The 72,089-nt window shown below is 38.0% G+C and overlaps 1 protein-coding gene across 1 annotated transcript; it reads right to left on the reverse strand.

Moving 5' to 3' along the window:
• Positions 1–11,461: 11,461 nt before the first annotated feature.
• On the reverse strand, positions 11,462–46,497 carry LOC150083357 (uncharacterized). Its single transcript, XM_090377212.1, has 2 exons — positions 46,079–46,497; positions 11,462–13,241 (listed from the first exon to the last, which is right to left on the reverse strand). Exon 2 carries the CDS (start codon positions 13,104–13,106, stop codon positions 11,661–11,663), a length of 1,446 nt encoding a protein of 481 aa, XP_090233338.1. The 5' UTR covers positions 13,107–13,241; positions 46,079–46,497; the 3' UTR covers positions 11,462–11,660.
• Between the last annotated feature and the right edge of the window lie 25,592 nt (positions 46,498–72,089).

A 72,089-nucleotide genomic window follows, 5' to 3' on the forward strand; every position in this document is an offset into this window, starting at 1 on the left:
ACTATACATTAGTACACTTTTCAGTAATTACCAGGCCGTAATAATCTTGATGTGCCTAATCAATGGTAGGCACATCAAGAAGGCAAAATTATACTATAGAATTTAAGCTGAAAGTAGTTTAACACTACTACTAGTTAAAGTAGTAAACAATAAGCCAAAAAACACAGAAACAGAGCAGCAGAACGAAATTTCAGACCACAACCTACTGAAAAAAAATGATTCGTCAATGGAGGAAGCATGAAGTTTTATTACAAGCAGCTGATAAAACAAAGCACAACCTTCATAAAATTCCACCTAAATGGCCAAATTTGGAAGAAAACTTGTATAGTTGGATAATGGAACTTAGAGATTTTAGCATTAGTAGAGGCATATGATGCAAGAAAGCAAGCTTATTCAGCATCATCAAAAAAAAACAACCACTAGTCCCATTTCACCCCTCCGTTCGTTCGAAATACCTGTCCAGCTGAGCCTTAAATTTGTTTATTCTATCAACTTCAACAACAAGTGATGGAAGTCTATTCCACAAACCAACTGCCCGCTGGCTAAAGGCAAATTTCCGCACATCTATCCAACATCCGTCCTTCCTCAATTTGAATTTATGCCCTCTCAGGTGGTTATTCTGAGCAAGAGGAAGAATCCCATCGGCATTGAGCATGCTCAAGCCATTCAAAGCCTTATACACCTCTATCAGATCACCTCGCCGATGCCTAGTCTCCAGACTCTGTAATTTGCAAAACTTAAGCCTTTCTTCGTAAGAGCAACCCTTTGTTCCATTCACTAATCTTGTTGCCCTTCTCTGTACTCGTTCCAGCAGCTCTACATCCTTCTTGAAATGAGGTCTCCAGACCTGTATACAGTACTCAAGATGTGGCCTGACCAATGCCTTATACAAGGGAATAATCACATCCCTATCCCTGCTAGAAAAATTCCTGTATATCATTGACAAGACACCATGAGCTACTCTTGCAGCTTGTCTGCACTGCTCAGAGAACTTCATATCTGCCTGCACAATAACCCCCAGGTCCTTTTCATTCTCTACCACTGTCAGCGTAGTACCACAGAGTTGATACGTTGATCTGGGGTTACTGTTTCCCATACGTAGTACTTTACATTTGTCAATGTTAAACTGGGTATTGCAGATGTGGGTATTGCAGTGAGTACTAAAATGATAATAGTAGTAGCACGGAAATGAGCAGCTGATATTGGGATACACGACTTTAAACGTTATGTTATTTGGTTTTTTAAGAGCATTTGCAACTAAGGCCATATTGCTCTGGGGATATGCGGTGGTCATTCCCTGACCTTTCTGCATCCTCCGTATTTGGTGGTCACAGGCTCAAACCCCGGTCTAATCAAAAAGCGTGTGCTACGCACTGCTGCTGCTGCCCACCTGGCTATGGAGGCGCCAGACTTTAAAGGAACTGAATCTTGCTGTTATCACTTCACAAAACTACGCACAAAAACTAGAATAGCCCAGAGAACGTCTGCTGAGTATGAACAGAAAATATCAGATTTCCATAAATTTGTCCTTGATGCCAGAAAATGAAGCAACTACGAACTTGACCAAATCAGGAATATGGATGAAATTCCGTTGACTTTTGATGTGCCATCCAATAAAACCATAAATCTGAAAGGACAAAAATCTATAACTATTAAAACCACTGGACATGAAAAGACACAACACACTGCAGTTTTAACTTGTTGTGCTGATGGGACCAAACCTCAATCAATGTTAATTTTTAAAAGAAAAACTTTACCAAAAGATAAACTACCATATGAAATTCACATACTTGTAAAACCGAAGGGATGGATGGATGGATGGATGAAGACTGTTTCAAGGATCGGTTTGTAAAAGTTTGGTTCAAGTATCCTGGTGGACTGCTGCATAAAAATGCACTACTAGCATGGGATCAGTTTAGAGCACATAGGAATGAAAACATCAAACTGGCTCAAATGATGAACAAAGAATTGGCAGTAATTCCCGGTGGCTTAACTTCCCAGTTACAGCCATTAGATATGAGCATCAATAAGCCATTCAAGAATAACATGCGGGGAGCAATAGAATAACTTGTTGTGCTGGATGACAGAAGGGAGCCGTGATACGACACCTACGGGAAGGATGAAACGTTCATCAACAGCATAAGTGTGTGAATGGGTTAACATCATACCATGATTTCATGCTGAAATCATGGCATAATGTTAAGACTGAAATTGTGGTCAAGTCCTTTAAAAAATGTGGTATAAGTAATGCAATAGATAGCACTGATGATCATTTATTGTATGAGAGTGACAGTGATACTAGTGAAGAGGATAATGATGATTATGAAGGTATGGGATTATCAAGTCAGTAATGAATCTGAAGTTGAATAATACTAAAATAATAAGAATAATAATCCTACACCTTTCTTTATTGGCTTATGGGTTTTATTTTTACTGAATTTTAAATTTCCATTGTATTAACAATAAATTTTTTTAAAGTTTTTTTTTCTTAAATTTACTGTTCTAAACTTAGGGTGTGTCTTCCACACCGCAGCATCTTATTAGCCAACAAATACGGTTATTATTTTTTCCTAATATTCTGTAATGAAAGGAAATAAAAATATTATCATATTTACATGGTTTCATTAATTTTATGCTAATTAATTAATTTTATAAATCTAGGCTGCAACAGGTTACATTTTTACTAATACAAACTGCAAAGAAAATTAACTGGTGAGTGCACCACTGAGCATAAACAAATCTGCTTCCTCTGCACCACACACACTCACACACTAGAAAGATAGATATGCCTTTCTAGTTAGCTAAATCTACAGGATATAGGAGCAATAACTGTCAGGTTATTTTGTTTAAGGAGACTTGACTGAACTGTGTGTGTGTGTGTGTGTGTTTCTGTATATATATACACAAGGGTGGGTTAATAAGTAACCTAACATTAACACACCTAATGATATAGGGCATGTTAATGTGTAATTGGTAGTACAAATGAACATCATGAATTCTATCCCTTTCTTCCTTATGCACAAATGTGTGTAATTGTGCATTTACTTATTGACCTGCCCTTGTATATATAAATAAAAAAGCATGGATTGCAAAATTTTGGCTTACAAATATAAAAGAGCATTATCTGAAAGTTGTGGTTGGGGAGGGATTCCTGTATGACAAAAACACACTGCTGCAAAGTAAAATAATTTTATCACACTAGAAGAATATTTCCACAGAAGATAAACATATTAATATATATTTTTTTAAATTTTGTCTCAATAGAATAACTTGTAACTGTAACATTTAAAGTTAAATCCTTCAGCACTCTCTCCAGTTTCACAAACAGTTCTTATTAAAAATTTGGTGTAATGCCAGTATAAATATAAGTATTAAAACAATATAACTATATTACTACTCTCTAAAGCTGCAGCAGTCACATGGGATCAGTTCCCTCTTGGGAGAGAAGGGGGGGAAAACGTTGCACATTAACTGTTAATTAATGATCAAAAATCTGATTTTTTTTATCCCTCTTAAAAATAGTCAAACTTTTATTTGAGATGTTTTGTAAATGAACAATTGTTTACTTAGAATTATACATAACAGCCTGTTAGGCCTCGCAACTATTTACTATATTTGCCTTTTGCTTTCAGTGTTCTATAAGCAACATGTTGCCCTCACAATTGTTTGAAATCGGTGTATCAGCTGATATGTGGCTCACTGGTTACAGAATGTATCCCTCTTTATTTAAGTTTAATTGTATAAAATGTGTGCTGTCTCTATTATTATTTATCTGTTTATTCCATTTATTTTACAAAATGTTACATGTGCAGATATGTAAGTTTTAAATTTAACACTCTTAACAGTACAGTACTCTGAACTGTAAAACGTAAATGACTATTAGTTTCATGTTTTTGAGTTTTATGAGTGTAACTTTTTTATTTTTATTTATTTATATTTTGGTATTATGGGAGGTGATTTACCAAGATCACTGGTACAAGAGTTGGAAGAAAAGTAAAATGCTAATAAGTCTCTCAGCTTTATCCTTAGGTGAGGATGCAACAGAACCATCTGGTTCCAGCAGAGGAAAAGTGTGTGTGTGTGTGTGTGTTTAATGGTGCACAAGCTGCTGTGGCTATATTGTGCCTATTCATAGGAATGTTAAAAAATAATTAATATGAAGCCAGTTCAATTTAATTTCAGCTCAGAAACTAATCAGTCATTCATACATTCCTATTTGTTTCAAATAACAGAAAAGTTCATTAATATTTTCCTCTTCATCAATGATATGATTTAATATTATCCGTTCTCGGAGATTAGTCAGAGAATGAAATATTGAAATTCAATGTTGTTCATACAATCAAAATATGTTTGACTGTTAGATGTTCAGAGCAGTGTGGACACTGAGGAGGATCATCGCCTGTGAGTAGATGGAGGTGAGTCAGATGAGTATGCCCTATTCAAATCTGTGAAAGTACCACTTCTATTTGCCGAACTGTCTGAATGCTTGAGTGCCAAAATTTTGGGTCCTGTTTCAACTGGAAGTTTTATTATTTGTTTGGTTATGCCATAGCTTCATCCACTGTGGTATGCTGTTTGAATTATGATATAATCAGAGGCTGGAATAAAGACAGAGGTTAAGTCTAAAGTTGATGGATTTTTAGCAGAAATATTAGCCAGTTTATTTCCTTTAATGCCTGAATGTGCTGGAATCCAGCAAAACCTCACTAGTTGTTGACGGTCTTCAATTTTCAAAAGCAAATTCCTGATTTGATTTAAAATAGGGTGATCCATATGAAAGGAATTCTGCATTGCGTTAATTGAGCTGAGAGAGTCGGTGTAAACTAAATATTTTTCAGATGGATGAAAAGTCAAATTTTCTAGAGCTAATTGTATTGCAAATAGTTCCGCTGAAAAGCTGCTATACTCAGGTGGAAGAGAAGCTGATATGATAGCAGAGGGAAACATGCTGCTGCTCCAACAGTTGAATGAGATTTGGAACCATCCGTATATATATCAGTAACAAGTCAAAATAGTTTTGAATATGGCTAGCATGGAGTTCTACATTCAGAGTTAGTAGACGATTCTTTCCCCATCGGAGAAAATAAGTATCACAGGTTGGTTGAGGAAAGGGAGTCCATGGTGGGCAAGAATAATTCTTTATCTACTGACTATTCTGGAGAGGAACATTCCAACTTTGTGATATTTCAAGGAGCCGTAGGCCTGCTGGTCATGTTTTACTTGGTTTATTTCTATAGAGATTGTGAAATGGTGGATTAAAGAGGTATGGCTGAATGGGGTGCAGAGAATAATTTTGTATTTTGGCTGCATGGGCTTCAGTATATGGACTATAGGTTGGAGATGTCCTATAAGCACCAAGAGCAATCCACAACGCATTGTGTTGTACAGGATCGAGCCAGCTTAATACACTCTTTCGGGCAGAATCATAAACTGGAGCACCATAATCGAAACGGGATCTAATTGATGCTCTATATAACAGAAGCAAAGTTGTACAATCTGCTCCCCAAGAATGGGCAGATAAAGCTCTTAGCATGTTCAGCTTTTTCAAACAGGTAGTACGTATTAATTTAATGTGCTCAGAGAAGTTTAACTTGCTATCAAGGATCAATCCCAAGAATCTGATATTGTTGGCAATTGGAATGGTAGAATTTGATATCCGAAGTTCAGGGTTTATATGAGATTTACACTGATTGCAAAAGTGGATTGCAACTGTTTTCTGATAGGAAAGACAATATCCATTGAGCTCAGCCCACTTTTGTACTTTATTGAGGGACATCTGCAACTGCCGCTCAATCGATCTCATGTTCCGAGAATGGCAAGAAACAGAGATCATCAGCATAAAGATATGCCTTCACACCTTCACAGTATTTGGGAGTTCCTTTGTAATGGAATCAATTCTAAGGGCAAATAGGGCTGCGCCCAATACCGACCCCTGTGGTACACCTTCCTGTGAGAATGCAGAAGAAAAGGAGTTTTGGTATCGAACCTGGAAAGAGCAGCTCTGGAGGAAGTTCCTAATAAATATAAGCAGGTTGCCTCGTAGACCAAGATTATGAAGGTCACTGAGAATGCCATATCACCAGGTAGTATCAAAAGCCTTCTCTAAATCTATGGAGACCACAACAAGGTGTTCATTTTTCACAAAGGCATTTCAGATTCAGCCTTGATCATCAGATCTAGGGAGGACCTGTTTTTGCGAAAGCCATGTTGACAATTACTCAGTAGATATTGAGTTTCAATGATCCAAATGACGACTGTGGATCATTTTTTCAAGCATTTTACCAAGGCAACTTGACAGAGCGATTGGCCTGTAACTATTAGGACTGGAGGGATCTTTTCCAGGTTTCAAAAAGGCCAAAACTGTAGCATGGTGCCAAGAAGTCGGATAAACATTTTCCAGGAAGATACGGTTAACGAAGACTAGCAGCAGTTGTAACTTTTTTGTCATTGAGATGCTGCAGCATGACATAATATATGCCATCTGGCCCAGCGGCACTGTTTCGTGTTGTTCTGATGGCCTGTAAAAGTTCACAATATTGAAGAGGCTGATTATATGGAAGCGATAGTAAGGTTCAAAAGTTGATGGGTCTCCGTTTGGTGTTGGTCTTAATTTTCTGGAAATTTGGAGTGTAGTTTGATGCAGCTAAGACTTGGGCAAAGGTTTTGCCAAGGCATTCACTATATCTAGAGGAGCAGAGAGTTCTTGCCCATTACAGGAAAGAATTGGGGAAGGGATGATTGGAAACTTCCCAGAAAGCTGCCTAATTTTCTTCCATATTCATCTGGAGTGGGTATTTCTATTGAGAGTAGATGCGAACCAAGTCCAAGAATCTTTCTTGGCTTACTTTTGAATGAAACGTGCTTTTGCCCTTAGCTTCTTGTAGCTAATTAGATTAATTGTGGTTGGAGAACAACGGAATAAACTGAATGCTTCATTTTTTTTCTTCTTTGCTTTTGTGCACTCTTCGTTTCACCAGTAGCTGAAGTGCCGTCAGGTTGGGGGATTTGATAATGGAATTGAGTATTTAGCTGCAACTAAAAGACAGGATGTGATATAATCAGTTACTTTACCTACAGGTTGTAGCTGAATAGTTTTTTTGTCCAGAGTGTTTGGCCCAAGCAAAATGTAATTGCTGTCTTTTGACAGCAATTACATTTTGTTCCTAAAGCTCTTCTTTAATTTCTTCCTCTGTCAACATTCATCAGGTCCCAACTAGATATAACACCCTTTGATGTATTTAGGGTTGCATGCAGAGTTACTTTCACTGGAATTTTAGCAAAGTTTGTCATTTGTAAGTTTTTCAGAATGCCTGTAGTTGACAGTTTCTACAAGTAAGTACCCTTATTGCAGTCTCTTAACCATCTTGGGAGACCCTGCAATACTCTCCAAGTGTTTTTGGATTAGAAAGGGAGTTCGCTTACTAAGAGGCTGTTCTGATAATGAGTGCATTATTAAGAATGCAGGAAACTCGGTTGCAGAGGAAATGGTTTTTAACCTCTTTGGTTGCGACGAGTCATGCTCATTTTCTGTCTCTGGCCGACAGCTTATCGGTTCTAAAGAGGGAAACCTATTGTGTTCCACGTGAGCTCCTTTTAGCCCTTCACAGATGAACTTTTCTGCTAAGGTTACCGGCTCCACCATGGGAAGGCAGGAGCAGTGCCTGGTACGACAAAGCAAAATTAGTAGGAGTTAGTCTATTAAATATGAAAATAAAGAAAGGTTACCTTCTTTCCTTGCTCTCTACCAGTACTTTTGATAAAAGAGCTGATATTAAATAAAAGGATTTATTAAGGAAAGAAATGTAAAAGATAACTATAATTCACCTTTTAGAAAATCGCAGCGAAAGCACAGAGAAATCACTCAGTCACAATCGTTTGGCACCCGGGGCCAGTAGAAAAGTATTATGGATAGAAGTTGTGGCCAACAGGTTTGGCCCCAAATATCCATTCTGTCTAATGTTTAGACAAGAAACAAGTGTTTCTACTCTAAGCCTGTTCAAAATAGAGTTTGGATTGAATAATAATTGTTTTACAACTGCTGTGAACTTTATGTAAGTGGAAAATGAAGCTGGATACAAGCCAATTATGATATGCTATGTTTTTAACTTTAACAGCACATTTACTAGAAAACCAAGGTTTAGATAAAGGACAAGAGTTTAGGTTGGAAAGAGGAATAAAGGATTTCACCCCTACAAGATTAATTTCACTGAAACAGTATTAGCAAACATCTCATTTTGCATTCTTATAATGACAAACTCCTCAAGACTGAGAATGGTCATGAAAAAGAGGTGCCATTGAAGAAAAGACCATCATCAAGTTCTGATTTGGAGTACCTTAAGGCCAACTAACATTAACTGTGTACTTTGAAGGACTGTTGCAAGGAAAAGATTAAGAGTGTTGGGTGAGTGGTTAGTTCTGGTAGGTATATGAATAAGTCATGTAAGGTCATTAATAATTGCAAAAGCCTCAGCATCTTGACCAGCTGGATCTGTGTAATCAGAAAATCAAGCCTACTGGAGCTGTAAACATTAAAATCACCAAGGAAAATTACTTCACTGTTAAGAAAGTTAGAATGGAGAAAGCTGAGTTTCAAAGAAAGGAAGTAAAAACATTCTGGGCAACTTGCAGAGCTGGAAGAATAAGAGGCAACAGACTGATAGAATAGGGTAAAGAGATTTTAAGCCAGAGGAGATCAAAAAAGAGTTTCAGGCTAATCTGCGAAGTCTCTGACAAGAATATCAGAGCAGACATATACACAAGTACCACCTTTAAAGCAAAAGGAATCATAAGGCAAATAATTAGGGCAACTGAGATGAGTGATGGTTCTAGGTGACTTGACAATTTACATTCTGTTAGAAAAAGTGAGACTCGACAGAATGCGGGCGAAAATGGATATTGTTAAGACTGGAACTGAGACCACATATAACTGTGAAATTAAAGAGAAAGTTTTGGGAGGTTTAATTATTTGCAGATAAATTTTTCTACTAGTTTGATGATCTGTGATGCATTTTGTAGATAGAGTGGGGAGGGAAAGATATGTATGAATAAATGAAATTTTTGGATATGGCATACACAGCAAGTATATACCCAGCAGCCTCAACAGTGTTTCCTCCATATAGACATTATATGAACTCCCTCCAGTCAATAGCCAGCAAGATTATACAAGCTGATCTGGATCCCTCCTAAAGAGTTATCAACAGATTAGGTGTAGTGGACTACCTAGCAGCTGGCCTGAAAAAACTGTTTTAGAGCTAAACTCCAAAAATGTATGGAATATTAGACCACTCCTTTATGCCAATAGTGAATCTTGCTCTTTACTGTATCTTTCCCAGTAGATTTATATCCTTACTGAAATTCATCCCCACCCCACAAGAGCTATATATTAATATTCAGAGGTGAATCCACTTTGATCTTGAAGTATAAAGGCTTTTCGCAGTGAGTGGAGAAAAGGTCCTTTATTATTATCTTGTAACTCCCCTGTTTTTAGGGGATGTGGATTTATAATTAATTCTTATTTTGTTATCTTGTTATAACTTCTAAAACTGAATTTGCAGTAAAGGTTTATATTATTTATTGACAAGCAGATGACAAGTACATTTTTTATATCTTTATGTGGTTTTACAGTGTTTTTACTGTATCACTATGTAATTATAATATTAATTTGATTTAATTTTAATTGTAATACTATTTTACAGCAATATAATTATATTTGATTTATCATTTATATTTCTGCTGGTATTTACTCCCAAAGTTTTAGTCAATTTCTGTTAACAGTTACCAGAAGTTATTTCATATTTTGTTCTTTTTGTACGTAACATCAAAACAATTTAAGAAAATTTCTTTTTTAAATTTGAATAAGTTAGTTCAATCTATGTACCTAGAACCTAGAAATACAAGATTTGGTTCAGTATAATTGAAAACAGTCATTAAAAGAACTTAAGCACTAGGACTTTTAGGTTATAAACACATCGCTCTGAACTAATGAAACTGCATAATATGGAATATTTTTTGTTTCTCAAAAATTAAGAAAACTCTTTTACTTATATGAACTTCTTTAGAGATGTTAAAAGTTTTACACTGATCAGTTGGAAAAAAGCTTTTATAAAATCCTTTCAACTATGAACTTTAACTGATGCCTACTTCAGACTTATGGAGTATAATTCTATGTTGGCAGGAAGAAAGCTCTTCCCCCCCCCTCTCCATGAAGTGTCACTGCCATTGAAAACAAAATTCATATTTCTTTGTAGTTCAAGAATGATGAAGAGAAAAGACAAATGGTAATGCAAGCAACTCTTATTTATATCTTTAATATCAGAAATTAAAATATCTGTTGACAGATATCCAATTATTTGGTAGAGCCAGAAAGCGTTACATTAAATTTTTCTGAGATTCATTAAAAACAGTTGAAATTCATCAGGGAGGTTAAATCACATTCCCATGAAAAGGCAGTTTACCATGTAAAAATGTATCATTTTACTTTTATGTTTATATAAAGCAATGGCATTATGAAGGATTAAACAGTAAAATGCATATTGAAGGATTAAACAGTAAAATGCATATTTCAAGAGATGTGATGTGGCTAAATGATTAGAATTTTCTCATTTTGATTAATGTTAAGGGCAGTTTATTTTCTATACCAATCTCTACTTTACATAACAATAAGTGTGTAGCATTACTAAGGAAACATTATAACAATTACTGAAAAAGAATATCACTGCGATTTATTGAATCAATTTACAGTTTTTTCCTTTTTTAAGTACATGTACTTTTAAAAACATCAGTGTACTCCCAGTGTTATTGGGAGTACACTGATTTTTTTTTTTTGACCTGTACAGATTTAAAATTTTCCAATATACCTTAAGTTTTGAAGTGACTATAACAGCCCTGCTTTTAAGCATTAAATGGGTTGAGTGGATGGCACTGCTACCAGCTCCGTCCCACTGCAAATAATCAAATGCTGATCATTCCTGTTTACGGCATGAAATATTAAAATTAAAAATAAAGATTTGAAACTTCAGCATTAATAGCCACATAGCAATCACAAGTTATTACCATGAAATTTGCATGGCAAGTTCAATTCAAATGAATTAGTTTAATAAGAAATTCTTTTTTTATTAATAAATAGACAAAATAACTGTTTACTTTCTGAAGTTATTTCTGTTCCTGGCCATAAAACAAATTTATTTTGTATGAAATCATTTTATGATGCTCCACTCAAAAAGTAAAGGTAGTGCATAAAAGCAAACAAATAAATTAATTAAAATAAAATAAAGAAATGGAACAAATAATAAAGAAAAAATTTCCCCCTTATCTGAAGACTACCACACAGTTTAAATTACTTTATGATGGATTTGTTTAAATCAGAAGAGCGAATCTGAAGTACAGAAACATTAATAATGCATATGTGTGTGTGTGTGTGTGTGTGTGTGTGTGTGTGTGTGTGTGTGTGTGTGTGCACGCGTGCATATCCATTAACTGAACTAGCTGCAAATTTATTGCTTTTCAGACAGCGTTTAGATAGACAGGTTTAGGTATTCTGTTGCAATGGGGGGATAAAAATTTACATTATAATCAAAACTTATTCTTGAATCATGCCTTGACAATTATAAATAAGACTGTATGATTACTTAATTTTTACCATTAAATTGCATGGTAAGTGTTCAGTGTGGAACTCCTTCAGTTTTCATACATCGAAAGGAACTCGCAGAATCTCTACGACAGCTTACCAACTCATCCAGAGCCACATGAGCAGCAGCTGCTTTATCTTGCGGACACGATAGTTTACCTGCAAGATCATCAACTGCAGCATGAAGCGCTTGAAGTTTAATTTGAATATCATCTGGAGGATTTCCAGTGGGTGGATGTGGAGGAACACGACTGAGTAACCCATTGTCTGTGAAGAAACCCTGAGGTCTGCTCATGATGGATGGAAGAGCAAGAGTACTAAACATTGTGTGATGAGGTCCTCCCAGCTGGGGAGTATTATACTGATGAGGAATTGCATAGGGAGGAAGTGCTCTACATTTCATAGCTTCTGGATCATCAGGGTTTGGAAGAGCACATGGTTCATTTCGATGTAAAGTATTATTAGCCATTACCTGCTGAAAGCAATTGGTAGCTGGTAACATACTTGTTTCTGCAGCTGACGAAGAAGCAATTTCGGGAAATACTGGTCCAGGACGACCACCATGTTGTGGAGGACTTCCATCACTCACAGGTTCTTCAGTTGCTGGGGCTTCTGATTTGATACGTTTGGGATGATGCTTTTTCCTTTTCTGGGGTTCAATTGGTTGAGTGCTTCCCTGAGCTGTATCTTCTTCGCTTCTAGATGGTGACACTACAGTATCAGCTGGATCAAGAGACAGAATGAAGCTTTCACCAGCTGTAGATGCAGGAACATCCGAATGCTGTAAAGTTTCTACATCGGTTAAGGTAATACCATGCTTCTCTTTTAAATGACGCTGTAAATTACCTTTAAGAGTAAAGGAGCTAGTACACATATGGCATTTATATGGTTTATTATTCTGATGAATAGCCATGTGAGCCCTAAGATTGTGGGCTCTGGTTAAACCTTTGCCACAAATATGACACGAAAATGGTTTTACTTCTGCATGGGAAATCATGTGCATTTTAAGTGTTTGAGGTTGAGAAAATCTTTTATTACACTGTTCACACCTGAATCGCCTCTCTGAGTTATGAATTAATGTATGACGTTCCATATTTGCTTTTAATGAAAAACAACGTCCACAAATTGGGCATGCAAATGGTTTAATAGAGCTATGGGTTATCTGATGTGCTTTCAAGTGATGTTCCTTCATGAATTTCATTCCACAAACCTGGCACACAAATCTACGTATACGAGTGTGAATTAGCATATGATCACGAAGTTGGCTAGGATACTGAAACATACGTTCACAAATTTCACACCGTAAATGTGCTCTCTGTCTGTTACGGACAAACTGGTGCATTTTTGTGTCGACATTGAGACCAAAGTTGGCAAGTTCACTTGCTCCCAAATCAACATGAAAATGAAATTCGTTTTGAACTGGATACCCTTCATTTGGATTTTCCCCCACAACACGAATCCATCTTCTCTGCCTAACCATGGGTGGTTTACTTTCAAACTTTTATTTTCTGGTAACCATTTATCTCTCAAACAGCAATCCGGATGCTCATACAACTGTTGATGCACTGCATTCATAGGTGTACAGTGGGGAACAGAATCCAGCTGAAGCCTTTTCCTTCAGAAAGAAATAAAAATAATAAATTTTATGAAAGCATATTAATGCAATTAGTTACAAAAATAATTAGCAAAAGAAAAGCTCTTTAGGCATGCATTATTTAAAATAAAATCTGAACAAATAACAGGTTTATTTCTAACCTTTGGAAGAAAATAAATTTTATGTTATTTTAGAATAATTACTTTAGATATTTTTAAGTCTGTAATATTCAGACTTCTTTTTTTTAGGTTGAAAACTGGAACATTATCTATTAAATAGGAATTTTTTTTTTAAGATTTATTAGTTTAATACAAACACAAATGTCTTTCCATTTATTAAAATGCTCTTGGATGAGGATTTGCACTATGTAAGTGTAACAATGTTAGAATTTATTAAAATAAAGCCATACATTATTAGTGTATTCCTGTACCATTTTAGTGGATGGGTAAAAAAAAAAAAAAATAAATAAATACTAGCTAAAAAGAGGTAATTAACAAGCAGGATCTAATAAACCAGTTATACAAGAATAGCCAATTAATTGTTGGGATGTAATTTCACCCCCAACAAAACTAGCAGTTGATATTTTCATGACATTTAAAAAAAATCTATGAACTGCAAAACAAACTAGTCTATTTCTATGAAGATTTTTTCCAGTAAAGGATTTTTATTATTTTAATTTTATTTTATACCTCTTAATCAAAAAGTATATTTATTTACTACAGGGAATGGTGTAAAATGTGAACATATTTTTTTTTTTTTTTTTTTTGGGGAAATACACTAATAACATTTTTAGACCTAAGGTAAAAAATTTAATTTAGAATAAAATCTAAACGGTAACACTCAGGCCAATTTTAACATAATCAAAAAATTTTCTCCCTCGGTATCAATTAGACACGTCCCTCGTGTCATATTTGGGCTGAATTCAAAAATTTCAGCCCAATTATAACAAAAAACTGCCTAAACCATAAGCAAGACAAGCCCAGTGATTTTTAATTGTAAAAATCACTGGGCCTACCTTGCTTATGGATAACTCAACACCTCAATATACAGATAACTAATTTAAATAAATTAGACAATTTTAGAAAAATATTACAGTAGGTGTTTGTTATTTAAAAATACACTGGTCAACACGTAAAATGCTAAAAAAATGAAAACACCCAATCTTGACAAATTTCATGCTGCTGAACACAAAAATCACATTAAAATTTGTCGATTGACTCATGTTTTCAAATTACAGTTGGGGGTCTCATATTAGAGAGATACTCTACATTATCAACTACAGCTCTCATCAAAACTCATGGCAACACCAGTTTCAGTGCCACCATGCTCTTACCACATGATCAGCAACTGTTTGAGGTGACAACAACTTATCACACGATGCAGAGCATCATGTGATAAGTTGTTGTTACCCCATTCAAACAGTTACATCTCTGTTGCAGTAATCCTCGAATATGGCTAGGTATTGGGTGATTTGTTCTCAGTTAAGTTGGTCTGTGAGATTCCTACTTATGAGCAGTTTTGCATCATGCAAGATTAATATACCCCGTAACTGTGTGAATAGTCCGTATGACTTCTGTTACGTATGTGGAGAAGTCACATTAGCTTCAAGAAAGCATCCCTCAACTTGAGCCATAAAAAAGGCCTACTCCTTGTACTTTGGGTGTAAAGTATGTGACCAGGACAAGAACTGGGCTCTACACATATGCTGCACTACCTGTTTATCAAAACTCAATGCACTGGTAAATCGAAAGGGACGTTTGGCCTTTCGCAGTGCCCACAATATGGAGGAAACCAACAAACATGTCACAGACTGTTACTTCTGTATGGTGCCTCCTATTAGGAAAGGGATGACAATGAAGAAAAAATGGACAGTGACGTACCAAAATATGCCATCTGCAATTTGTCCCATAGCGCACGGTGAAGTAAAACCCATTCCTGAACCACCTGACTGATAAAATCAGTCAGGTGGTTAATCACTGTCAGTCAATCGATTTTATGTACACTCTGATGAAGACACTGATGAACATCAACTTGATATACATGAGGAAGTACAGCAGCTATCTATGTCAAGGGATCCGCCATTTTGTCCAAACCTTTATCCTTCCGAACCACATAAGATCACAGAAATTGAGCTTAACGAGGGATCTCAAACTGCCAAAGAATATGGCAGAGCTTTTAGCAGTGGAATCTTCTAGATCATTCTGTGAAGGTGACAACATACTTGAAATAAAGACTATGATAAATTCAATCAAACAGAAGGTGAACTCACTGTTTGTAAGGATGTTGATGGTCTAATGGCAGCAATGAACATGAGGCACGTTCCTGAACAATGGTAACTATTTACAGACTCTTCTAAGGTTAGTCTTAAGGCTGTGGTATTACACAATGGAAATATGCTGCCTTCAATACCTCTTTGCTTATGTCGTCCACAAAAAAGAAACATATGCAAACATGGAAAACATCCTCTTAAGTGTACACTATCAGAAGTATGAGTGGCAGATATGTGGTGATTTAAAGGTAATCACCATTTTATTAGGAGTACAAAAGGGTTACACTAAGTATTGTTTGCTTTCTCTGCAAGTGCAATAGTTAGCATTAGCATTAGTAGAGGCATACAATGCAAGAAAGCGAGCTTATGCAGCATCAGCCAAAACCACCCCCCTCCCATTTTATCCCTCCATTTGTTCCAAATGCCTGTCCAGCTCAGCCTTAAATTTATTTAAGCTATTAGCTTCCACAACAAAAGATGGAAGCCTGTTCCAACAATCAACTACCCACTCGCTAAAGGCAAATTTCCACACATCTATTCTACAACTATCTTTCCTCAATTTGAAACTGTGCCCCCTCAGGTTCTTAGTCTGAGCAAGAGGAAGAATCCCATCAGCATTCAGCTTGCTCACTCCATTCAGGGCCTTATACACCTCAATCAGATCACCTCGTAGGTGCCTATTCTCCAGGTGCTGCAATTTGCAGAACTTAAACCTTTCTTGGTAAGAGCACCCCTTTGTTCCCCTCACCAATCTTGTTGCCCTTCTTTGTACTTGTTCTAGCAACTCTACATCCTTCCTAAAATGAGGCCTCCAGACCTGTACACAGTACTCTAGGTGTGACCCGACCATTGCTTTGTATAACGGGATAATCACCTTCCAGTCCCTGCTAGCAAAATTCCTATATATCAAGAGTGGATTATTTAATTTGTGATGTGATCTACTTTTTTCCTTCAAAATGTGCCGCGATCTACCATCTCAAAAATTACATTGGACAAGGTGCACAAATCGAGGGATGACTGTATATTTAAAATTCATCGTGATCGACCAAACTTAAATCCGCGATCGACTCGTTGGCCACCCCTGCTATATATCATTAACAAGACTCCATGACCTGCTCCGGCAGCCCGTCTGCACTGTTCAGCAAACTTCATATTTGACTGCACAATTGGTGCACAATTTGACTGCCCCCAGGTGTTTTTCACTTTCCACTCCCCTGAGTGTAGTACCACACAGTTGGTACCAACTGTTTCTCTTCGGTTATTGCTACTCATATGCAGTACTTTGCATTTGTCAATGTTAAACTTCAGTTGCCACTTCTCAGCCCATTTTCCCAACTTATCTAGATCCAGTTAGAGTAGCATACTGTCTTTACTGTCATTAACAACCCTGCCATCCTTTGTATCATCTGAAAACTTACGACATTAAACCTGATATACCTTCATCAATATCATTGATAAATATACAAAACAACAATAGGCCCAACACCGAACCCTGGGGAACTCCACTAATAACATTTGTCCATGAAGAGCAGTGTCCATTGATTACCACTCTCTGTCGTCTCCCATTCAACCATCCCTTTATCCATTGTAGCAACTTACCCTTAATGCCATACTTCTCCAATTTATACAGCAGTCTTCCGTGTGCAAGGGTATCAAAATCTTTCCTGAAACCCAAGTATATGATATCAAAATTATTTTTGGCATTCAGTTCCTTTGTGACCACATCATAGTATCGAATCAAACTGGTCAGACAAGACCTCCCTTTAACAAACGCATACTGTGTCTTAACTATTACTGCAGTCTTGTCTAGATGATCCTGAACTTCTTTTACCAGCGATTCCATTATTTTCCCCGGAACACAAGTTAAACTAACAGGGTATAGTTACTTGTGTCACCTTTTGAATCCCCTTTGTGAATTGGTGATACATTTGCACATCTCCCATCCATGAGGACCTCCCCTGAGTCCAAGGAAGCTCTCATAATTATGGCTAAGGGTTTGCTTACTTCCTTTGCTGCCTCCTTTAATATAACTGGATAGATCCCGTCCACCCTAGGTGCCGTCCTTAGGTTTAATTTCAACAATTTCTCCTCCACTTTGCTTTCAGTTATTACAATTACTTAGCTCCCTGTTAGCATTTGATAAACTTCTGGCACTCCCCTCATTGAATAACTCCTCATGTGTGAATGTAGATGCAAAATACTCATTCAGTTTATCAGCTACCTGAGCATGATCATCAATGGTCAATCCATCTATGTTAAGTGGTCCAATCTGATTCATCCCTTTCCTTCTAGAGTTTACATAAGTAAAGAACTCTTTGCTGTTTTTCTTTGCATCCTTTGCCAAAGATTTCTCGTAATCTGCCTTCGCCTGTGACTTGATTACAGACTAGTTTATACCTGCCATAGGCTTCTGTGTCACCTGATACTTTATATGCATCCCATACATTTTTCTTCTCTGCCACGAGCCTCATTAATTCATCTGACATCCACTTAGGCCTAAACCTTGAACAGTATTTCTTAGTTGGAATGAAAAGCCTAGCAGCCTCCAAAATTAAGTCCCTGAAGGTTTCTCATTTAGAATTCAACATTGGTAACATCATCAGTTGATACCACTGTACAGAATTTAAAAACTGTCTGAGACTTCTGTGCATTCCCACATCAATACATTGTGATCACTGTCACCCAGTGGTTCCTTCATCCGCAAATTCTTAATGCATGAATAATCACTGCTGATAATCAGATCAAGAGTATTACTCCCTCTCGAACATGTTACTGTAGAAAACAGTCATCCAATAAATCCACAAGTCTTGCTAGTGTGCAAGTGACAAACCCACAAGTTCCAGTCAATATTTGGAAAGTTAAAATCCCCCATTATAAGACATTCTGATTTACTGGCCCACTATTTCTCTGCACAATTGCTCATTATACTCATTAGGCCATCAGATTCATTACACAGACCTACTCTAATTTTTCCTTTCCCAGTGTTTATTTCACACCACAGACTCAACACGGCATTGTCCACCAAAATCAATTGGACGCACTTCCTTAGATTTTATGTATTTCTTAACTAGCAGCATAACCCTTCCTCCCTTCCTGTACACATTGTACTCCCCAAATTCCAATTCTGCACTGCTTATATCTGGGTGACACCATGATATCCCAACAATATCTGCCTTTGATGTCTTGACTAGCACTTCAAGCTCATTAAATTTATTAACTATACTCCTAGCATTGGTGTACATGCAAGTATACACACACCTGTTCCTACTCTTAGTTACCCTGATGCAGCCCATATATTTGCTTGTTCCACTATGACTACCAGCAGTCCTGGAAATCTCCATTACCTTGCTTTCCAGGCTGCTGCTCATTTTAATAGAAGCAGTGCAAGAATCACTTTTGCCTCTGCCTGCAGTCACTGTTAACCTTTTATTCTGTGTATCCCCCCCCCACAAGCTAGCAGTTTTCCGACCCACCTAACACTGCCTCGATAGCATCAGCGAATATTCTTGCACCCTTTCTACTTTAAGTACCCCATCCCTGTAGAAGCAGTCTCTCCTGTCAACAAGCACAGACTAGGCTGAAAAAAATTCTACTCTTGAGCTTTGCACAATCTCTCCAGGGCTGAATTGATCAACAAGGCTCTCATCATATACTCCCTCCTATTGTGTCTGGGCAGAATTGCAGACACTTTCACATTCAACCCTAACTTGCAACTTTTTTTTCAACATTGACCTGTACTTGTTGAGTAAATCTGCAGGTCTCTTACTCTTAATGTCATTAGTTCCAATGTGTACAACAGCATCACCTTTTGTGCCCTTAAAAGATGAAAAATTGTGCAAAAGATATGTACAAGGAGAAGAGGAGTTGGCCTCGATGAAAATCATTAAAACTTGGAATGAAGAACACAGCATATGAACCTCTGGTAGATCCGAATAAAGTTTTGCTTCCACATCAAACTGGAGCTCATGAAAAATTTTGCGAAGGCTTTGGAAGTGAATAGTCCTGAGTTCACATACTTGTAAGAGAAATTACCAAGACTTAGTACAGAAAAGATTAAGGCAGGCATTTTGATTAGTCCACAAAATAAGGCAATTTTTAAAAGACGAACAGTTTGAATATGTCCTTAGTGATAGCGAGAAAGCAGCATGGAAAGCCTTTTGAAATGTTTTGACTGGTTTTCTAGGAAATGTTAAAGCCGGCAATTACAGGCAGCTTGTGGAAGATCTCATTACTTCTTACGAAAAACTGGGATGCAACATGTCATCAAAGATGCATTTCTTGCACTCATGCCTGGATTTCTTTCCGCCAAACTGTGATGCTGTCAGCAACGAACATGAGCGCTTTATCAAGACATCACAGTGATATAACAAAGGTACAAAAGCAAATGGAGTGCATCACATTAGCCGATTACTGTTGGATGGTGAAAAAGGATGCTTCCAAAGCTGAATACAAGCGAAAGGAAAAAAGGTTGCATGTTTGATACAGGTACATTCGTAGCTGCATCTTACTGCCATATAAATAAAAAATACCATGTATAAATATAAAAAACTACGCTTTTCGAAAACAAGAGCCAATCTGCCATTTTAAGCACTATTTCTGTGTTTAGCACCCCAAAATCTATAAACAAATTTACTTTCATGCCTGCAACAAGATATGACCCAAAATTTGTTGTTCAGTGATATTTCTCTCTTAGAACACAGAGAGTAAGCAGGTGGCTAGAAAGGCATGTATTTATCAATGATTTACCATATCTTTGCATCTAAGGAGAAGGAAGTTTAATTCCACTATAAAAGTTAAAAATGAGACTACATTTGGAATACTGTGTTTAGATATGGAGACTGCATCTGAAAAATGATAGCAAGCTTCCTGAAAGACATGAGATGCATTTAGTGAGAACAGCAAAGAAGTCTCCATATGAGGAAGGGGAATGAAACTGAAGGTTAGTGAGTTTGGAACTGTGTTATCTCAGGAGGGGAGGAAGGGATCTAACTGATACCGAGGGACCAAAATGAACAACTGAGGGATTTTCACATTAAATGGAACAAAAACTATGGGGCATAAATAAAAACTACCAAGGTAAACTAATACATTTTTTGTTAATCACTGGAATAAACTGCTTTTCTAAGTGGCCAAGATTGGTGGTCTGGTGAAATTTAAAGGGCAATTAGAATGGAATCTTCTTAGAATGGAGAAGACTGTATGATAAAGGGGACAGCTTCCCTGCACTGTTTAATTTTTATGATTAATATAAATAAGTTATTATTTTGAAGTGAGGCACATACTATTTTTGAATGACTGAGTAAAAACGTTATGTTAATTACCTACTGCAAAAATATTTTCAATCAAATACATATTTAACCACCTTGTAAACTAACCAAGTTTAAAGCTACACATGTGCTTTTATTTTCAGTGGGCCATGGAAGAAAAAGATTGGTTTAACATACTGTTTTACTCTCTAGGAGCTAATGAGGATGCATGTGTTTTCCTTGATAAATAACCAAACTGCAGAATTCAAGCTTGATAAGAAAATATTTTTTTAAATTCTATAAATTATGTCAAAGAACTTACAGCTGTATCACATATATCAAAATTCTTGGGGTGCATCATATACCTGAACAGCCTTGAAGCTGACTGATATCATGCAAAGCTTTGCCTCTATGATGTCTCTATGTTCAATGCTTTGCCTCTAGGATGTCTAATTTTTGACAAGCAATAATTTTGAAATTCTTTCACAGGCCAGATAAAACCTTTTCGAGGGCAATAATTTCAGCACCTCTGCACTAGATGACTGAGAGCCAACTATATAAATAAGCAACTAGAAATACACTTTTACAGGGTCTTCCGTAAAAAGATGCAACCACTGCCACGGTCTTTATTTATTTTTTCTGAGAGGAAAAATCATGAACTCTTGATCAAGACCAACTAAACATGTGCATGGTTTGAAAAAGCCAAAAGATATCCTAACTGTTAAGATGGGTTTCAAAACCCCAGCCTTTTCTATACAGCATGGAAGAACAGCAATTGTAGAAAATTTGCTAGCAATGAGAAAATATCAGTTGTGCCACCACATTAGAGGTCTAAATGGGCCTAGGAAGGAACAAAACTGATAACATTCACACTTCTTTACTTTAGGTTGAAAACTACAACATTATCTATTATATATGAATTTATTTTTTTATTAAAGATTTATTAGTTTAACAATTGCACACAAATGTCTTTCCATTTTTTCAAGAAAGGCTAGAGGATAATGTTGCTCCTTTTTATTGCTAATTAATTGACAAGGCCATTTAAATAAGAACAATTTAAATTTTAAATAATTCAAATTAGAAGAAGTGGGTAGGTTTTTTTTTTTTTTTGCTGACACTGTATAAACTTGCTTTCTTGCATTATATTAGTAGAAAAATCAATCCTTTTGGGAAATGCTGTTTTTCTAAGAGTTGTGCAATACTAATAGAACTCACTGTAAACGAGAAGCCAGCAAGGGTATAAGGTAAACTATTCTCGATCTAGTCATCAGCAGTGATTCATCATATATTAAGAATCTACACATAAAGAAGCAATTATACTCTTGATGTGATTATCAGCAGTTATGCATTAAGAATCTGCAGATAAAAGAACCATTAAAATCAGGTGTTCACTGTGTATTGATGTGGGATTTACTTAAGAATGCAACTACCAATAAGGGTGAAGAGAAAGAATCTTGCTTTTGTGAAGGTGACTACCGTGGTCTCAGTTTTTAAATTCTATACAGTGGGATCAACTGATGATGTTAGTATCAGCAAATTCTAAATGGGAAGCATTCAAGGAAATAATCTAGAAGTTACTAGGCTTTTCGTACCGACTGAGAAATACTGTTCAAGGCTTAGACCTAAACGGATGTCATATGAACTAATGAGACTTGTTTTTTTCCTCTACTCTGCCAGATAGTTACTGGAGGGGGCTCAAGTAGTGTGTATGTGGGGAGCATTGTCGAGGCCACATTATGTCAAGGATCTGGGTATATTCTTACCATGTGTACGCCATATTCAAAAATTTCATTACTTCATACAGCATGTCCCCACCACCTTTTCTTATTACTGAATACACCATGAATTGTCAAACTAATAAGCTTATCTGCGAAAAGATCTAAACCTCCCAAACACTTCCTAGTTCATTTTACAAATATAAAAAGTAAAGTAAAGTGCAGCCATTATCAACCCACTGCAGGGTGGTAGCCTCCTCAACAATTCATGCTGAGGGAAATGGACCATAATCTGCCACGCTGGTCCAGTGCGGGTTGGCAGATCGACCGTATTCAGCAGTCAGGGGCTTGAACCCCGGTCTAATTCAAAGAGCGTGTGCCACTGCACTCCCGCTCCTGCCCACTCGGCTACGGAGGCCTTTACAAATATATGTGGTCTCAATTCTAATCTCAACGATGTCCATTTCCACTTGCAGTCTGCCAAACCCCATGTACTTTTTCTGACAGAATCTCAGTAATTGGTTGATTCAATTACTGCTCATCTCAGTTGCCCAAATTATTCGCTGTATGACTCCTTTTGCCTCAAAGGTGGTCCGTTCTGATATTCCCAGTCAGAGACTTGGTAATTTAGAATCTCCTCTTTTTGATCTTCTCTGGCTTAAAATCTCTCTACCTCATTGTGTCAAATTCATCTGTTGTCTGTACCGTTTTGCCAACTCCACCAATCACTTGAAGCTCTTCAACTTCCTCTCTTTGCAATTTGACTTTCTCCTGTCCAACTTTCCTAACAGTGAGGTAATTTTCCTTGGTGATTTAATGTTCACAACTCCAGCTGGCTTCCGTTTTCTCGTCACACCGACCCAGCTGGTCGAGATGATGAGGCTTTTGCAATTACTAATGACCTTGCACAGACTGTTCATTTACCTACAAGAATACTGGACAATCCTAACCATACAGCCAACACGCTTGATCTTTTTCTCACAAACAACCCTTCTAAGTATACGGTCGAAGTGAGTGGTCTTTTAGGCACCTCAGATCACAACTTAGTGATTGTCTTTTCTCCAATGGAGCCTTTATCTCATGGCTATTCCCAACCTCATGTTGTTTGGCATTACAAGAATGCAAAATGGGATGACCTGCGAGATTTATTTTCTTCTTTTCCTTGGTCAGACTACTGTCAAACTTCTGATGTCAGCGTTTGCTCAGATCGTGTCAGCGAAATTATTCTTATAGGAATGGAATCCTTTATTGTGCACTTCCACTTTAAACTCTCATCCTTTATCTAAACCTTGGTTTTTCAATAAACGTGCTAAGGCTGTTCAGGAGAAGAATAATGCATATCGTAATTGGCTTGTTTACAATTCTTCGGTTTCATTTTCTGCCTATGCCAAAGCTCGGAAAAATTGTAAAGTTGTTATTAATCAGTCCAAACTAGATTTTGAACAGGCTAAGAGTAGAAAACTTGCTTCTTGCCCTAATGGTAGCCGAGCAGAAATTCTGGTCTCTTGCGAAAGCTATTGGCCACAACTTTTGCCCATCTCTGCTTCCACCTCTGTCAAAACCAAATTGTTCTGTTGTCACTTCGGCCAAGGATAAAGCTGACCTGCTAGCATCCCATTTTTCTTCCAACTCATGTATTAATAATCTTGGCAAAACATCTTCTACCATTTCCAACCCACTCCATTCAATGCCTCCTGTGATCTTCCATCAAAAGGATGTCAGAAGGATTTTGACAAATCTTGATGCTAATTAAGCTCCAGGTCCTGATGGTATTTCTCCACTTGTTCTAAAAACCTGTGCTCCTGAACTCCTGTTCTTTGCCGCATTTTTTTCACTTTCTTATTCAAAGGTGTTTTTCCTTCTGCTTGGAAATTTGCTCATATTCAGCCAGTTCCTAAAAAGGGTGACAAATCCCTCCCATCCAATTATCGTTCCACTGCAATTACTTCTACTATTTCTAAAGTAATGGAAAAATCAATTAACCTCCAACTTAAACTACCTAGAAACCTTCCATCTGATCAATGATCGTTAGTATGGATTCCGTCGGTGTTGATCCACTGCTGATATTCTGGACATCTCAAAAGCTTTCGATCATGTTTGGCGTAAAGGTCTTCTAAACAAGTTCCATCTTATGGTTTGCCAACTGTTTTTTGTAATTGGCTATCCAGTTTTCTCTCTGATCGCTCACTGAGGATGATGGTAGATGGCTCTCTGTCTTCTAACTTCTCAACTAATGCCGGTGTCCCCCAAGGTTCAGTTCCTTCCCCCCACTCTTTTCCTCTTGTATATTAATAACCTTCTTCCATTGACCGGAAATCATATCCATAGTTTTGTAGATGATAACACATTGCATTCCACTTTGAAAAACCTTGCCCTATTCAATCAGCTTCAACTTCTCGAATATTCGTTACCAATTCCTTAAATGCTGATCTCCAGATAATTCTCGAGTGGGGCAAAGGCAACTTAGTTGATTTCAATCCGTCTAAAACTCAGTCTTGTCTTATATCTCGCAAAAAGGATTTTCTGCACCTATGCTTATCCTTGGTGACACTCTGATTTCTAGGCAAGTTATATCTCTCTTGGAGAGTACCCTCACTTCTAATATCTCCTGGCACAAGCACATTACAAATATTGCTTCCTCTGCATCTAAAAAACTTGGTTTTCTCTTTCGCTCTCGGCATTACTTTTCTTCCAAACAGCTGTTCACTCTGTACAAATTACAAATCGGCCCTACCATGGAATATTGTTCCCACATCTGGGGCGGTGCCCCCAAAACCTCTCTCAGGCTTCTAGATTCCATTCAGAAGAGGGCAGTGAGGTTAATCTCTAACAGAGTCTCTCCACTCGCTGTCTCATACACGTACCGTTTCTGCTGCATGCCTTTTCTACAGATACTTCCATGGACACTGTTCTTCTGAATTGGCTTCTATAATTCCCACTCTCTCTTTCCAAACAGCCCAAACACATGCTGCCAACATCCATTTACTGTCCAACTTCAAACTCGCAGAACCAACTTTTCATCTTCCTTGTTTATTCATTCAACTGCCATTTCCTGGAACAACCTTCCTTCATAGGTGTTTCCTGAAAATTACAGTCTACAGAGGTTCAAGTCTAATGTCAACAAATATCTTCTCTCGTCTTCTCAGCCTCCAACCCAAGCACGATACTAAGTACTATAAGTTCTAATACCACTCGTGTTTGGGATTTTCATAAAAAAAAAAAAAAAAGAGGGAAAAATCTATAGATGCATATAAATTATCAGGATACACAAAGGCCTATGGTAGATATAAACTAGTTGGCAATAAAGTCACATAGGAGGTTAGGCAAGCTAAGGTGGGTTTATGAGAAATCTTTGGCAATGTTTGTTTGTTGTTTGTTATTTGATTTTTAGGAGCATTAGCAACTAAGGCCATATTGCTCTGGGATATGCGGTGGTCATTTCGTGACCTTTCCGCATCCTTCGTATTTGGTGGTGACGGGCTCGAACCCCGGTCTAATCAAGAAGCGTATGCTACGCACTGCTGCTCCTTCCCACCTGGCTACGGAGGCGCCTCTTTGGCAATGGATGCAAAGAAAAACATCAAGGACTTCCCTACTTTTGTAAACACTAGAAGGAAGGGAATGAATCACATTGGTCTACTTGATATCGATGATTCAACTGTTGATGATCCTGCTCAAGTTGCTGACAAATTGAATAAATATTTTGCATCTACATTCACACACAAGGAATTCTTTCGGGAAGTGGATGCCAAATTTTTAACAAACTAAATGATTTTTTAATAACTAAAGGGAAAGTGGAAGAGAAAGTGTTGAAGTTAAACATAAAAAAGGCACCTGGGATGGATGGCATCTATCAAGTTATATTAAGAGAAGCAGCTAAGGAGGTAAGCAACCCGTTTGCCGTAATTATGAGATGTGTGAACATATCTTCAATTCACAAAGGGAGCCAAAAGGTGACACGAGCAATTACAGACTTGTTAGTTTAACTTCTGTTACAGGGAAAATAATGGAGTCACTAGTTAATGAAATAATGCATTAAAATCTAGACAGGAGTGCAATTATACTTCAGACACAATATTGGTTTGTGAAGGGGAATCATGTCTGACCAACATGATTGGATACTATGATGCAATCACAAAAGATCTGGATGCAAAAAATAATTCTGACATCATATACCTGGATTTCAATGAGTCTTTGATACTGTTGCACATTAGCATTAGTAGAGGCATATGATGCAAGAAAGCAAGCTTGTGCAGCATCAGCAAAAAAAAAAAAAAAAAACCCTTCCCCTTTCACCCATCCCATTCACATTCCAAAAGTTTGTCTAGTTCTTCCTCGAATTTATTTAAGCTGCCCACTTCCACAACAACAGATGGAGGTTTGTTCCAGCAATCAACCACCACAAAAGTATGCCCATTGTAATGCTTCTTTCCACAGTAATCTTTAATAAAAGATTATCACTTTTGAATTGAAATCTGAGCACATAAAAGACTGCTGTACAAATTGGAGCATTGTGGCATTAAGGGCAAGTTACTGCTATGGATAAAGGGTTTTTGTTTCTTTGGATTTTATTGGCATTTTAGCAACTGAGGCTTTGATGTGCCAAAACCAGGTCATAAATATACACAATTAAAATTCAGTGACCTAAAGAATTAGGTCACTATGTCAAAATAAATAATGAAAAAGACATAAAAATATATAAAATATAACAATAAAAAGGTAAATTTTAAATACAAGTAAAAGGTTAATTGATTTTAAATAACTAAAAACAGAAAATACATTGTCATTATCTGATAAAACCTGACTGAGTGTATAAGGCTCAGCCAGATGAGTAAGAGTGGTAAAATATAAAACACATTCCTGTCTATAACGTGGACACTCAGTTAAAATATGATGAACTGTTAAAAACGAGCCACAATTCTCACACATAGGAGAGTCATCTGCCCTCAGCAGAAATGAATGTGATGACTATGGATAAAGGAATGGATGAGTGGTAGATAGAAGATAGTGGTCAGCAATGGCAATGGACACTGATCTTTGTGGATTAATATTATTATTATTAGCCATATAGTGCAAGGAAGCCTGAGCCTTATGCTGCATCAGCCAAAAAAATAAAATAAAATAAAATTTCTGAATTACCCCGAGAGAAAGAGAGAAAACAAGAGTCAGAAGTAAAAGGGAATCACCAAGAAAGAGAAGAATAATGATATCCAGCTCAGGACCATGGGTGTGCCAAGCCCATACTCACCCGATGAGAGCCCCTGGGGTTAGATTTTTATTAGTGGATCATCCCCCCCCCCCAGGATTTGCTGCTGAGCCCATTGTTGTTTTTTATATTTATTATTGATACTGATGAAGGCATATCAGGCTTAATGTCCAAGTTTGCAGATCATACAAAGATTGGCAAGGTGGTTAATGACAGTGATGATGCTATGCTACTGCAACAGGATCTATCAACTGGATACTTAGGTAAAGTTCAAAGAACTGGAGAGCCACCTTTTGGGAAAGGTACGAAAGATAAAAAGATGGCAGATGCAGAAAAAGTCCATTTTCTTGAAAATTTTGCATTATAATACTAATACTACAGCAGCATGCAGTAGCCTGAAAAGCAGGAGATAGGGGAAGTATTACAATGCCTGCTGAGGAGGGGAGATCTACCTGGGCTGCATAAGAATTATCAAAAACAATCATACATTTACTTGCTTATAAACTAATGCTAGGAGTATAGTAAACAAATTTGACAAGTTTGAAATATTGGTTAATTCACCAAATACCAATGTTATATATATAAAGAGGAACATGGTGTCACTCTGATATTGGGGATGTGAAATTTGAATATGGCAATCATAATATGTACTCATAATGTGTAATCAAAGCTGCAAAAGAGGTGGCTAAACCTTTAGACACAATAATGGGAGCATTCTTTTATTCAGAAGTCAACGGTTAAACAGATTGGAGACATGCAAATGTATTTTGTATTCATAAGGGGTGATTCAAATGGCATAGTGGGTAACTATAGACATGTAAGTTTAATTTCTGTGCCAGATAAAATGGATAAAGGGATGGTTAAGTGGTAGAAGACAGTTGTTATAAATGGTCACTGTTCTTCATGGGCTTGTGATGATTGAGGTATCACAGGGATACTGGTTGGGACATAATTCTGTTTTTAATATTTATTAATTATACTGATGATTATAATGATGATTAATTATACTAGGTATTTCAAGTTTGATGTCTATCCAATGATACAAAGGTGGGCAGTAATCAGGGTATGCAACTTCAAGAGCTAGACAAACTAAGCAGATGGGCAGAAAAATGACAACTGAAGTTGAAAATTGATAAATGCAAAGTTCTGCATTTGGTTAGCAGTATCTCAGAATAACATTCCATTTGTGTGGAACAAAACTCAAAATAGTGGAGCATGAAAAAGATCTAGAGATAATTGTACAGTCTGACATAAAATTCTCTGAGCAGCACAAATAGACTGCTATAACAGCTTATGAGGTTCTGTCAATGATACAGAAATTTTGACAGCAGGGACAAAGAGGTGACTATCCCACTGTATAAGAGAGTAGGATGGTCACATCTGGAATACTGCATACATGTTTGGAAATCTCATTTTACAAAGGACAGATCTGTCGGAAAGGATGTGGAGAACAGAAATAAGATTGATTTGGGGACACAAAAGAATATTCTTACTAAGGAAGGCTGGGTTTCTGTAAGTTTGCATTTGCATAAAACTAGGCATCTGCATGGTGACTTAACTGAAGTGTATTAAAGCTTTAAAAGGGTTTAGTAAACTAAATACTGATGGCATATTTACTCTTTCTCAGTTAATGCACACAAAGGGATATAAAATTTAAATATGATAGTTGCAGAATAAATGTGCAAAAATTTATATTCAGTCAAAGAGTAATTGACTGGTGGAATTCCATCCAGTGTAGAAGTGGTAGTTTGAATAAATTTAAAGATTACACAAATTACTGAAGGAAATAAACAAATGATTTTTTTTTATTTTTTAGCTGGTGCTGTTTAAGCTTTGCTTCCTTGTATTATGTTGCTTATACTAATAGTAAAAACAAGTCATACAGCGGTTAGGGAATTAAAAAAAATTGGCAATTCAAGTTTACTTTTTCACTCTGATCCATGTTTAGAGGTACAGTCTCAATTATTATTATTATTAGCTATATGGTGCAAGGAAGCCTGAGGCTTATGCTGCACTGGCCAAAAAAAAAAAAAAAAAAATTCCCCAGTTACCCTAAGAGAGAGAGAGAGAGAGAGAGAGAGAGAGAGAGAGAGAGAGAGAGAGAGAGAGAGCAAGAGAAATAGAAGGGAATCACCAAGAAAAAGAAAAATGATATCCAGCTCAGGACCCTGGGTGTGCCAAGCCCGTACTCACCAGATGTGAGCCCCTGCAATTAACAAAATGGGCATTTGCCAGTGGAAAAACTGTGCTGCCTCTGTTTGAGAGCAAACTAATTAACAGCACAGTGGTGAAGTGTGTGGGGGGAACAGTTTCTTTTGATGAAGCCAATCAACATTAGACATGTGACTTACTGTTTTTGACAGTGAGTCAGTATATGATTTCTGCAAAATGTGATAGTTAATATACCATTCAAAATTTATGGATATACTGTATATGTATGGATATTTATGGGCATATGCTCCTAAATATAAAGTTATGCATTTGGGGAACACAAATCCTGGAGTCACGTATAAACTAGGGAAGAGAAGCTAAAGTGGCTCAAGACAAAAAAAAACCACTTAGATGTTATCATTCACTTTCATGCAAAATTTTCCATGCTGTGTAAACAGGTCCCTTGCTAGTAGGGAGAAGGTCATCATTATCCCCCTTTATAAGGCAATTGTTATGTTATATTTGGAATACTGTATTCAGAGCTGGAGACAACACCCAAAAAAAAAGGCATAGAACTTCTGGAGAAGGGCAACCACATTGGCAACAGGTGTAAAGCAACAATTCACATAAGAGGAATGAATGGCTTATCTAAGTAGATGGCCTCAAAATTATTCTTTCCATCCAGTGCCTTTGTGACAACCTCATAGTAGCTAATCTGATTGGTGAGGCATGGTCTCTCTTTAACAAATTCATATTGTGATTATATTATGAGTGCCAAAGGATGCTCTCATTATGATGACTAAAGGTTTAACCTCCCTCCTTTGAAGCTTCTTTTAGAATAACTGGATAGATTCCATTTAAATCCCCCCCCCGGCCAAAAATAGTAATTTTTATTTTAATATTCGCTCAAAGACCTCGGACGTTATATTTTTTGTTTAATTTTAATTAAAATTTTCTTCTTAACCACTTTCTTTAGGAGCCATATTATCACAATGTTGTAATTAGAAAAAATGAATTCAATAAATTTATGTCAAATAAACACAACACAAAAATTCACATCAACTAAGTGTGGTACTCGTTAGGTGGTACATAGCGAAAATAAATCACTAAAATTCAAAAGACTAGAAATATTGGAAATAATTAAATGGGCAATATTTCTGGCTGCACAAATTGTAACTGAAAGCCACTATTTCAAGTGTCGACATTTTAGTTTTATGGTTTACAGGTTCCCTTTATTTTCACACAAAAGTATGGGCCTGGCACACCCAGGGTCCTGAGCTGGATATCATCATTCTTCTCTTTCTTGGCGATTCCCTTCTACTTTTGACTCTCTCTCTCTCTCTCTCTCTCTCAGGGTAACTCGGGAACTTTTTTTTTCCTGGTGCAGCATAAGCCTCAGGCTTATGCTGCACCATATGGCTATTAATAATAATAATAATAATATAATAATAATAAGCTACAAGTACTTTGTTCACTTTTAGCCACAGCTATTTCTCTTCCACCTTACATCCTGTTATTATAAAATCATTTTAACTTCCAATCAGTATTAGACAGCCATCTCTTAACCCCATCTGTAAAAATTTGAGAAAGCAATACTCTATCTGATTATTAGCAAAAATTCTACATGTATTAAGAATCCTGACATAAAAGAACCATTAGGTGGCAGTGATCATAGTGAATTGATATGGGATTTGCTTAAAGATGAAACTAACAAAAATGCATGGGATGCATACAGATTGTTATGTGATGATTGTAGAGATGGTTCAAAGGACTACCAGATTGGTGAGGAGTTCTAAGTGTTGTCTCAACAAGGAATGACTTAGATGTGGACCATGGCTATCCAATACAGCACACATGGGCAGCTTCCTAGTTGAGATCAGGTAGCATTTGTAAATCAGCAACTACATTTTCTGAGTTTCCTGCAAATGAGCATTTGGAGGAAACTCTAATATGTAAGCCTAATAAATTAATCACTATGAAATAAAAGTTGCCTTTAAAATAAACTACTTAATTTACTAAATTCATTAAATGAATTTCATTTATAAAAGTTTTAACATTTTTGTACAGAAAATTGCACATTCTGCTATGTGATTAATTACATATGATCAAAAACAGGAAATAATGTAAAAAGCAGTGAAGTTTATATATAGATGCATATTTTTGTTAAATTCCCCCCCTTGGTGGCACCCTCCAACTTCTTAAAAATACACAAAAGGTTCCTAACCAGCCAATAAAGTTGGACCACACTAGTTTAGATTACAGAGCTAAATAATGACACTTTGGGAAGAAAATGACTGAGGTATATAAAGCTCTGAAGGGAATGAGTAATATGAGTGAGAGGGATACATCAGAATCTCATTTATACAAACTCATAAAAATTCTCATTTCTACAAAGTGCATATCATTCCCCTGCAAACAGGACAGGCTTTTTTATGTAAACATATTTGCTTATTACAAAATTTGATTAATATGTATTAAAAAAATCTCTTTTTACCCCATGAGAAATAAAAAATGTCATTTTGTATGGTTAATACAAAGCTCAATACAGTTGTCCTATTATTGCCCAATCACCAGCATGCATGTGACTGACAAGTTCTACATATCCTTAAAGACAGCACTGACTTATTAATTTACTTTTTTACATAAACAAAGCCAGTTTATGGATGCTACAGCATAAATACACCGTGGAAAATATCAATGTGCAGGTCAGTTGCAATTTTTGCAGTATATTCAAAGCGTCTTTTGTTATAATCTATTTATTGTGCTATTTTTAAAGGGATCTGAGCTGATATATTTAATTTAAACTCTGTTTATTTTGAACCACATCTAGCAGTTATGGTTACGTGTAAACAGAAGAATTAAGCCTGGAAATTAAAAATTTGTTGAAAAATATATAAGAGGTTGACAGGGTGCAATGAAGTAAAGCATACATTGTAAAAGAATAAGGCATCCCCCTCTAACTACTTTGTTTATGATACTGAAAAAAAAAAAAAAAAACCCACAACACACACTTGGAGTGTGACACTGGAACAGTGTTAAACAAAATACAGGAAATGAATTTGTGGTGCACATGAGGAACATGAAACTACACTTTTTGAGCTGTACAAACAAACGCATGCATCTAATTTTTCAGTAATAGGTCCAATTTTGCAGGAAAAGGCTAATTATCTAGTTCAACAACATGGAATAAGCAATTTCAAATGCAGCAGTGGCTACATTTGAAGCCATGAAATGTTTGCAGCAAGTCTGGATTAGATGATAAAGAAAAGACCACAAATTGGTTGTGTTCTGTATGTCGATTCTTGAAAAATGTAAGTCAATGGATATTTTTAATCTTGACAAGCCAGATATATTTTATAATTTTCTGCCAAACAAAACTCTTACTGTTGAAGGAGAGTCTTGTAATGGCATAAAATTAAGTAAACAAAGAATCAATATTCTATTATGCTACAATGCAGATGGCAGTACAAAACTACACCCGCTTCTGGTTGGCTAATTTCTCAAAAATTTTGAAAAATTTTTGGGAAATTACCCAAGGTGTTTTAGGAGTTAACCAACTTCTGTGCAATTATGAGGCCAATTCGGCTTGTTGTCAAAATTCCCAGTCTTGGTTACTGAGAGTAAAGAGAAGGACGACTTCAGAAAAAAAGGAACATTTTGATGATTCTAGATTTTTGCACAGCATGTTAGACACTTAAGTTGATATATATATATGGCTATTGTTTTCACTACCACCAGTTTTATGCAATCACTGGATCAAGAATTATCTACAACCTCAAGAGAGCATATAGAGCCCCCAACATAGGAGGGAACAAAGTGGAATGTCTTGGATGCTTATTGTTGTTGCTTGATTAGTACTGGCATCATGTGTAATAATCAACTACTTCAGAGAGGGGGCGGGGGGGGGGGGTGGCTTTGGAGAGAATATCATCAAAAAACACTTCCAGAAAGTGAATGTGATAGCAATGTTGAGAAATGAGGAACTCACATATGGATTTTGTTCGCAAATTTGAGGAGTTTGGTAAGGTGAATGATGAAGTTGTTACCATTGCAACACCAACAGTACCTTGGTAATGTTGGTGTTGCAGCGGACAATAAAGTTTTCATTAGCGAAGAAAAGTGAAAAAGCACTCTGCCTTCTAAAAAAGATGCCCAAAATGCATTTAACATAACAGAGAATGTGTTAGTCTACAGCAGTAGTTGGTAACCTATGACCCATGGGTCAGAAGGTGACCCACTGGCATGATTTGGTTGACCCAAAGCCCAACATTTTAATTCATTTAAAAAAATTAAATACCATTTGCAATTACAATTCGAGCACCTTGCAAGTGTAGTTGTAGTATGCGGCAGTATGTTGCATTCCTGATTGTTGATATATTGATGGGCATGCTTTTAACTCAAATTTCAATCGTCATTCTATCTGCATTTGGTTCTTCCTATATGTGCAAACAAACATTTTCTCAAATGAAATATGTTAATCTATTACAAAGCATGATAACAAGAGACAATTTGGAATCATGTGTGTGGTTAAAAGTAACAAAATTAACAAGTAGCAAAACCAAATCTAGTAAACCTTTCTAAAGAAATTCATCATCAAGGAAACTATTAAAAATTCTTACTCTTTATTACTAAAAATTATATTAGCATTAGTTGAGGCATATGATGCAAGAAAGCAAGCTTATACAGCATCAGCCAAAAAAAAAAAAAAAAACCCCTTCCCATTTCACCCATTCGGCCACTCCAAACATTTGTCTACTTCAGCCTTAAATTTATTTAAGCTATCAACTTCCACAACAACAACAGATGGAAGTCTATTCCAGCAATTAACTACCCGCTGGCTAAAGGCAAACTTCTGCACATCTATTCTACAACTGTCTTTCCTCAATTTGAATCTATGCCCCCTCAGGTTCTTAATCTGAGCAAGCGGAAGTATCCCGTCAGCATTGAGCCTGCTCAAACCATTCAAGGCCTTATACACCTCGATCAGATCACTTTGCAGGTGCCTAGTCTCCAGATGCTGCAACTTGAAGAAATTAAGACTTTCTTCCTCTCACCAATATTTAAAAATATATGATTAAATATTATTACTACATGTACATAAATGTATTTAGAATAGAATTTAAAAATAAAAGATTCATGAATTTTTTTATTTATTTATTAATTTCATTCTATATAATCTACAATCTATACTACAGTTTTCAATACCGATCGGCTGTTATGACCCATCAAAATTTCAAAAAAAATTAAATTAAATTAAATGTATACTATAGTTTTATTTTGATCATGTTGTTTCTTTTCCATTAGTTTATCTTATCTTATAAATAAATAATAAAAAAAAATTATTATTCTTATTATTGTTAGACAAGGCTTTTGTAGTTTTACTGTTTCATTTTATTTTTTCATTTGTTTTTGTTATTATTTCTTATTATTGTTAGATATATGAACAAAAAAAAAAAAAAGTTAAAGTTTGACACTTTCAGTGGACTTCATTATTACAAACCATGAAAATTTAGGTCCCTTGAATACTGTATTAAAAAATCTGTACTGTATGTTCTTGCCAGAAAGTTAAAAAATATAATAATAAAAAAATTTAAATCTCATAGGGTAATAATAGAAGAATGGATTACAAGAAGTTTACCTTCAGATAAATTTAGTTCACTGGAATAAATTTCTTCCAAGGTGCAAACGGTAGAGTTTGATAAAGTCTAGGGCAGAATTAGATGGTACCTTTGTGGAGATGACAGGTTTTTTTTTTTTTTTTAATCATAACAGAGAATAAATCTGCTTCCTTGCAATATTTTGGCCATTGTAATACTATGGAAATATGTGGCAATGCTGTGTTCCACCGCATCCCACAAATGTTCAATGGGACTGATGGCAAGAATATCTGGTAGCCAGGGGAGCACATGAAATACTTGGACATGATCCCCAAACCATTCCTGCACAATGAGGGTTTGTGACACTGAGTACTGTCATGTTAAATAATCCAGTGCCATCTGGATACAGTCACCATGTAGAGCTAAACTTGATTCAAAACAATGGCAAGGTAAAATCTGGCAAGGAGGGTGGGTTCACAAAAACATCTCCCAAACCACACTACCACCACTGGCCTATTTTCATGCAACTGTGCAGTCTGGTGTCTGGTTGCAGCTGTTCATCCACTTGCTGTCGAATACACACCCATCCACTGGCATGATGGAGCTGGAACCTTGATTTATTGGACCAGGCAACTCTTTTCCAGTCATCCCATGTCTGTGCCCAATGCAGGTGGAGCTTTCGAAGGTCAGTCAGCATTAGATGATATCATTTCTCGGAAACATTTCTCTTTGCAACTCAGTTGTGGTCTGCCATTTGTTGTCCCTGATAGCACATGCCAACCACCATTCACCTTGACTGTCAATCAGGAGTGCCCTGTCCCGGCACACTGGGAGGTTGTTTCTCTCTCTTTGGACTATGTCTACTACACCTTTACTGTGACAGTCCTCAAACAGCCACACAATGCCTGCAGTTGCTGAGATGCTAGCCCCTGCCTTCCTAGTGCCACAAATTATTCCCTGTTCAAACTTCATTAGATCCTTCCCTTTCTCCACTACACAAGCTTTGTGCTAATAAACTGACGGGCACTACCCATGCCATCACTTCAAGCTTCACTGGAAGGTGACATCACTTCGAGGTGGTGTGGGATGCATTCTCATGGAGGCAGGAGTGGTCATATTATGTTTTGGCTGATGCAGAAGTTTGTTTCCTTGTATCATTTGGCCTTACAAATACTAAAGTTAAATGCTTATTTTCTGCACTTTTTTTCTGCATTGCAGAGAAAGGTGGCAAATTTTGTTCCACGTGTGCTCCAACTTCTAATCCACATATACTACAAAATTCTAGCTTCTAATCAAGGTTGAGCAGGAAGGTAGCAAGAATCTCTGGGGGAGCTCGCTAAGCTCCCCAATATATTTACTTACAGATCCTAGAAAAAATACTACTGTTTTCTAGGAGCAATTTTATTTCCATTTCAGCCCTGCAACTAATCCTCTAGCACTGCTTCAAGTGCATGATACAGCATTAAGACTGATAATGCAAGTATGCTAAATTACGCACTCAACCTAAGGTTTCATGATTAGATATGGAATATTTTGGGAGATCAAAATTGAGAGTAGGAGTGTGCTATAGGCCTAATGACTCTGATGAGTATAATAAGAAATTGTACAGGGAAATAGAGTGGGCCAGTAAATCAGAGAGTCTTATAATGGGGGATTTTAATTTCCCAGATATTGACTGGAATTTGGAGGCTGGTCACTCACACACTAGCAAAGCTTTTGTGGATTTATTGGATGATTGTTTTCTACATCAGCATGTTCGGGAGGCAACTAGAGGGAGTAATACTCTTGATTTGATTATCAGTAGTAGGGCTTGCATAAAACCGAGAAATTTCAAAACCGAGTTTAACCAAAGTTTACTCTTAAAACCGGTTTTAAAACCGATTTTCTCAGACTTAGGGAAAATAATTAAAAGCTTATAACACAGGTATTTATTTTATCTTGGGTAGATTGTACAAATCGTAATCAAATATTTTAAACAAAATCTATCACCTCTTATAGTAAAAAAAATAAAAAAATTAAAATGCTCCAAAAAGGTAACCAGCTTGAGATTATACAAAATTACAAATTGTATTCAAATCCTTTGAATAAAAACTATCTTCTCGTATAGTGAACAAAAAAAATAATAAGCCCTATAATAATAATGATAAATAAATAAAAATAATGTGAAAAAAAAAGTTTGGGGAAATTACTTTACTATTTATTGCTCAGATTTTTTCTGAAAATAATCCTTTAAAAAACACAGTATATTAAGCATTTTTCCTGATAGACTTGACCTTATTTTTGTGTTAAAGAGACCAGTGATCGAAAACACTGTCAGACTGCACACTTGTTGGTTTAATGGTAAGCAGTGCTCTATAAACTTTCTCCAGCTTTTCATTTATACTGCTAGTTGCCTCCAAAATTTTAAATTCTTTGCTGATTTCCAATTCACTCGGATATTTTGAAGGCTCTTCAGTTAATCTCTTTATTACACTATCATACCCTCGCATGAGTGTATCTCCAACATCGGAACTAGACGAGTCTTTGTTTTCTTCTAAAAGAACAGTTCGTTTATTTTCAGTTTCTTCATTCAACGCTAAGACTCCTTCAGAATGTTTTGCAAATAATCTCTGATAAATCTCTTCAGCATGCTTTTTCAATGAACCTGAATCTTCTTTCCTAAACTTTTTGGGGTTGTGTAGATAGCTCAGCAAAGCCACAGTTTGGCAATTTCATCTTGCATTGTAATGCTGCAAAAGGCTTTGGTGAAACTTTAAAGTAAATGGGTTTTCTGCTGTATCAAGCTTAGCAAGCAGAAATTCTATTGAAGACTCTGCTTTAAGTAAGTCTGTATCTTCTGAGGTTATAGCCTTCAGAATCATTTCAACTGGTCGCAAAGTTTCACATAGCAATTCAAGTGTTTTCCAGTCATCATCAGACACAGCTTCAGTTGACAGTACTGCATATAGAGCATTTGGAATGCAATTTTTCAATTTCAAAAATCTCTCAATCATATAATATATTCTTTATAATATATAATATATATTAATATTTTTATAATATATAATATATATATTCTTTATCATATAATATATAATATATATATAATTATATTCTTTCCCATTAAAGTTTGCTTTAACAAAATTTTGTAATGTCATTTTTGGTAGGCGATTTTCGAAAAAGCTTGCAAATTTTTCTGACTTTGTTAATAGTTTGTGCAATATTGGCCATTGGATTGAAGAAATAAATGAGCTCATTGGTAACGTCGGTTTGATAAAGCATGCCTTGCTGTCTTTCTTGAACTTCTTCATCATCACTACTTTCTTCATTATTTTCATTTTCTTCATTGTCTTTGGGAGACTCAGAGACTGTGGCCCCATAATTGATTGCTTTTTCATAAAGTACATCTTTTTTTTTTTTTATGAAAACCCCAAACACGAAAGGTATCAAAACCTATAGTACTTAGTACCGTGCATGGGTTGAAGAAGTATGGGGGGAGGGCAGTAGCGGATTAAGATCGGTTGAGGCCCCGGGTGCAGAAGAAAATATTGGGCCCCTTAAAAAAAAGAGAGACAGGGAAAATAAAAATACATGTTAACCATTTTTTTAAATAAATAAAAAATATTATGTACTATTAATGTTTTATTTCCAAAAAAATTGAATATAATATATGTATAATATAATTAATAATAGCATAATAATAATCACAAAGTTTTGAACTAATAGTTGAACATATTAGTTCAACTAATTTGTTGGGGTTTTGCTTGGGCCCTTCTTAAGTCGGGGCCCAGGACGCACGCCCGCCGTTAAATCCGCCTCTGGGGGAGGGGGATGCCGGAAACTTTGCTCTAGAGACTAAACATGGGTTTCACCACTTCAAGCCTCCAATAGGCAAAGTGGTGGTATTTCACCGGTTGATGAAAGTCATCTACCACATCTATAACTGACAGATGTATACAATGGGCTATACATTGTTGATGATTAGGTAATTTGCGTGCCAAACTTAATCATCATTGCTGCTTCATCGGTGGTGCAGGCAACAATATCCTCATCCAAGTTCAAACCAAATCCCTTCAAGTGTCCATTCACAATTTGCTCAGTTCTTCTGCTATCAAGTGAACCATTAATCTCAATAGGACCTAACGACCAATGATTGTCTTTTGAATGGACATTTATATTCATATACATTTTATTTTGTATTGACGTATATTCATCAATGAATACCGTGCACCCAACACCAATGAATTTTTGAAATGCTGAATGAGTTCTTTAGTTTTATAATAATTCAGAACCATATTTTTAATTCCATTCACTGAGGCTGGTGGTAATTTATCGTATTTATTTCTCTGAAGGTGAAGGCTTGATTGTATAAACTCACTCTTGGCAATTGAATTAACAGAAAATCCATCTAAAGCAGCTAATTTTGAAATCTCTTCTTCCATAGATTTTTTTAACGATAAAGTTTTCTAATGTTCTTACCATTTTTACGGGAGGTTCACTGTTATCTTGTTTAATGTCAATCTGATGCATTTTCTTTAAATGCAACATCAAAGATGATGTAGATCCTCCAGACGACTTCATTATCTTCCGACATTTCGAACATTGTGCTTCATCTTTGCCTTTTCGAGCAAAATAATTCCATACATTTAATTTCACCTTAGACATATTAAGAGTAATAAATATTAATTAGTAGGAATTTATATCACCGACAATTTTAAATAAAAATATTGAAGATAACAAAGGCACAATACTATGCGTCACTCCCGCAAGCAATGAATGAAGAGTCTAAACGAGGCAAGTTTCAAAATTTTCCCGAAAGAAATTTTTTATTTATTTACTTGCAATTTTTTTTCCCCAATTAAATCTATTGTAATTTTCAAAATTACATAAAAGCTAAATTTGGTGAAGCTGCTTTTTGTAGAACATTTGATCGCAAATTTAATAGGAATAAAGAAACAAAAAACTTTCTACGATTGAAATTTGATGCAATATTCAGCGACCTGTTTCTAGTGGGTAACCATCAATAAACATGAGATTCGTACCTAAACATAAAATAAAATAAAAAACATGTTTAAAACAAAGCAGTTGAATGATCCAGACAAACGAACAAACAAAAGAAAATGTGCGTAACAAAAAACTATATTCGAGGGCTAACTAAAAAAATATTTGAATCCGGTTTTAGAAGCTCGGTTTCGGTTTTAACAACTCAATATGAAAACCGGATTTTACCGGTTTATAAAACCGGTTTGCAAGCCCTAATCAGTAGTGATTCTTCATACATTAAGAATCTGCAGGTAAATGAACCACTAGGTGGCAGTGATCACAACAGTGTGCTGAAGTGGGATTTACTCAAAGAGGTAACTACCATTAGGGGTAAAGGGAAGGGTTATTGCTTTCGTAAAGGCGACTACAATGGACTGAGACAGTATTTAAATTCTATACAGTGGGACCAACTGATGATGTTACCAACAGCAAATTCAAAATGGGAAGCATTCAAAGAACTTATCTTGGAAGCTACTAGGCTTTACATACCAACTAAGAAATATTGTTCAAGGTTTAGGCCTAAGTGGATGTCAGATGAACTAATGAGACATATGGCAGAGAAGAAAAATGCATGGGATACATACAAATTAACACGTGACACAGAAGCCTATGATAGATACAAGTTGATCTGTAACCAAGTTACAAAGGAGGTTAGGGAGGAGAAGGCAGATTACGAGAAATCTTTGGCAAGGGATGCAAAGAAAAACAGCAAAGAGTTCTTTACTTATGTAAACTCTAGAAGGAAGGGGATGAATCAGATTGGTCCACTTGATATCGAGGGTCAACTGTTGATGATCCTGCTCAGGTAGCTAACAAACTAAATGAATATTTTGCATCGACATTCACACATGAGGAGTTATTCAGCGAGGGGAATGCCAGAGGTGTATTGGCAGTAAGCTAGAGAATCTTGTAATAACTGAGAGTAAAGCGGAGGAGAAATTGTTGAAGATAAATACAAGAAAGGCACCTGGGGTGGATGGGATCTATCCAGTTATATTAAAGGAGGCAGCAAAGGAAGTAAGCAAACCCTTAGCCATAATTATGAGAGCTTCCATGGACTGGAGATGTGCAAATGTGACCCCAATTCACAAAGGAGGATCAAAGGGCGACACAAGTAATTATAAACCTGTTAGTTTAACTTCTGTTCCCGGAAAATTAATAGAGGCACTGGTTAAAGAAGCACTGCAGGATCATCTAGACAAGACTTCAGTTATAGCTCAGACACAACATGGTTTTGTTAAGGGGAAGTCTTGCCTGACCAATTTGATTGGATACTATGATGCAGTCACAAAAGAACTGGATGCAGGGAATAACTTTGATATTATATACTTAGATCTTAGAAAGGCTTTTGATACTGTTGCACATGGAAGACAATATTGAGTCCATTATTGTCTTCTGTATTTATAAATGATATTGATGATGGTATATCAAGCTTAATGTCCAAGTTTGCAGACGATATGAAGGTTGGCAGGGTTGTCAAGGACACTACTGACACTATGCTACTGTAACAGGATCTGGAAAGATCCTGTTGCAGTAGCATAGCAGTAGTAGCCCATCTGCTCATGGTGTATTGAGCAGATGGGCTAAGAGGTGGCAAATGAAGTTTAACATTGACAAATGTAAAGTACTACATATGGGAAACAGCAACCACAGAGCAACGTATCAACTCTGTGGTACTACACTGACAGTGGTAGAGAATGAAAGGGACCTGGGGGGTGGTTGTGCTGGCAGATATGAAGTTTTCTGAGCAGTGCAGACGGGCTGCAAGAGTAGCTCATGGTGTATTGTCGATGATATATAGGAATTTTTCTAGCAGGGATAAGGAGGTGATTATTCCCTTGTATAAGGCAATGGTCAGGCCGCACCTGGAGTACTGTATACAGGTCTGGAGGCCTCATTTCAAAAAGGATGTAGAGATGCTGGAACGAGTACAGAGAAGGGCAACAAGATTGGCGAATGGAACAAAGGGGTACTCTTACGAAGAAAAGCTTAAGTTTTGCAAATTACAGTGTCTGGAGACTAAGCACAGCGAGGTGATCTGATAGAGGTGTATAAAGCCTTGAATGGTTTGAGCATGCTCAATGCTGGTGGGATTCTTCCTCTTGCTCAGAATAATCACCTGAGAGGGCATAAATTCAAATTGAGGAAAGACAGATGTAGGATAGACGTGAGGAAATTTGCCTTTAGCCAGCGGGTGGTTGGTTGGTGGAACAGACTTCCATCCCTTGTCGTGGAAGTTAATAGCCTAAATACGTTTAAGGCTCAGCTGGACAGGTATTTCGAACGAACAGAGGGGTGAAGTGGAAGTGGTTATTTTTTATTTATTTATTTATTTATTATTTTTTTTTTTTGGCTGATGCTGCATAAGCTTGCTTTCTTGCATCAAATGCCTCTACTAATGCTAATATCTCTGACATTATTTAACTGCACAGTCAATCCGAATATTTAGATCATTTTATTATAATCAAATTATAAGATTTACAAATGAATGGTACTGAAATTTTTTGCAGATGTTATAACAAATGCTTTACTTTGATAAATTTTTACTTGTTTCTATGGATGAGAATCTGCTGCTCAATTTCAGAGTTATTTGATTAGTACAATTCAAAGCATCCCCTCCCCCCCCCCCAATTAACCCCGTATCAAGGTTACAGGGGTCCATGAGACCAAAGACAATATTTTGGCAATTTGTCTTCATCCACTCCATCCACACATCTGAAACCCTAATAGCTATTTTTGAAAATAGTTTTCTTTGATTTTGCCACTGAAATATATTATTCATTTCACAATTAGAAAATTTCACAAATTAAGTTAGAGCTTATATGCACATGTTGAGTGGCATCTGTCATGTAGAGTTACTGATGGCAGATGGCTTTACTGATGCATGTTTTTCTCCAATCAGTAACACTCTCTGGCTTTGTGACATTGAAGCATCAGCTGGAATCAAAGTGTTCATGTGCACACCTTGTGTTTTATGCAGTAGGCACTCCTGTTATTAAAAATATGTTTATATGAAATATGTTAATATAAAATAATGCATTTTTCATAGTTGCGTTCAAAAAAGACTAAAAATAAGGTGACATTCAAAAAAGTGAACAATTCTAAATTATTTTTTGCTGATATTTCAAATTCCCATGAGCACAGAGGAATTTCAATTTTTTGTGTGTGTGTGTGCTTATAAAATACTCCTTTTTATTCTTGTAGAAGGAAAAAACAAGACACTGTTAAGTAATCATATATGTAATGGGTTCTGGTGTGTTTTCTAAATGTCTATAATGAAACTTGAGTTCAATTTGTTAGTTTCATTTGAATGCATTGTTATCCCACAAAATTTAATATATTTATGAGTTTTTTTTGTTTTTTTTTATTATTATTATTTTTTTATATATACTGTGCTCTTGTAGTAAGGATATCACTGTATAGATTTCTTGATATAAAAGAATCTAACCTTGAGATTATTCACACATGCTGATAAATGTTAGGGATACTTTCACTAACAGGATTAAGCGTCTCCAACTCAGTAGCAGTCAATGCTATGTCATACATCAAGTTAAAATGACTAATTCTGCTGATATGCAATGGTTGTCAGTCTTCACGCTGAAATCACTATGCATTCTTGGTCTTGTTTTCATAACCTAACCTTTTCGTTACATAAAGTTGAGTTACCCAAATAAAATGGTTAACTTATTTAAGTTAATTACACTATGAATGGCAACTTCCCTGCATCAGTAATAATTTTTATTAATATGCAGAATTGTAAAACAGACTAATCATGCACTGTAGAAGGAGTTTCTCAATCCTGAGACTGCAAGTTTACCAAACTTTTTTTTTTTATTTTTTTTTTATTCTACATTTAACTGAAATAGACATTGCTTAATAGATGACATCTCTTCATTGCCCCTAACAGTAAGTAGGTTGGATAGAGGTTTTTTGGCATGATCACTTTGGTCATGGTGGCATCAATTCATATAGCATCATGTATCATCTGTACATTGGTCAATTTGCACATTGTGGCCTGATAAACATGGAATAACTCATGGGGAGGAAAGCCTACTCACTTCACCATAAAATTTGCTAGTTAAAGTCCTGACTTATGACTTAAGTCCTTTAAGATATCTTCCAGTCTGATAGGAACTAAACTCAGATAGCTAATTAGGCTGTCTTGTAGTGAATGGTTACTATTTGGAAATTAAACGAAATTATTTTCTATGTAAAAATCAAGGATACGTGAATTAAATAAGTTTGTCTGTATATTTTATTTAGTTACATTTCATTTTATTATTTATTTACTTTTTTGTAAACATTAATCATGTTATCTGATGCCACACTCCTTTAAAAGTACAAAAATGTGAGATATGAGAGGGGAGAAGGTTATAGAGCTAGGCAATTCTGTTCATTTACTTTCATGTTATTACTTGATTAGGTACAAATGCACTAAAACTTCTGTTGCTTCACCATTTACTACCTGTTTGAAAAGGCCCAGATTTAATTCTGTTTCTGACCTGAGTAATTTTATAATACCTTCATAATTCCTTTAGGGACTGCAGTTAGCCAGAGCCTTTGTGGCAGCTGAGTGGGTAAGATATTCTGTCACTTGTTCTCTCAGCTTTTATAATGCAACTTTAATACAACTTGGGGCGAATTTTGTAAAGGCTTTTTCAATTGAGGATCAAAACCAAGTCAGCTGACCTTAAGTGATGGGAGTAGGATTCCCCTATAAGTATTCTGGGATCTTTTTCAGCCTGTTTAATACCATGCACATTGGCCTGAAAACAAACATTTGTACAGACATAAGATATAGAAAAGCTAAGGCAGCCAAACAAGTGAATAGAAGGACCAACAAGTTGTTAAATTATTAGTCCAATAACAGAGCTGACCTAACCAGATTGGAAAACAGCAGGTAGGAGGGGGCAGCAGTAGTTATCAAAGCCTCGAGTGATCAAGTAGTTATCAAGCCTTAACCACTAGATTTTTTTCCATCCCACAAGATGAAAGTGATCAATAAACAAATACAATTTACAGAAATGTTACAAAATCCGAAATTGTGTGTTCAGCAGAGAGAGATTTAAATGACTGTCATTGTGGTTGACTGAGTGACTGGACATAAGATCAAGAAGCAGATGAAGGTTCTATTACAAATAAAAAATACACTATAACAAAGACATTGTTGCATTCAAACCATTCACTTTATTTATCTTTTAAAACATTGGAATGCTAACTTATCAACAAATACACTAACAGAACATAGGTCCATTTTTGTAAGCAAAATTGGGCATATTAAAGGTATCTCTTCAAAACGGACTACTGATTTATACACCTACAAATAACAGTGCAGCAGTCTAACATTTCCATTTTAACTGGCCATACAATGAAACAATGAAATTCAGTTTTATTACGCTCCATTAACAATCTTAAATTCTGTTAGCTAACAGTTTTAACTTTAATATAAATTGCAAAGTTTGTGCTAATTTATATATTGGATTCATGAACCACGAAGAGCTCCACTCAATGAAGTTTTATGAAGAAATATCCCTTTATCATTCCTATATTATTAGATATAAAAATATTCAAAACGATAAGCATCTAATGTTCTTTTACGAGTTTATCGGAAAGCAATGCAAAGAAAAAGACTGAAACAAACAAGAGCCTTACTTCACTTCAAGAATCCCTTGTGTCCACTTCATCCATACAACATAAAATAGTGAGCGCCAAGATAAAACACGGCAGCTACCAGTAAATGCCAAAATTTGAATTAAAATGAGAAAAGAAATGTACTGTTATTGTAGTTAAGCCTCTGTAAGTTTTTTCTTACTGTCAAAATCTTTACATGTAACATTCTCTGCTGATGCCGAGTCTTTTATGGACAGTTATGTTACGAAGTCAAAATGGTTCTAGGACCGAGGATTTTCTTGCAGAAAAGAACAAAATTGTATTTTCGCGAGCTACGAAATCTACCTAATATCTCTGCCATCAGACAGCAAAAACACCATTTTATCCCACGGTATCTTATGATTTTTTTGCAACATTGACACTGCTTTTGATGACGACAAAAGTTCAGCGACTACTATCTTGGACGACTATTGTCATTAAAAACAGATATAGCACCATCTATGAAGTGACTGCAACAAATTTTGTAATATAAGTTTTATATTTTAAGTCTTATAAGTCTTATATTTTATATTTTAATGTTTTATTTTATGTTTTATATTTTAAGTCTTTTAAGTCTTTGCTTAGTATTATGCCTAAGCAAATGGAAATCATTCCCAAAAAACTCGAATGTATCAAGGTAGGTCATTCAGGATAAAGAGTATATATTACAAAGGGCTCACAAAATTTTTAAAAAATTGCAGCAGTGTCTGCTGTAATCTAACGTATTATCAACATAAAATATTATTTTGCTTATCTTTTCAAGAAATACAACTAGTATGTTTAACCAATAAAGACTTCTATATAGCCCTCGAGGGTAGCACAGTTGGTAGGATCGCCATCTTCCTCCCACCGGGTGGAAAAGACCTGAGTTTGAATCTTGATGAGAGCAGGAATTTTTATGGGTATTTTTCACAACGTGGCTCAGTTTGTCGGTTTCAGGTAAGGGTAGCATGGCTTTTTTCTTCCAGAAAACCGAAAATCGACCTCAGAGCGCACGCAATTTACAGAAAATATACACGGAGCAACATGGTCTTAGTCGTCGAAGCTACTAAAACCCAATAAGAACAACTTCTATATATATATCAAAAATCATATATTATTATTATTAGCTATATGGTGCAAGGAAGCTTAAGGCTTATGCTGCACTAGCCAAAAAAAAAAAAAAAAAATTTGAATTGCCCTGAGAGAGAGAGGAGAGAGAGAGAGAGAGAGAGAGAGAGAGAGAGAGAGAGAGAGAGAGAATCAAAAGTAGAAGGGAATCACCAAGAACGAGAAGAACGATGATGTCCAGCTCAGGACCCTAGGTATGCCAAGCCCATACTCACCAGATGTAAGCCCCTATAAACCTATTAGAGTTGATGGATCTGTACAGGAAACACTACACTCAGACATAATTACTGGGACGCAGTGGCACTAATGGTCCATTCAAAGTGGCGGGAGGCCCACACAAACGGAATTAGATTAGGCTATGGCACCCGTCTATTTTATTTTTAGGAACTCGGAAATGCATACTAGAGGCTCCTCTGGACATATATTGTCCTTCTACACAATGTGAAAAGGACCAGGGAAGAATTCCGTGGAGACTCGTGGAGTTTTTTGAATTTTTTCACACAATTGGATTAATCGGTATTGGGCGAGGGACCCATGATATTTTCTTTATCCTGGTCGTTGCTGTCGTAATAGTGTTTTAGGAGTATTGGCTACTAAGGCGACATTCCTCCGTCTATATTGTTTGTGAATTGCGTGTGTTCTGAGGTCGATTTTCTGTATGCTGGACGGAAAACTCGAGTTTCCAGGAGAAATGACCATGCCAAAGGGAATCGTCCATAAAAATCCCTCGCTTGAGACCGACTAACTCAGCCACATTGTGAAAAATCCCCTAAAAATTCCTCCCGTCATCGACGGGACTCGAACTGAGATCGCTTCCAGCCAATGTGCGGAGAACGGCGATTCTATCAACTATACATCAACAACCCCACGTGGGCCTTTTTCCTGGAAACTCAGATGTTTCATCAAGAAAAACTGCAAACCGACCACAAAAATTGCAATTTATACACAATATAGTGACGCCTCATGATTTTATTTCCTTGGTTTTGATTCTAAAGGGCCAACGAATCAGCTGCAATGAAAAAGGTCGAGTTTCAGAGGTGTTTCCAGCGAATCCTCGCAAAAGACAGATTAATTATCTACAAAGGGAAATAGCCCATAAAAGCTCCTCTCGTCCAAAAAAACAGGCAAATCGATCACAGAACACAAGCAATTTATGGACATAACACATACGGGCTTATACGTTCGCACTTGGGTGCCCCTAACAAGATAGTCGAATTCATTTAGAGATCTAGCAACTCCAAAGATAAAGCCAAACTTCTTGCCTTGAGATTTAAGCAGAATACATGGTTAAGAATGACAAATTGCCTTAATATCGAAGAAGAAACAAAATTTTGGCAACATTCTTTACCATTAAAGGTCTGCTCTACTACTGTCATTACATCAGTGGGGTTTTTAGGGAATTATCATAAATATACATTACATCTGAAAGGCGCCTCTTCATCGACTGCTCACAGAGAAGTTTGAAAGCTGTCCTCTGGCATGACGGGAACTTAAAGTCATCCATCCCCATTGAACACTCGGTACTAGACGAACTTATCATTGAGTTCCATAGAAGAAGACAAGCAATGATACCTCCTGGAAAATGAAAACAACTCTCAGGAAGAAATTGGTAGTGCCACCCAAAAATAGTCTGATCAAGCCCCTGGGTGGACTTGACTGAATGGGAAGCCATCAAACAAATGTGGACTATTGCTTCGAATATACTGAAAGATCTGTACAACTCATGTCTCCATGAAGGAGTCTTCCCGAGTGGGTGATAACACGCTAATCTAGGGTTACTTACAAAGTTCTCTAGAACTGTTCCTGCACCTATCGCATACCGCCACATAGCAGTCCATCCAATCTCGGTAAAATTCTGGAGAAACCTGAAAATATTATAAATCAGTTACCAGAACAGAGGGCTAACTACTCCTAATTGGTACGGATTTACATCTGGAGAATCAACTAAAGAAGCAATTCTGGACATCGGCAGAATAGCGAAAGGATCTCCCAAAATATGTCGTTGAAATCTTCATAGATTTCAAATGCGCCTTTGACGCTGTCTGGTGGCCCAGTGTTATTAAACGAGTCAGACAAGCAGGATGTCCTCAGCAGCTTTATAGATGCTAGTATAACTGATTACTTTACAAACAGGAAACAAACCATCCACAGTGTCACGAGGAACAAATTCAGAGGATGGGTTCCAGCCTGGTTATCCCTCTGCTTTTAACATACTACGATGGTTTCTTATGCTGATGATCTGGTCATCTTGGTTGGAGGACTAACGTGGGCCACCCTAGAGAGTCATGGACACAGCCCTTTCTGTTTTCTCTGATTGGGTCAAACTCATAAACTCAACAACAAAAACCAGATGTTGCTAAGCAGGGACTCACTCGATCCCCACAGATCCTCTTTGGTTCGTTGAACCTGTCATCAGGTTCAACGAAGTATGACTCCAACTAGATTTGTCTATATTCTTCTGTGGGCACGAGACTAAATAGAAAAACTGAGCTCTTGGGTTGTTGCTACCAGACTGGATCGGGATTTATTTTAAAACCAAAAGGAAGCGACCTACAGACTGAGTTCCATCTCATGTGGCAAACAAGATGAGCAAATGAAACAAAAGGGAACAGCACTAGGAAATTCTTCCCAGATGTCACCTTCCTCTCCAAAAACACCCTGACTTGGCGCACACCAAATCTAAAATTGACATAGCTAATTAATGGACACGGATCAATCAAAGAAAAACCGAAGCAACTCAGATTGACACAACACGGCCAAAAATTATTAAAAATCAAATTATTATTTTAGGGTTGCCCGTAATTAAATACATTAACCCGTATTTGTGTCTGTAAATTGCGTATGTTCTATGGTCGATATGCCTGTTTTGCTGGACGAAAAATCCCAGTTACTGGGGAGAAAAACCTTGCTATCTATGCCTGAGACCGACTAACTAAGCCACGGAGTGAAAAAAGCCCATTAAAGTTCCTCGCGTCATCGACGGGATTCGAACCCAGGCCTTTTCCACCCGGTGTGGGGAGGACGGTGACGATACCACTCAATTATGCTACAGGCCTGTTTAGCAGGAAAATATATCTCCTGGCTGCCGCTGCCACTGGGCAATTGCAGTGAACCACATACCTTGACATTTCAATTACCTGCACAAGATGGCCTGCTGACGCAGCTTCTAGGCATGAGATCTTATTCAGACTTGGATTCCACACCCATGTCTGGCAAAAACCCCATCTAGGGGAAAAGTACATTTGAGCCACCTTGGCAGCTCATTCTCTTCCTCTTGACCTTTGCAGGTGGCCTTTCCCATACTTGACTCCTGGAGTAGGACCAATGCCATCGGTTGCTCACTTTTTGGAACGTGAGTCTTCTCAGGAAGCTGTTCTCATGGTATTTCTTTTTTGCTATATGTTCGAGGGCTCCTCGCTCACTAGTGGCCTTCAATATTCCTGCTCGCCTATGGAACATCTTTCCTATCTGTTTCCTCTTTGTCTCCCCTCTCTGTGCAACTCTTTGTCTTGCTCTCACTCCGTTCTTTGGGCCCTCCACTTCCTTGATGGATATTATTTCATCCAATAGCAAATTGCTCTCAAGCTGAATGCGAATTTCGGCACAAATATTATGCAAATATGAGTTTTCATACTGTCTTTCATAGAAGAAAATTGTAGAATAGATGTACGGAAATTTGCCTTTAGCCAGCGAGTGGTTGATAGTTGGAACAAATTTCCATCTGTCGTAGTGGCGGTCGAAAACTTAAATAAATAAGTTCAAGGCAGAACTGGACAAACGTTTGGAGCGAATGAATAGGTGAAACGGGAAGGGGTTTTTTTTTTTTTTTTTTTTTTGGTGATTCTGTATAGCATTGCTTTCTTGCATCATATACCACTGATAATGCTAATTTCCGCTGTCTCCAGATGAAATAAGACTAGAATCTGTTCGTAAGCTGAAACGAGACTCATAAGAGAACAGAACTATATCCGTTTTGTCAGGGCTCCAAGTCACGTGTTCATGGCACCAGTTTAGACGAGCTATGCGGTAGTTTGGGATTACTGGGATCCACACCACTGGCTTCCTTGCATAGAGTCCACTTGAATTGAGCATTCTTAACACAGTTCCGTTGGAAATATTTTCACCTGTGGCCGCAGGAACCTCAAAGAGACAGTTGATGTCAGGACATTGTAGTGTTCCGTATTGCTGTTAGAGCCAGATAGCGGTCTGTTGTGGTTGACGTAGCCCTCGGACGACTTTGGCCAGCTCTTCTTCGAATGGTTCCTGTCTCCTGAAACTGCTTACATACTGCTGAGACGACACTGCGTGACACATTAAGCGAACGTGCAACTTTCGCCTACGACTGCCCAGCTTCCAGTGTCCAACGGGCTGCCATCTCAAAGAATCATCTAAACGATGATGACTTGCCATCCTGAGTACTGCAGATGTGGCTAGCCCACTGAGCAAGCCAAAAAACACGAATGAAGTGATGTGGGCGCAATCTATGTTTTCATAGGCATGAATAATTTGCATAATGTGCAGCTCTGTAAGGTAGTAGATGAATTTCTATTAAATACTCTGAATTTCCTTCCTAGGATGGTATTATATCAAATATTCGTATTCGGCGACGCTATTCACAATAAAATATTCATGACAGACATTTTGTTCTCTTAATTTTGCCAAGCAGTGTACAAACGCTTCAATTAGGTCACCACACAGATGCCTACGCTGTAAGTTACAAAACCTCTGTCTTTCTTCATAAGAGTATGCTATTGTGCCTCCAACTAAATTCGTTGGTATTCTCTGCACCCTTTCCAAATGATCTACGCCATTTCTAAAATGAGGTTTTCAATCCCGTATGAAATACTTCAGATGCAGTCCTGAATATCACTGAAAGAACTCTACGAGCTCTTCTACTGTAGAAGTGTCTGCACTGTACAATCACCGTTAAGTCATTTTCCTTATCGACCACCTCACAATGTTCCAGGATTACAGCTACTCAAATGCAGTACTTTGCATTAACCAATAATAAGCCTCATTACCAGTTTTCAACCCATCTGCCTAGATATTCTGTTCAGCTCGATATTCTTCAAGTAAAAAAAAAAAAGGTAAAGTGCAGCTATTATCAACCCACTGCAGGATGGAAGCCTCCTCAACAATTCATGCTGAGAGAAATGGATCATAATCCTCCACGCTGGTCCAGTGCGGGTTGGCAGATCGACCGTATTCAGCAGTCAGGGGCTTGAACCCCGGTCTACTCAAAGAGCGTGTGCTACTGCACTCCCGCCCCTGACCACTCGGCTACGGAGGCCTATTACTCTAATTAATACTCTAATTAATGTCATAAACCACTGTACCCACCTCTGTATCATGAGCAAATCGACACATCAAAGCTTGAAATACCTATATCAATATCATTAATAAATATTAAAAACAGTAAGGGGCCCAGGAAGTCTGTTGTACCCCACTCATGATATTAATCTCTGAACGGCAGAGGCGATTTATAGCTACTGTTTGTGTCTCACCACTGATGGTGTGAAGGATCAATATCATTATTAATATTAAAAACAGTAGGGAGTCCATTACCTAAGTCTGTTCAGCTCACATGCACTTCAGGCCCTTGTGGGGCTCCTACCCTTGGACCTGGAGATTGTCCGCTGTGGCATGCTATATCAACTATCAAGAGGGAACAGTGTAACTTGCATTGGCTTCACCACAGACCCGACCAACAACAGCAACGCAGAAAAGAAACGACTAACTAAATATCTTCAACAAACCTGGCAGTCCCGATGGGCGGACTCAACTAAAGGTGAGATAACCCGGAAGTTCATCCCGGACATTACCCAAGTGTATCCCGAACAGCCAAACTGGTTCTCACCGGGGCTGTACACCACCTTTCTTCTAACAGGGCATGGCTCTTTTAATGCCAAGCTGTCAACTTTCGGCATCAGAGATTCCCCATTATGCCACTGCGGAGAAAACCAAACATGGTCACACCTAATGCACGATTGTCCCCTCTTTGAGGACATCAGATGTCATTTCATCACAAAGATACGCTTTAATCCGAAGGAACGGGAGCACCTTATATTACATGAGGAGGAGCACTACAAGGCCCTCTCGTGCTTTGCACATGAGCTGTTTACCCGGCTAAGGGCAATGACCCAACCTCCCCAGGCTTGATGCAGGACCTGACTACAACTACAACTCATTGGACGGGACTCTGCTCTCATGAGTGCCATTACTTTTTTCAACTGCACCAGAAAGATCAAAGTACCACGATATCGGACGGGACTTTGCTCCCACGAACATCACAATCAAACACGGACAACCTGTCAACTGGACCGACAGCGCATGTAATTTACCCAACGAACTACCCTAGAATGTGACAATCACCATATGCAGGAGTGACAACACTGCATCGACTCCCAGATAACAGAACAAACAGTGAAAGTGACCACATACCAACAATGACCACTCAAAATGGAAATAGAAGGACCATGACCACAACCAATCTGGATGAGACCTTGATCCCATTACCAACGCCAGCATTCAACCGATCTGTGAACAAGTCGGTAAAGACCTTGTCCCTGGATGTACCTCCTGGTGGGGCCAGTGATGTGATGCTGTCCTGAACCTGCTGCCTAGCCACCACTCTGCAGCCAGGCTGCACACACGCCATATTGGGGACCTGTGCCGGCTCCCTTGTCCGGCCCTTTCTATCCCACCCCGGCAGGGGGGTGGAGACGGTCATACTGTTTCCTCCCCTCCACACCACCCCCATTCTTCCTTCTGGCAGGGCATGGGCATGCCCTGTTGACACCAAATTGAGGCCTCCTACTCTATTTGCCTTATCCTTCCTCCTTTAACCCCCCCAGTCTTCATTCTCCCCCCCTCTATCTTTACACAAGCGAATTCCCCACACACATAAATTCAATGAATCCAAATTAACTTACGCCCATATTTCGGTTTATCCTTATTCAAGCGACATCACCCTACGCAATCGAGAGATATCACACATATATCTATACATATATGTGTAAAAAAAATTTTTTTTTTTTTTTTTTTAAAGGTCCTAGCCACTGAAATCTCAGGAAATTAGGTGGCAGAACCTGCCAGAGTGAACTAAAGACTATCGGGTACCTGGTCTGCCTCCACGGGGCGTAAGTGGGGCAACGTTGGGCCTCAGAAGAGGTCCAGCGGCTAAATGGCCAGAGGAACAACGGTACAAAACACCACACTTCCATAATCCATACACTTTTAAATCTCTGGCCTTCCCAGTGAACTGGTACACCCACAATAAAAGCAACGCGGAGATGGAGGAAACCCCTGGTGCCGTTAGACACTGAAAACACTTACACTTACTTACCTAAGTCTGTTGTACTCCATTCATAACATTAATCTTTGTAGAACAGTGGCAATTTATAATTACTGCTTGTGTCCCACCACTTAACGACCCATTTAACCATAGAAGTGTGTGTGTGTGTGTGTGTTGCCAGAAAATCTTAAGCTAAAAGAGAGTTATATGCTTATTTCCAGATGAAAAAACCAGAACTTCTGGGAGATAAAACCATGCAGTCTTCGCCTGAGACCCACTAACTCTGCCACGTTGCGAAAATCGCCCATAAAAATTCCTCGCTTCATTGACGAGATTCGAGCTGGGCCTTTTCCACGTAGTGCGACGAATGCCGATTTATAGCTACTGTTTGTGTCTCACCACTGATGGTGTAAAGGACCAATATGGTAATTGCACTGGTGTTAAAAGAAAGTGCATCACCTAGAATTTCACATTTCTAACCCTTTTGCGCCATGGTATGTTGCATTAATGACTAGCATCACAAATAGAAATATAAACAAAAGATATTTATTAATAGTTAATTAAGGCAAAGCTAAGTAATATTTGACAGGTGCTCTCAAAATATTCCAAAATGAGCATTTGCAACCTTTATACAAGAGTATTGGTAAACACGACAATTATGGCTGAAATGTTATCAGAAGCCCTCAATTTGCTTCAGTTTATCATTTTAAATGGAAAACAAAATGAAAATTTCACCAGGTGTAAACTAATATTTAGCTGAACCGCCTCTGGCCTGATGACAGCAGCACACCGTGGAGGCATTGACAAGATCAATTTCCGAAGATAATCAACTGATAGTTCGTGTTTCCAAACACGAATTATGGCTTCCTGAAGTTCACGAAGGGTCTTTGGCTTCTTTCTGGCAACTGCAGATTCCATGAGATGCTAACAGTTCTCTATAGGATTCAGGTCCGAGCTGTTTCCTGGCCAGCTGAGAGTTGTAATGGACCGTTCTTCAGACCATTTTTTCACCGGTACCAAATGTAAACACAACACTGTCGAACCTCTAATGCAGAAATGAAGCTAAAATAAATACAGAAGTGCCTACTTACACTTTTCGACCAATGACCAAGGAGCAGAGTCATCCTGAAAGATACAGTTACTTGGCAGGTTGAAATGGTCTCTAATGGTTGGCAGCAATTTGCCTTCCAATATAGCCAGGTATCCATTGGCATTTACGGAACCTTTTATAAACGGCAGGTGACCTACTCCGCGATACAAAATGCACCCCCATATCATTTGGCTGGTAGGGTATTTTACTATAGACACCATACAGTCTGGATGGTATTCTTCACCACGTCTACGGCGAATCGTTTATCTCCCATCAAAGCCATGCAGGTTGAATTTCTCCTTATCCGAGAAAATAACTGACTTCCACTGCTCGGGGGTCCATTTGATATATTCCTTACACCAAATTAAACGGGCCTTTTTCATTTTTTGTGTGAAGAGGGGCTTCTCCTTAGGACAACGAGCTACAAGTCCATTTTTGAAGAGGCTTCTTCTGACTGTTACTGCACTTATTATCACTCCTGTACGTTCCTCCCATTCTATTTTCAGCTCAGACGAAGAAGCTTTACGGTTTTTAAGGCATAAGCGCTTCAAAAACGCGGTCCTGTTTTGGCGTCGAGACTCGTTTACGTCCGGTTCCTTTTTTCCTATCAGCAGAACCAGTATTCTTGAGTTTGGAAAGAAATCTACTCACTTTCGACTGATTACAAGACAATCTATAAGGAATATGAGGAGAAGAACACCCTTCCTCACGTAAAACAACAATAGCACTCTTTCTTCGTGGCGTTAACTACACGTAACTCGACATCCTGACACAAGCAAGGAATGACTGCATGTCTTGCAAAGCGTGATTATCTGGCTGAAAGTAACAGCTGGTGCAATGTTACGTCATCACCTACGCGTGTCAATCTTATCTGATGCAATCTGTAAGAAATATTGCCACATACTTACGTTATTCGGACGACAATTACAATTTTAAGGGGTGATGCACTTTCTTTGACCACCAGTGTATATCCACTGTGCTATTGCCTAGGAATCGCTTGTACTGATGCCAGTTTTGCTTTTAGCATGCCGACTATCTAGCATGATCGCAAGATCTCATAGTGATATCGTTTGCGTCAAATAAGTTTAATTTGCACATTAGTAAAAATTAACAGTCAGGTTGCGCCTTGAACTTTTCGGACTCTCTACCTCAACTACCTCGGGAGCCAACTTATGCTAGTGAAGATGAAGGTGATCTCTAATAGTTGTGATTTTAAGTTGATTCCTAAGATTTTATATTCCTGATCCCCTCACTCCCGGTTCTAGTTTCATCAAGCAATGCGAAGTATACCACCCTCATTGTGTTGCCAGGTTCTGCAATCAACTTCTTTTATGACACGCCTCATAGGGACAACCCTTGGCACGTACCAGTCTAGTTGCCCTTCTTTGGATCCTCTCTAGAAGTTCTACGTCTTTTTTTAAATGAGACATCCAGAGCTGAATACACTATTAAGAATATGATAAATAAATAATCTTATCTGAATTTACCATATCCTAGAAACAAATGAAAGGCATACAATGGTCGTCACATCAGGAAGCAAGAGACTAACAGGAAACATGGTATGACAGGTATATATGGCAAGTAAATAAATAATAATAAAAACAACTATCATATTAGGGCACCCGAGAATTGCCTCACATACCAGGGTGTATTATGTCTGTAAATTGATATGGTCTCTGCTGATGATGGAAAACCAGCGTTTTCGGTGTGTGTGTGTGTAGTGGGGGGGGGGGATCTTACTGTCCTCACCTGAAACAGACTAACTCATTCCATGGAGTGAACAAAGCCCATAACAATTATTCGCATCATTGACGGGATTCGAACTCCAGCCTTTTTCACGCTGTGTGGGTAAGACGGTGATTATAACCACTGAGCTACCGCGAAGACATGCATATATACTGTAATAAGGTTACTGAGTGAACAAAGAAATAATCTATAAGCATACAAAAACATACATATTGTACACAGATACATATAAGAACACATAATCGTCATACGACTGCCAACATGCAGACAAAGGCCCATTTACAAGAACAGGCAGCGAATGCGGGCATTTTGGTCTAGACAGAGAGGGTCTCCTAGATGATAACTACATCCGGAAAGAAACAAGAACCATATCAAGTGGAATAGAAGCAAGGGAAGCACTCCTGTTCGCGTGCGACAAATTTCCTGAGGTCACAGTCAAGGTTTTGGATGTCAGGCAACGTTTGGGTCTGCAGGAACCTTCCAGGGAAGGGCACGTCTATCAGTGTTGAGCACCAAAGAAGGCCGCAATCTCAGACGACTGTGAGGATTTTCTACGAGAATGTATCACTTATTTAAAGGTCTGTGATGAAATCCAGTCAGCATCTTAACCGAGAAACCTAATCTTTTCTCCGTGATGAAATCCGGAAGTTGGGTAAGGAATGTTAATCCCTCTCCATCGCTTTAAAAAGAGGAATAATAACGTCCTTTTCCTTCTAGAAAAGTCCAATAAATAAATGATAGTAGATCCTGAGCCTTCTTGGGAAGCTGCATAATGTACTGTTGTGAAATAATTAAATGTGGCTCAGGACACAGATTTAGCGGATGTGATACAAGCAGACGTAAATTTACCGCAAGAAAAACTTGATGTCTACTTGTACCACAACCACTAAATCTTTGCCATCCTGAATCACATTTAATTCTTTCTCCGCTTAGTTTGTTTCCAGCTCCTCTGATTTCCTTTCTCCAAATGCAAAAACTTAGATTTAGTAGGATTAAAGTTCAGTTTACATATTTCAAACCATATCTGTCGCTGATCTAAGTCATTCTGAAGCAGCATAGCCTAATCCACACGATTTACCATCCTAGCTACTTTCAAATAATCAGCAAACCTGACACCTTTCCATATATGCCCTCAACGGTATCAATAAGTAAGATCAGAAACAAGGACCCCTACGTTAGGTTATGTCAGGCATGCATTACGGGCCAAAGCAACTAAGACTATGAGGAATTAGTAAATTATTTCAGTAAGTGCGTGTATTCTTCAGTCGGTTTGCTGTTTTCTGGACGAAAACCCTACAACCCAGTCTCGCCTGAGACCGAATAATTTAGTCAAGTTGTGTAAAAGGCCAATAAAAGTTCCTCACGTCACTGACGAGATTAAAATTCAGGCTTTTTCTACCTGGTATTGGAGAACGATGGTCATAATCACTACGCTACCGCGAAGGCAGGAGCCCTAACGCAGAATTCTTAGGAATCCCATTCGCTATACTAGTCCACTCTAAAAAATTCCCATTGATTATCGGCCCTTTCTCCTTTCACTCAACTAGCCTCTGATCCACTTAATGATTAGCCGGATTCGTTCGGCAAGACTTTCCTTTCACAAGCGATAGGAGAGAAAGGCTTTCCTGCTATGGCCATCTTTTTGACTCAAGATGGCCATAACGTTCTTTTTTAAGTATGGCTGGAATATTGTGAGTACACCTAGGGTATTACTATTAGTGTAACCACTGTTACTGTTATTTTATAATAGATAAACTTCCTAAATTAAATGGTTGGATTGTTTCCGAATTTGCACTAAAGTAACTGAAGCCACCATGTAGTCAGTATATCATGCATGCACACATGGTCTGTCAGTTTTGTATGCAGAATGAAGAACTCGAGTGAGTAAAAAAGCATATAGTCCTCATCGGAGGGCAACTAGCTCGATCACGTGATAATCGTTCAACGAAAGTTTTTCATAGCCTCCGCCAATGATGGGAATTAACCTAGACTTTAGACCTTTTCCATACAGTGTGAAAGGAAGCAAGATGGAACCTAGAATTTTTGGGAGATAAAACTATGCCCGACTAACTCGGATACGGTGAAAAAAAAAAAAAAAAAAAAAAAAAAAGTCCACAAACAGAAAAAAAATTCTCAAATTCAGGAGACGGGAACGAAACTCAGGCCTTTTCCGCACAGTGTCAGAGAACAAAGACATAATCCACTGGCGACATGTGAGAGTACCACACATAAGATTTCAGATTTTTACAATATAGGGTGATTCAAAAGTCTCTGTGCACCTATTGTGGAAGATAAGTATCATTTAATTTCTGTGCGCACAAATGCAACCACATTTCTCATACTTAAGTTATAACAAATGTAAATATTCAGAAAAGTCAGAGAGGATATTTTCATAATTTGTTCTAAGACTAATATTAACAGGCAGCATATAACATCTGCAGCATAATTATGTGCAGACAGATCTCTCTCTCTCTCTCTTTGCAGCTGAGAGAGACAGATAATCTTTATTGCCCTTCACGGCCATAAGCCAGGGGTTTACAGCCTCCCGAAACTTCCGGGAAAATCGAACAATTATTTACAAAAAAAGGCAATTTTACAAACGAAAACATATTTTAATACAAAGGAGAGAACTCCTTATGAGAGTTGAATCTGATTGAGCTGACTTAACATCGAGATAAGAGCACCAGCTCAATCAGACAGGAACAGATGCAAGGTACACATCAGTCATTGCTGATTAGTCCTACTAGTCATAATTTTTTTCCGGTAAGTCCGGACAACGGCGAATTTGTTCAGGTTGGTGTCAAGTGCCTGGGTTTGCTTGAGCATTTGCTGAGGGAGGAACCTGTCCGAGAGATGGAGTCGTGCTGAATGCGAGTAGAGCTCGGGACTGGCCCTAAGGGCAGCAGGGGGAATCTTCCAGCTACAGGTATCCCAGAATGAAGGTGTTGCAATTATGCCTGTTATCATCTTGACTGTTGCTAGAAGGCGTTGGTCGTCGATTAAGGTGGGAAGCCGTGGAATCCCGAGAGAGTCGGCAAGCTGCGTGGTGCAAATCAGAGCTGGAAGGTTGTGCTTCCTGTTGGCCCACTTTAGGAGCCAGAATTCTGTGGAAAAGAGTGGTTGCTTTATAGCTGCTATGTGTTCTCGGGGCGGTGGGGAAACTGTGAAATAACACAGCACATCACCTCATTCGACATCAACAGGATGATCAGAACTTTGTACGAATGAAATTGGATTTTATCAGTCTATTTTAACGTTTGGCAACATACACGCACAATGTTCGAACTGGTTCCTGTGAAACATAAATTCAATCTTTTCACCCTATTTCATGAAACAGATGTAAAAGTTAGTTCAGAATTGGCGTAAAGGCATGTCCAAAGTGCGCGGTGTGTGTGTGTGTGTGTGTTTAGTGCCAAAGCAACGAAAGTTGTGAGGCGTCAGTATATTCAATATTGTGTCTGTGACTGCGTGTATTCTTCAGTCGGTTGCCTGTTTGCTGGAACAAAAAATTAGTTTCTTGAAGATAAAATCTTGTAACTCTCATTTGAGACCGAATAACTTTGCATGATGTGAGAAAAGCCAATAAAATTTCCTCCCGCCAAGATGGGATTCCAACTCAGGCCTTTTCCACGTGGTGTTGAAGGATAGTGATTGCAATCCCTGTGCAAACTACGAGAATGAAATCAGTGCAGCTGTTACAACTGGGCCAGATACAATAAAATTTATACGCTGTGTGAATTTATTTTTAAACTAAAATGTTAGTTATATTCTTGTTCACAGAAGTACGTTGTGCAATAATAGTGCAGCATTTGTAGTAAAATGGCATATGCTACAATCGCTGAGAACTGTCCTTCCGTACCACGCGGGAAAGACTGGGTTCGAGTTTATGTAGGTGGGAGGAACTGTCATGTCTTTTTTTTTTTTTTTTTTCTTAGGTGCATTGGCACATTATTTATTATTATTATTATCTATATGATGCAAGGAAGCCTGAGGCTTATGTTGCACCAGCCAAAAAAAATTTCTGAATTACCCTGAGAGAGAGCGAGAAGTAGAATGGAATCACCAAGAAAGAGAAGACTGAAGATATCCAGCTCAGAACCCTGGGTGTGTCAAGCCCAAACTCGCCAGATGTGAGCCCTGGGTTTATGCGTAAAGCGCCTATAACTAGCCTCACAGTGGATAGGTTTCCATGAAATTTTATATTTGGCTCATTTAGAAACAGTTGATCCAGCAGTTATCATTATTTTTTTTCCCTCATACATATCACATAGGCTATTCATATATACTGTAGCTGAAGCACTGGATATTATGTTTGCTGAGGAATGAATCGACAATTTGGCAGATGCACAGAAACGAAATGTTCTAGTTCTCGATACGCCCAATTGCCCATAAAAGTCAATGGTTTCGCTCGTTTTTTGTTGTCAGTTTACTAAATATATGCCGACCGGGCTAGCCAGGTGGGTAAAAGTGCCTGCCTGGCAACCCAAAGGTGGCGGGTTCGAAGCCAGCCTCGGGCTTGGATCAAAGTACTGCAAAAACCTTGGGAGGTGCACTATGGCCACAGAAGCCGATGCGCCAACAACTACAAAAAAAAAAAAAAAAAAAAAAAAGACTAAATATACAGGGTGTTTCAGTTAAACGTTTCAGAACTTCTAAGAGGGGTAGGGTACATCCTGACAACTCGAAATCATATAGCAATGTGGGGTCGGAAATGCTTTCCTGAAGCGGTGTTGTACACAGAAGCACCATAAAGAAAAGAGACCGTAAGTGAGAAATCGTTTTAATAATACATGAAAAGAAGCAAAAGGTACATGGATTAAAGTAAGTGTTCGAAGTTTCTTCCACGGGCTACAATGCACGCCTCACATCTCCGACGCATGGACATCCGAACATTCTGGAATACTCCAGGCGAATTTCGAATTTCTTGAACAAGAACGCCAAGTTAGTAGGATGGATGATTACACGAACGCAGAGTTAGCCGATATGCATTTGGCGTACGGGGCTGCAAATTGTAGTGGGCCAGCCGCACAGCGTTTGTACGCGGAACGATATCCGACGAGGCGTATTCCCAGTCATAATTTCTTTGCAAGACTGCACCAGAGGTTAGCTGAGAGAGGTTCATTTGAAAGAGCTGACAGGGACAGGGTAAGAACAGCACGGACTCCAGCCGTCGAACAGAATGTGCTGCAGCATGTACAGGGGAATCCAAGAACGAGTACACGAAGTCTAGCAAACGCAGTCGGGGTTTCCCATTGCAGCGTCTGGAGGATTCTCCGGGAACAAGACATGCATGCGTTTTACGTGCAGCGTGTCCAGACACAGCAACCGGAGGATTATGCACCTCGTATTGCTTTCGCACAGTGGTACCTTGGAAAATGTGCTACAAATCCCCTTTTTCCTGCTGAAGTGTTGTTTTCCGATGAGGCATCCTTCACAAGGGAAGGAATTTTCAACACGCATAACGACCATATCTGGGCGGTCGAGAACCCGCATGCAATACGACGTCGTGCAGCACAGATTCGATTTTCGGTCAATGTATGGGCCGGTATTATGGGAGATCACCTCATCGGACCTTACCTGTTACCGTGTCGTCTAACCGGACCTATCTACTTGACCTTTCTGCAGCAAGTATTGCCACAACTTTTGAGAGATGAACAGATTTCTGCATCGACGCAACAGACAATGTGGTTCCAACACGATGGAGCCCCTGCTCATTATAGCGGAGACGTTCGTAACTACCTGGATGTCACATTTGGTCAACAGTGGATCGGACGTGGTGGTCCCGTGCGTTGGCCTGCTCGGTCACCCGACCTATCATGTCTTGATTTTTATTTCTGGGGTCATATGAAATCGCTAGTTTATGACACCCCTGTTGACAATGCTGAGGAGCTGGTTGCAAGAATCGCAGTAGCTGCCGAAGAAATTCGAAATTCGCCTGGAGTATTCCAGAATGTTCGGATGTCCATGCGTCGGAGATGTGAGGCGTGCATTGTAGCCCGTGGAAGAAACTTCGAACACTTACTTTAATCCATGTACCTTTTGCTTCTTTTCATGTATTATTAAAACGATTTCTCACTTACGGTCTCTTTTCTTTATGGTGCTTCTGTGTACAACACCGCTTCAGGAAAGCATTTCCGACCCCACATTGCTATATGATTTCGAGTTGTCAGGATGTACCCTACCCCTCTTAGAAGTTCTGAAACGTTTAACTGAAACACCCTGTATAAATCATAAATTATTGCTATTTGTTTATTATATAAACCCAGAACATTAAATACGTGTTAATTTAAAATGTTATTAAAATCCAAAAGAAATAAGTAAACTACATTACGAAACCGCTGAGAGAATATTACGATTGTTTAGTTTATTAAATAACAGCCTAAAATAGGCTGTTATTTAATAAACTAAACAATTTTTAATATTACATTGGGAGGTGAAAACAATTATGCAACCCACTCACTGCGTACATTAACTCTTTTTTTTAAACTAGTCTCTCAGGAGATTATTGCATGGTTTTGCACGGTTTTTCTGTAAGAAACTAGGATTTTTCCTCCAGCAAAAATTAATTATTTGCAATAAAACAGATACAAGGAAGTCATTTAGGGTAGTGATGCAATATAAATGGATTATTTATATACAATATATATATATATATTTTTTTCTTTCTTTTTTGGTATGTGTGCTATGGTCTGCCCTGTGGGAAGTATAGGAAATTCAACTCAAACTACTGCGTACTAAAACATTATGATCTCAGTACCACACTCGAGCATATTTATAATCTGGAGATGTGTTTGTTTACATGCCCCACGTTTGGTAAGTTTACCTCATCCATATCGAACAGATGTAGTATAATTTTCCTGCTCTAGTGCGGTCAATTCCGATGAGGTATTGATTGACGATATTCATGATGGTATATCAGGCTTAATGTCCAAGTTTGCAGAAGATACGAAGGTCGGCAGGGTTGTTAATGACACTAATGCTGTAGGAACTAATGTAATTTTGTTATGTTTTCAGACATCGTGATTAAAGTGATTTATGGCATAATAATGAAATTTACTGAATTTTTAAAATAGTTTAATCTTCCATAAATAGCTACTGGTAATCAATGGACACTGCTCTTCGTGGACTACTGTGATTAGTGGAGTCCCCCATGGTTCAGTGTTGGGTTCATTGTTGTTTTCTGTATTCATTAATGATATTGATGATGGTATATCAGGCTTAATGTCCAAGTTTGCAGAAATACGAAGGTGGGTAGGGTTGTTAATGACACTAATGACAGTACGCTGCTGCAACAGGATCTAGAAAAGTTGAGCAGATGGGCTGAGAGGTGGCAACTGAAGTTTAACATTGACAAATGTAAAGTACTGCATATTGGAAGCAGTAACCCCAGAGTAACGTATCAACTGTGTGGTACTACACTGCCAGTGGTAGGGAGTGAAAAGGACCTGGGGGTAATTGTGCAGGCAGATATGAAGTTTTCTGAGAAGTGCGGACGGTCTGCAAGAGTAGCTCATGGTGTCTTGTCAATGATATACAGGAATTTTTCTAGCAGGGATAAGGAGTTGATTATCCCCTTGTATAAGGCAGTGATCAGGCCACACCTTGAGTACTGTATACAAGTCTGGAGGCCTCATTTTAAGAAGAATGTAGAGCTGTTGGAACAAGTACAGAGAACGGCAACAAGATTAATGAATGGAGAACAAAGGGTTGCTCGTACGAAGAAAGGCTTAAGCTTTGCAAATTACAGTGTCTGGAGACTAGGCACCTGCGAGGTGATCTGATTGAGGTGTATAAATCCTTGAATGGTTTGAACATGCTCAATGCTGATGAGATTCCTCCACTTGCTCAGAATAATCGCCTGCGAGGGCATAAATTCAAATTGAGGAAAGACAGTTATAGGATAGATGTGCGAAAGTTTGCCTTTGGCCAGCGGGTGGTTGATTGCTGGAACAAACTTCCATCTGGAAGTTGATAGCTTAAACAGATTCAAGGGAACTAGACGAACATTTGGAGCGAGTGGATGAGTGAAATGACAAGGGGTGTGTGTGTGTGTTTTTTTTTTTTTTTTTGGCTGATGGTATATAAGCTTGCTTTCTTGCATCATATGCAAGAAAGCAAGCTAATGCTAATGCTACATTTATAGAAGACTAAACAATTATTCATGATTTATTATAAAATATTTTTTTTAGAACGTATATTCGTGACAACAAAAGTTTTTTAATCGAAATATAATTTTCCGAACCCTATGTAATTCAAAAAGAAATAAATACCAGCTTATTGGTCAACAATCAATGAGTGTACAAGAAACCAGAAAAAATTTAATTACGTCCACATATTTATTTATAATTCATACAAATAATGCTCGATGTATATATGTAGCAGTTAGGGATAGAATACATGTGTAATATAATACTTAGAATTTACATTAGGATGAGTTAATGGCCGTCATTCAGTGCAGCCACGATTTCTCGAGCTCCTGAATTTCGAATTATATAATGTGTTTAAAGTGTTTTCTTCCACTGGAAAAGTGTGCCAGCTGAAACAACTAAGCAAGCGGATTACGTGGTGAGAAAATTTTGTTACTACCTCAGTTATCTTGTGAAAACTCTCTCGTTATCTACCTAATCTCATTAAGCTTAGCATTCTGCTGACCGCATGCTAACACGTTTTGCTGTAGTCACATACGCATTGTTGATAATTAGGCTTAGCGGTTTCACTATTTCTATTTAAAAAATAAGAATCTGGTGTTTGAAGGATATTGCCTCGTTCCCACTGGGAATTTGCTTTTTAGTTTGGACAAAAAAGTATCAACCATTTTTAGTGCCTGCGGAGTTTTCATGACAACCCTACTAAGAAAACAGGAAGTTGGGCAGTTTTAGTGTGTTTAGTTTAATTAGAATCGAAGCGGTAATACGAAACCGTTCCGTGCTTTCCTTCTTTGTTGTGATCTAAACTACCGAATCAGTCTTTTAAAAATGCCAATCACAGTTACTTCTGGCATATGTGATCTCTACTTTACTTCTGCAGATGAAACCCTTATATATAGTAGGTCAAAACACACAATTTGCTGGACATGCTCAAGATATTCAAGCCTGTCCTGCTTATCAATGAGCAAAAGGAAAGGATTCACGGGAAAATGTTGCTCGAATAGTAGGTCTACAAGAGCTGCAAAAACCTCCAATAAGAAGCCTGATTCCCCCCCAGCAGAAAGAAAGAAATGCGTCCACGGTAGTACGCAATACGCCTGAGGAAGCTGCTTTGACAATCCCTCCCCCAGCTCCTGATGTACAACATAGTGACTTGGAAAACAATGAAGGAAGTAATATTTTTGAAAATAATACACAAGACAAGAAACATGACGAAATTGATGGCCACGAACCAACAAATGACTGTCTCAGGATCAGTAATGTGGAACATGTGAGATCAGGAACTATACCCGATTCTGGTTCTCAAAACGTCCTTGGTTGTGATATTTGTCCCGAGGATTGTCTTCATGTAAATCGCCCTGTCTGCTCACAGGCAGATCCTATTAATGTTATGGCTGATCAGGCCGCTGCGGACCTTAGCGACCCGAAGTATATGCTTAAAAGCATCACAGATGAAGTATTTGCAGAACTTCTTAAACCTGTTGCCTTGCAGGCAGAAGAGTACATGCATAATCTAGAAGAAAAATTTCCCTGAATTTTCGAATGCTTGTCCACATATTCAACCAATAACTCCGAGCACAGAATGAAGAAATTAAACAGGAAATATGCTTACTAAGAGACTAGATGACTGATCTCAATAGCAGTATGATGCTATGGGGTAAGCCAGCTAAGCAAAAAACGCTGAGAATGCCTCAAATATCTGAACCTGGTCGTGAATATGATGGCGATAAACTCGATATATGCGGAGAGGATGCTGAAGCCCGTGCACATTTCTCGGTTATTACTGTCGATCTAGAAGTGGGACATAGAGAACAAGATGCTGTATTTAATATTTTTTCTGTCACTCCCTACCAATGGAATACAGAAACAAGTGGAATCACTGAGCAACCACCTATGACAGAGAATTATGAGCAACAGCCCTTGGCAGAAGTTACTCACCAAAAATCTAAGGCTCCTACCCAGGCCTCTCCATCTCCCTTACCATAGGGTATGTCTCCCACCGATACCCCGGCTTTATGTAAGGCTGATATGGTGTGTTCTGAAAATTGTCCCAGGCCGACGTATGCGGAAATCACTAACCAGAATACAAGGAAAACCTCATCCCAGAAGACTAATGGGAGCGAGCAAAATCAGAGCATGTCGAAGGCAACCAACTTGCGAACATCTTCCAATTCAGATGGTTACGGTAGACAATTGCGGAATAATTACTCATATCGGTCTATGCAATCCTCGAACTGCACTGTTAATGCAAATACGGCGCATGTAAACCTCTCTACAGATGGTCCCTTGGTAAGGAGGTTCAATATTATGGCCGTAAGAACAAGGGAGAAAGTCTTCGTTACCAGACTTGCTTCGAACACACAGGCAATTGATATAAAAGCAATGTTTGCTCAGGGATACGGAGTCCACACAGAAGTAAGACAGTTGAAAACGAGGCATCCTTCATATTCGTCATTTGTTATTACATGCTCACCTGATGACCTAAATCTGAACCTTGCATACAATAACTGGCCACTGGGTGCATTAGTTAAAATATTTCGGGAAAAGAACACAGCGTTCGAGCGGAGATCAGGAAGTATGCATCAACCATTATAGCAACTAAAGAAAGAAAATCCCCCTTCCGGAGAAATCCAGCCCATATGCCTTTTTATTCAGAATGTTAGAAGTATTGCTAACAAACTGCACACATTATAGACCTTCCTTCACCTTGAAGAATACGAATTATTATGGAGACTTGGCTAAATCATAACAGACAACTGGGTCTGCTGGTCCAATCTTCTAGTTACAAATTTATTGGGAACAGCAGAAAGGAAAAGAGGGGTGGAGGCGTTGCTATCCTATATCATGAAAGTCTTCATCCTACAAGAATAAAATCAAGTCAAACTGAAAACTTTGACGCAATCTGCCTCATTCAGGAAGAAGGCTCAAAAAATCCAAGTCTGCCTTATCTATCTTCCACTGGAGCACACTGCAGACACCCGGACCGAGCTTCTTGCGTGGATAACAGAGAATCTTGCCACTGACCTTCCTGTGATCATAACTGGAGATTTTAATATGCCTAGCCCAAGACACGATCATGCTACAGAACACCTTGATGCAACCTTAGAAACCTTAGGACTGACCCTACTGGGTACTCTTCCGACTAGGGAAGAGCAGTATTTGGACCTATTGTATCATAATATGAATAACATAAAAAATGATACCCTTCAAACTAAATTCCAGTCAGATCACTGACCAATATGCTGTAAAATTTCCTCATCCAATAGAGCAGGTGTGCAACAAATCGATGAGCAAACAAGTCAAACCAAGAAAATATACTCCCTGAAGTTTGTAAAACCTGAAATTATTTTAGAATACCTTAGGACCTACAACTGGGATGTTCTCTATAATAAACTGGTGGAAGAAGCTACTAATTTGATTGAGGAACAGCTCTTATTGATTTCTGACTTGGGTGCCTCGAAGGAGGTAAGAATCATCGACAAAACCAAACCGTGGTTCAACGAGGTTTTAAAAAAGGCGTTCGTGGCCAAGCAAAAAGCTTATCGGAAATGGAGAAATTCCGGATTTAATGAAGACCTCACGGACTATAAGAAAAAAAAAGAGCCATCTTCTTGAAAAAGAAAGAACTTGCTCGCTACGAAGAGATTCTACGAAAACTAAGAAGAGACATCTTCTTGAAAAAAAAACGACTTGCTCGCTACAAAGAGATTCTAAAAAAACTACGACATTCACAACGAATTGTCAACAAAAAGGCTACTAAATTTGAAATGGATGAAACTACATTCAGACACTGGGCTAAAGAATGATTTGAAAGGCTACCAGGTGAAGGGAAAGCTACAAATTATCAAGAATATCGTTCGGAGGACATGGCACAATATTTTTTGGCAAATGGCAGTGTTTGTGTGAATGCATTATCTGATGTCACTGTTTCTAGAGAAGATCTCATCGATGCTATCAATTCCTTGCCTAACAAATCTACAATTGGCCCCGACAGGTTCCCAATTTTAATTTTTAAAATTTGTAGCACCTATATTGTTGATGTGTTGTTGAACATATTCCAAAACATCCTGAAAGATGGAGTTTTCCCCGACCCCGGAGATCGAATCACTACTATGTGAGGCCGGTGCCAAAAAAGAGCCCTAAAGACCCTTCAGACTTTCGGCCCATATCGATTAGTCGTTCGCTTTTAAAACTCTTTGAAAAAGCCACCCCCCTGCTTTAATCCAACAGTGTTTTGCGCACAGGCCACCACACCTCCATACTGTAGTACAAAGAAGAATCCACTATTACTAATTTGTTGGAGACTCTCTTCAGAGTACAACAAGCTTTAAATGAAAAGGCCCAAATTGATATCATATTCCTTGACATTAAGGCAGCTTTTGATAATGTTTCCTTATTTGCCCTTGAAAATATTTTGTCAGTTCACTTTCGCATTGAAGACAAACTATTACAGACTATCAAGACCATTTTGAAGCCAAGAAACCTAATTGTACAACATCAAGAATTCCGTGCAGAATGCACCCTCACTTGGGGAATTCCTCAGGAATGCGTTTTATCAGCTTTGCTTTTCGCGGCCGCTCTGGAACCTTTTCTATCGCAGAATCATAGTTTTATTTCATAAGCCGATGACATTAACTATTTTGTTGTCTCTAGGGAACTCGCCCTTGTGTCCGACGTCAATTCCCACCCCAACGCTCAGCTTCATGATCTGTATTTACACTTAGGTAAAATAGGTTTACGGCTAAACTCTGACAAGTCAGCACAACTGACAATAACATATAAAAAGATAAAGAATAGAATTGAGTTATATATAAATGGAGCACAGATTAAGAAAGTCAGCACCTACACTGACCTTGGATTGACATGGGATGAGGGCCTTACCTTTAAAAGGCACTTTCAGAACACCAGAACAAAAACTCTCGCTGCCATTTAGGCTGTAAGACAGGAGATAACTCGAATTCGGCATCAACAACTAGTGACCCAATACATCCAAAGATGTATTGTTCCTGTTTCCCTCTATGCCTCAATTATTTGGTCTTCTGCCCCAAATATCTACATTAGGAAGTTTCTCAGCGTGGAACACTGGGTGCTCCGGTGGTTGAATAGGATTGCCGGGAAGCCCATTAAAATTTCAAAATCCATACTGTATACAAACTTAAACGTAGTTCCATGGATACAGATGGTCACCATGCGTAACATCAGCACTCTTGCACAACTTCTGACTGGGAGTTTAGATGCCCCAGAAATTGATAATCTTGTGGTCAGACCACGCCCTGGGACCCGGCTCTACTACCCTCATAGTCTCCGAAGCGCTCTAGATCACACGGAGGGATTAAGGCAGATGTTTCCCGCCAATACTCTAAAGCTCTTTAGAGACTTCAAAATCGACCCCAACAGGTACTGCCATGACAAAGCCTACAGGAAGCTGATAGAAGAGGACTTGTATACTACACTACAAATTTAATGAAGAGGAGAGTGTACATTTCTGGTGAATTTGGGCCTATGAACACCTGATCATCTTTAATGAACGATTTTTGTGTCAAGTGACTGCTGACGTATTTATTGCTTTATTTATTCTTATGTATTTTCTGATTTTCAATGTTGCCGTCTAATTTGTCGTAGGATGTCTGTATTAGCAACCCTCCTAGATAATGTCTGTACAGGGATGTTATATAAATAAACCGATAATAATAATAATAATTTATGCAGCACACAAACCAAACATCACAGCACGCAATGCACAAAGTCGACTTGTTTGGTGCACAACCCATCGTAACTAGTCCCTGGAACACTGGAAAGCTGCGTTATGGAGTGAGGAATCACGGCAAATGGTCTTCCGATCTAATGGCAGTTTTTAAGTCTCGCAGGGAAAACTCCGAGAGAGAGAATTCTGAGAGAACGTTATTAACTAGAGTATGTTGTCCAACCTGCGAAGTTTGGCAGAAGTGCTTCAACACGTTTGGAGTTGTTTCCCATAGTTTGGGCTTGGACCATTGGTAGTCATACTTGGACCAACGAATGGCCACGCAGTGCATTCTGGACAATTCCCCTCTTCTGTACTTTGGCAAAAGTGTGGGGAGGTCCTTTTTTTGCTTCAGGATAACAACGCAACCCGTCATGCTGCACAAACTGTAGCAACTTGAAGATGGGCGCGGAAAGCCTGAATTGGCCTACTTACAACACCGATCTGGATGAACTGGAAGGCTGTTTCGACCAGACCAACGAGCTCGCAATCAGCAACTGCAACGACTGAAATTTAATAACGTGCCAATACACCTTTGGAACCACACGTTATTAAAAAAAATGTATCGATAAAAGATTCTTTTAAACATACAGGTGTCCGGTTACTCTCTGAAGAATAGTGTATTTCTCTATTTAAATCTTCATATTTTTACAGTTTAGTTTTGGAACATTTTGTGAGAATTTGGCGTGTTAATGCGATCGTGAAACTAAAATACTTTCTCTCTATTATTGTGCCTCGTTAAGATTATACTTTCTCAGCAGCTAAAACTGCCTAGCCGGTGAGTTCAATTACTACGAGTATACAGTATTTCAGTAATTTGCACGTTCATGTATTTATTCAGTTTTGTACATTTATTCCAGAACAGGAGGATAGTCACAATAAGT

Source organism: Mastigoproctus giganteus, chromosome 7 (assembly GCF_048544385.1).
Source record: "Mastigoproctus giganteus isolate SK-2022 chromosome 7, ASM4854438v1, whole genome shotgun sequence".
NCBI lineage: Eukaryota > Metazoa > Arthropoda > Arachnida > Uropygi > Thelyphonidae > Mastigoproctus > Mastigoproctus giganteus.

Bases quoted from the DNA above. Each gene is read 5' to 3' on its own strand.
- LOC150083357 (XM_090377212.1), bottom strand. From the start codon at position 13,106: ATGGTTAGGCAGAGAAGATGGATTCGTGTTGTGGGGGAAAATCCAAAT.